Genomic DNA, 68,279 nt, shown 5'->3' with positions numbered 1-68,279 from the left:
CGAGGGAAATTTCAGCAATGCGTTAAATCGTCGCCCGAAGCCGCACGTCACCGTTGAACCACGGTCATCATCATTTGTTTTAGCTCCTGCCCACATGCTGAGTGCACGAGGACACACCTTCTAGCAGGGAAAAGGCGAAAAAAAAATCCCAAAAATGTAAACTCTCCCTCCTATCACGCCGTGGTCTGGGCTGACATTTCAACGCCACCACTTACACCGGCCAAAGTGCAGCGAAATTCGCAAGAAAGTGACTTTCCTCCAGTGGGCAAGCCACGGTGCGCCCAGCAAATGCTTGATTTATGAGCCCCGGGGTCAGGGCTGTTTAATTTGCGGCCCGCGAAACACCGGACCCACTACTGGGACGACAATTTCCATCCCGTTTCCGTCTCAGACCAGCATAATGTCGAACGTCGACGAGCCGTTTTGGGCTTCTCTCTCTCTCTCTCTCCAATGGGCAGCCGAAAAAAAGGGCAACAAATCGGCCCTGTCGCAGGGTTTTCCCCCGAGACCCCAGCGAAATGGACACCGGGGGCTCCGAAATTGCTCCGGTCGGTCGTTGAAATAATTTCGCGTACCATTCCATTCCGCGATGGCCGGTAATTTCACGGTAAAGTACCGCCCTGGCAGCATAAATCACTCACCCGCGGTGCGCTGCTGCCGCCGGATGGGAGCCCTTTCGCCCTGGCGGACAGGAAGCGGACCCGCGCGTGAAGGAGCACACTCGAAACTCGAAGCGGAGAGAAGACTGAGAGAGAGAAAAAAATGAAAGTGATGAAAACATTAATTTTATCGAACGCCAGACCGACCTTCTCCGGTTGCATATGGTCCCGGAGCATGAACGGAAGGATGATGACGACGACGACGACGGTGATGGTGACTTGGACAAAAGGGCCAACCTCCGGCGAGGGTGGTCGTCCGAATGGTTTAGCTAATGATGCAACAATCGCCGTCGATTTCCGCGACGAACCACAGTTTGGCCGCCCACGAAGCTGGACACGATGCGCCCACCGGCTCAGTAGAGAAGGGCGGCTCCCGGAAAAAAAGGCTTGGAATGGCGGACTGGGACGGAATTCGGTTGCAGCGATGGCCACTTTGCGGATCGCTTCCAGCTTCCCGGAGGGCTTAAGGTTAAGCTGCTGGGGCCAGGTTCGCATCCCAGATCCGTAATGAGATGTGCATTTTGCACGCGGAGTACATCGACGCTCGTGATCTAAGCTTGATCTCAGTCGAACGGCCCGCCCGGAATCATTAATCAAGGCTGTGGCCGATATTTCCGAGCTCATTACCGGTCCTTGGGCGGGGAGAGAGCCGATTTTAATCTGCCCCCAATGGGTACGATATCGGAATGGAACTGGTGCTGGTGGAAGGAAAACGACACGTTTCGTGGGAAAAGATGCCATCGAAAAGGGAAGAATTATGTGCAATATTACAAGGATCACATTCATCATTTGGATTGTGATTTTTTAATCATTCTTTCGATCGAGTTGATTCCACGAGCTTTATTCAAACACTTGAAAGGATACTTTCAATTTTTCAGCTGATCTATTTGCGAAGTAAAACCTTCGTATGGCGATTTTTTTTAATTTGCACACAACCAAGAGTGCCTCTTGGTGGATTCATCATTCTAGCGCTATCGCGCACCCATCGGCGAGAGCTCGCAGGTACGAAATAATGATCTTATCGCTACGATTTCGCGATCGCTTCTCCGCCAAGCCAAGGCACGCGCGCGTCGATGCACTAAAACCAAACTCCTGCGCTTGGACTGAAAGAAAAACTGTGCCACCACACATAAATCACGATCCCGCGCGAGGCCCTGCCGTGGGCCAAAATGATAATTCGATGCAAAACAAGTAGCAAACGCGCACTCCGGCGATGGCGGCGCATCGGAGAAAGATCACCCCCTTCCATGGGGGGGGGGGGTTGCATGTCGCATTAAACGCTGTCCCTTCGCTCCTGAGCCTCGTGGAAAACGTATCGAAAGCAGGCTGCCCCACGGTGGCATGTGCGCGGTGGCGATACGATTGAAATTAGCATAAATTATTCCATGCACCACCGAAATTGCAACCCCCCGGTGGGTGAAGCGGCGCAACCCAAATCCGTACCACGATCCACCACGAACGGGCGACGAAAGCGTCCAATACACGATGCTTTCGATGCTCGAAAGCGCCCCGTCTGGACTCGTTTGTCGTTACCGATTTTTATTGGACCGCTGCGGTGTTTGATGGAACACGACACATCATCACTCCATCGTGAGATGGAGCCTGCTGTTTGGTTGCTGCTCTAGATTTGGCGCGATCGTGCAGCTGCCAAACAACAGAACACAACACAGCCCGCGCCAAGAACAATGGCGTGTGTTGTGGTTTCACTCACGGTGTGCCGGGCGTTCTGCTCGTCTATAAACAAAACGGTACACGACACCGAGCAAGGAGTGCAATCGCGCGCAAAAAAAAAACGGGAACAAAAAAACACATCCCACGCGGTTGGGTAATATTGTTTTAAGCTTGTGGTATGGCTTTTGCCAGTTTTCATTACCACCCGGGCTCGAACCCGGCTACTGACTGGGTGACTTGGGCCAATCGGGCACGAAATCGGGCGCCTGCTTTAAAACCACGGCTTTACGCGAGCAGAGCAAACGCGGTTTGAAACCACGAGAAGTGCAGGTTTTAGAGGCAAAAAAACCGTCCTTTTTTTTTGCATTACATTACTCACTCCCCGGTAGGGCATGATCGATAGATAAATCAAGGCGCATAAACGGTCCAAGAGTAATTTTTTTGCACCTGTAACATTTTGCGCGACAGAAGGGTGACGGTTTGTGAGGAAAATAGGTAAAAAAAAGGGCAACACTTCGAAGCCAGAGCGAAACGAACCTCGGATTGGAGTAGAAACCTAAACCAAACCAAAGCCCTATAGCGTACCATCGGCAAGAAAGGACAGCATTGGCAAAGCTTTCGGAAAATGTTAAAATTATAATATAATGCCCGGTCGGCCCATCGACGGGGGCGCATACATTAGGCAGCCAGACCCGCCAGGAGACTGCGCTTAGTCATAGGCCGGATTGGGTCGATGAATTATTTAGTGGAGAGCAGTTTATGAGCCCGCACGGTGCGCCGAGTCGCGTACCGAAAACTCTTGGCTTGAACTTCCACTACTCGGATAAGTGTTGACCTGCCGTAAGTGGGGGCGGGACGGTGTACTGGCGAAGGGTGAAGAGCGAAAGCTCGGATGGGGCGAGAGCTTAAACGAGACAAGTCAATCATACGTACGACACGTATGAGTAAGTGTTAGCATATTTGTTTATTATTAGCGGTAAATTATCATGTTCACGGGGAGTGGGATTAGCCGAGTCGTGGAACGCGAATTGCCACAAAAAAAAGGGCGGCCCTTCGAGGCAACCCCAGGCCAGCCAGGGGTGGTGACTTATGGGGCCTGACGAGCATCAGCGTGCATCAAAGGGTGGAGCTGGTCGGGACCAATGTCGACGGTCGCAATTCAGTGCAATTGATTTCTGTCAGGTGATGTGATTCATCCGGCGTCGCGGTTTTTTTTCCGACGCAAACACCACGCCGAAGGGCCGACTGGGCTGGTAGGGACCGGAGAATAGTCAATTGAATAGTGCGCGATTAATCAACGCCGCGAATGGAGGTGTTGAACTGTCGTGCAAAATTCAGCTGGTAGAGGGAAGAAAACCCGAGACCGGTGAGCCCTCTAGCGCGGGAATAAAATATGCTTATTGTGGGTAAAGAGAAAACATGAGAAATATGGAATGGTTTTGTGATATTTGAGGCGGGCAATATGAATGTAATTGGTTGGCGGCGCTGAGCATGATTGGGTGTTGTAACTTGATGTCTTGCGCCGGTTACGATCAAAGCTGGATAAATCAGCACGCGCAGTTATCGCGTGTGCGAGTATTGTAAACATTCAAAGGATATAAAGCTACATGAAAAATCTTTGATATGGTTTAGGAGAAGACTGACTTCAACTACACGTATTTGGGAAAAATATATCCGAAAAAGCAAAATTCTTTATAATAACTAGTATTTCACAGTAATAGATGCTAAAGAATCACATCATTTTTAGGGTCGGTATAGAAATTTCTGATCTAACATATTTTTGGGTTAGTTCTTAAGACATATTTATAACAAATTAAGCTTCATTGCTAGACCAGCACTTTTGTGTCCTTTTCTTTTTCGAACGTACAGCGAAATTTGACAATCAGACGTCTATTCTTAGATTGTATCATTGTATTGAATGATTGTCTAATTACGCAAACCAGTTACATTGCCTACAATTGATGTAAATAAACGGAAACATCTACTCTTAACCTATCTTGTGTCAGATTTCCTTCCTTCGTTCCACTACAAAGGCGTCATGTTTCATGTAATTATCTTCGTCGTTTAACATCACACATTCGATCACGTTCATTACCGGGTCGAGCACGCTGCTTAATCATTTCACACACCAACTGCTCGTTCAACTCAATCCAGAAGTGTTTTCGAGCGATTACTCACATTTAGATAAATCATCACCTCCAAACGAGCCGCACCGAATTCACCGACAGCAAAACTGGCCGGCCTTACGATCGCTCGGAATGTGCACGATCTTTCTTCGCCCGTGGTTGATCGAAGCCGCAGAGCCGTCAAGGTGCACCGGCCCGCTAGCAGGACAAGTGCAATCCATCAAGTGCAACACCGATAGCGCGCCTCGAGCGACGAGAAACTGGTCCGTTAAAAACAAGAGCACCCATAAAGACGGATTTGCCCGATAGACGGAGCCCATAAATCGGTCGGATTGGCGCTTGGTCGGAGCATAAAAAAGGCTGGGTTGTCTATTAAGATCTGTATCACCCGATCAAACCCGCGACGCAAATCGCATGGGGAATAATTAATAACTTCAAATGAAAATAAAACCAATAATAGCTACCAACAGGCAGCACCGTGTCTCCGGATCGTGGCTTAAATGCACTCCGAAATGGTGCTCTATGGAATTACGAGCCATATCTCGTCGACTTCCTTCTCGAAGCTCGTTGTATCGCTGGTGACAGATCCACCTCGCGATACCTTGCCCGAGGGCACCGTGTCAGGTTGGCTAAGCGTCGAAAGAAAGCCCACCAACTTCTCCCATGCCGAGGGTTTCCACTAACCACTTGTAATTAATCAAATGTGGTGCACGATTTCGACCGCCAGCTCGTTCCATTGCCAGTGCTACGAACGATCGATCGCGATCGCAAACAAGATCCGCGAGCCAGCTCGCATTGCACCGCGTGGCTAAATTAATGGCCGCCCGATCGGTTTGCGGGCGTGAGTTTTATTTTTCGTTTCATTACTTTGTGGTAGGGTTTCTTTTTTATCTCCACACCGTCAACACCGAATGGGTGTGGCCAGCGGCGAACGACAAACGACGGCAGGTGTCGCGATCAACACACGGCGACAAAACGCGCCACGGCCATGGCCAAAGGGCGTCGGCCATACGTTAAGGACCGGCTAGCCCTCTCGATGGCGATCGGTTTACTACGGACCTTCACGAAAGCTCTATATCCCTTCCGGGGCGCACCCAATAAGGAGTGCACGCGCGTAAAACTACGCACACGAGAGCACACGCGATTTATGAGCCGGCTCAAGCGCCATGCTTTTCATTAGCGCTTTCACGCGCCCGCTGGCCATGGGAACGAAGGGATTTGCTCTCAACGTGCTCCATTATGTTTAATGGGGCTGTTCCTTTTTTGTTTTTGCTGCTCGAAATTTGAATCTCAATGCGCCAGTGGATCACCCACGACGATCGATCGGTGGCCGGGTTCGTCGCTTGAGCTCACGGAAAGAGGAAAATCAATTAGAATATCAATCGATTTCGGTCGCAATTTCCATCCCAATGCAATCGCTGGCTGCCACGAACGTGGATCGACCATGGATGGTGCTCGTAATTATTGGTCGTTGGAGGAGACCACGTGGGAGGCCACGAACAGATGGGAGCGATTCATAAATACAGGGTTTCACACACCTTCTTACGGGAGGGCTCGTACCCGTTTCGAAGGACGTCAAACAAAAGGAAGATGCTTTTCTAAGGAAGGTTTTTGTCTTTGACGAGCAGCTTAAATTAAGTAAGTTGTTCAATTGCACCAAAAATATTTAAAAACGAGCTCGCGATCGATCAGAGAACCCTTTCTCGATGCCTTCATGCCTTGCATCCCATTGCATCATGGCGAAGTGCATCGATTCTGCATGATGCAAGCTCTTCTCACACAAACTCAAGACTCATTTTCATTAGCCAAGTTGTCAAGCGGCCAAGCGGGACAAACCACAGACCAAGAGGTCCCAACCAACCAAGTGCGCCTCCATCAATTACACATGGCTTCCAAGATTTCGATCTGCACGACTTCTGCCGCCCCTGATGGAAGCCGCGGTGGCTCGCGCGCGCTAATGACGGGCACGATTCCAAGATGCGCGAGATGTGACACATTTCCGGCTGGTGAATCTTCTGCCCATCCGACTACTGCGTGGCAAATCGTGCCGCCAATAAATACCGCTAAACCATCGCCATCTTTCACGCCTAATACGAGCCCGCCCGAGAACCGGAGCCTGTCACGAGATCGATATCGACGAACGACGATCGACGTAAAGTGAGCCCGGTTTGTCCAGGATGGTCACTGGCCGGGGTCAGAGCCTCGCACTTGGGTTAATGTGCGCACGAAGCCGCTCACGAGCGGAGGTGATAAATAGTGCCCTGCTGGTGTCCCGGCCGGCTCGTGAGGTCTCACCGGGCACCGGGAACGCTAAGGTCGGTCTCCTGGAATGGAGACCACGCGCGATCATGTTCGCTGTACGCGAGGACGCACGCGTCATCCCGCGGTCCAGGTGGAGTAACCAAACGTTGCCGCGATATCACGGCGAAAAGGTCAGGTTCCTTCGGGCGGACTCGCAAAACCGATCCGGTTCATTCCGTGTTTTTTTTTTTGCTTTGTACACTCGATTGGTTCGTCCGGTGCAGGCGCCCGTTGGGAGTAATTTAAATTGGCATAGCGTGAAATATCGCACTGTGCTTCTAGTTAACCTGCGACCCCGGCTGCAACCTGGCACGGCCGTGTGCTTGGGGGTGCTTGTTAGACATAGCTCACGATGGGGTCACCGGATGAGAACGTGCTCCACGGGATTTGTTTGTTTACCTGTCCGCGTGGCACCGCATGATTCCCTGGGCCCCTTTGGGTGCGAATCCCTTCGTGGTTGGGTGCTCGGCAAGTTTGACCATGAATCGGAAAAGTGCCTCATTATAGCGTAATTGGAGGGTTTTGGAGGCTCAGTTTTATGCAAACTATGATTTTTAATGAGTTTTTGGGCCTTACTGTTTCTTTCTTAGTAGCACTTGGAATGAATGTATTGCTTTTTCATCGTGAATAATTTCGATGCATTCGTTCATTAGGCGTTTGTTGAATAAATTTATCATTATTCATGTGATAGCTCATCGCTTCTTGGTTTTAAAAAACGCAAAATGAAGGCGTTAAATAGCAGTATTAATGCAAAAATGTGTTATTTGCAGACAAATCATTCGACACACTAGCCCTAAGCTCGGCTGTATTTAGGACATCTCTGTCGGGGTCCGTTCGCCCACCCAGTCACGGCCTATCATCGTGACCTCCAAGCGGCGGTGGATTGATTTCATGGAAAATGAAAGTGAACATTTCCAGCGTTCAATCATTTTGCTCCTGCTCCTGGCAAACGACGTGGGTGATGTAATGATGGGGCCCAACACCACCAAAACTGCCGCGGTGGGCCTCTCTACGGATAAAAAAAAATCTCGAAACTACAACAAAATTAGACACCATAGCGCACAGCCGGGTGTTTCGGTCGCCGTTTCGAAAGCCCCCACCGGACTCAGAAGTCAGCGCAAAAGGTATCAGTTATGACATCGCCCGTCAAATGTTTCCCCCCGAAAAGAACAACCGGCGTGGATCGAGCCCTGCACGAGGGCAAATTATGTACGCATGCTTTTTTCGGGTCGATTCGATCGTACTCGATCGGTGTCTCGCCCCGTACCCGACATAATTACAACCCCAAACAATCAATTCGATTCAATTAACCTGACACGCGATCACGCGGCTATCCCCCCCCCCCGCCAGACACACACACACACACACACACAGACCTGGGACCCGATCGATGGCCGCTAGCCCATCCCAATGCCTGTCGAAGGTGGCCCTTCGCGAGGTCCGTAATTATTGCATCCCGAGCAGTCAAACATCGGTGTCCTGGCCGCTGGCGCCGTCTGCCATGTCTGCGCTGAAGAAAAGGTTATTTTGACGAATTCATTCAATATGGGCGTCCAATGGTAGAAGGCTTAACGCCGATGAGATGGATGACGAAACCACGTCCGGTGTTTGATGCGATCGACCCGTTCCGAGCCGGCACTGCGTGGGAATTACAAAGAAGGCATCGCTGGCCGATCGGGTGGTGGGTATTGTTTTGGCGAGGTGGTTAGGCATTGTTTGGGACGATGGCAACCTTGCGAAAATTATGTTTAAAAACGTGTGTATGCTTTCGTTTTTTTTTTGCTAAACACGCGAACAGGTTCCAGACAATCCTGTGATCGGTACGTACGTGGGAAGATCGCAATCGGTGTTTGATTATAGGTTGATATTTAGGAGCTAAATTGTAGTTCCACCAATTCTTATGAGTAATAAGTACAACTCCTTTCTATTGAAAGGGTGTGTAAAAGGTTATGATGGCAGCAGGTAAGTTAGTCATTAGATCTAATAAATATTTGAATGTGTTGCTCTACTCCTATTTTTTTAAACAAATCAGCTTAGTGAAGCATAATTTAGTAATTATCAAAGTTATCAAAAATGCTTTGAGAATCTTTGAATGAAGCCGTGTTATGTTCTGGCGAAAATAAATCAAAATTCATATGATCATTGCAACAAACATGGCGACTTGTTCGCTTGAGTGTTATCGAATAACAACCAATTGCAAACTTATGCGATGCAGTTGAAAATCAACCCTTATACAACTCGAGCCCGCAAGCTGATTATCTTCAACACTCGTTGAGATTTACTCAAAACGTTAGTCTCCCGGCTCGCTGATGAGCGTTTTCGTCGTAAATCTAAACAAAGCCACTGCTCTGCTAGTTCCATCGTCGTTTCAACCATACACACCCGACCACAGTAAAATGGCCTCCCTTTGAGCCCCTCAGGATGGGAACCGAAACCGAAAGTACGCAATGATGGCGCTCCCGGGTGCCCGAGGTGTGCAATTACCTAATGCGCCCGTCGATTTTGGTTAGCCGGGCTCAGGCTCACTTAGCTCCTCTCACTACGGCGTTTGGTCCCGCACAACGATACCCAGAAAGCGCGCAAATGTGGCTGCATTATGCGCCTGTGTGCGGTCATCTGGCGCCATCGAAACCCGGCATGATCACGCCCGGGAAAACCACGCAAAAGGTGGCGCGTGTTCGAAAGAGTGCCCTCACTGGAAGGGATTGCTGCCAGAAAAGCGCATAATCACAAAGCTCGACCTGTAATGGTATGTACAATAATAATGGTAATTATAATTGCACTTTTAACAATTTATTTAAACTTGTCTTTTGACCCTTTGCTTCCTGTTCACTCTCCCACTCGCTTGCGCCAGTCATTGGTGTGTTTTGTGAGCCAAATAACAAATCAGAGCACAGTCTGGTCGCAGAATTGCGCCCCATCGAGAGGCGTGAGTTGGCTCGGTTTCTGGGGCTGGCCAGTGGGGTTGTTTTTTTAATTAATACATAAATGATTTCGCTGACACCGCCCGCAAAAGGGCTCCATAGTCCCCACGGCAAGCTGTCCGAGCAGGAAGCATAAGGTGCAGCTGGAACAGCTACGGACTTCGGTAACGCCCCACATGGACAAGTGCGCGTTCAGCTCAGCTCTCGGATCCGTGTGTTATTCGAGCTAATAGAAAACACACCTCGCGCACCAGCCCGCTAGATGTCGTGCACATTTCGAGTGCATAAACGAAGCAAGCAAAGCCACTACGCCTGCACGGAGCTGCTTCAGGTGGATTTTATGGGCGTATGCAGCCTCGAGCATCGCGAAGCATGCTGCCCAGATGCGGTTCGCTGCAACCCAAGCAGTCAGGTGGAATCGAGCGCCCTTCCCTTTCGCTAATGATGCCTAATGTTGCGCTCATTTAATATGGCGTTTGATTGGTGCCAAACGCGCCGTTCCACGGGCCCTCGAGGCCTCGAAGGGCTGCCGATCCCGGACCGGGCCAAGGGGTTGATTATTGTTATTATTTTTATTAGCTTTGCACCTCCACCACCACCAAAGGACTCCCCGCGAGCAAAAACTGACACCAACTGGTTGGCCTTTCCAAAAGGGAGCGCATTGAGAAATGGTCCGTTGATTAGTCGCGACCGGGACCGCGAACTTCAACCGCGTGTGCGCGAGGTGATGAAACGTTACCGAAACCCGGGATAAAAGCTTGGCTGGCTTGGGTGGTGGGCGGGGGCGGGTTTTATGAGCGCGTTGTTACGGGTGCCCTTCGTGGCCCTTCCGCGCTGTATTTGAATAAAAAGTGGATTGTTTCGCGTTGTCATTCGGTGGCACGACGGCACGAAACACCCCGGCGAATCGAATCGATTCCACGGAGGCCTCCCTTCCATTGCCGTTATTTGGGTTTATTATTTTGATTGAAGTTTGTTAGGCTAACTTGTTTATGGCACCCGCGGCAAAGGGCTTTATTGTGGCGCGGGGTGGACCACGCAAAGCGCGCAAAATAAACCTCCCTTGTTCGCGTGGCGCAAACGCCGAGTGCAAATGCAAATGAGGCTGCAAGCGGCGTCCTTTATGCTTTTGTTTCACGGTGTAGGAATTGTTTTTCTTTTTACATTCGTCCACTACCTCACTGTACTAGAACAAACGTCTGACATCGTGGCCACCTGAAATGGTAGTCCCTTCCGAAGAGAGAGAGAGAGAGAGAGAGAGAAAAAAAAACCTCACAGTCACAAAAGCGCACCTACGCGAACCCTTCAATTTTTGGTGGTATATTATTTCGGTGCCCAATTACGCCGCACATGCAGGCGGGCGAGGATTTGAGGCCACCAGGACCAAAAGTCAAGATCACTCGCCACCGAGTGCTGCATCTAACGCCAACAGGGAGGTTTATTCCACTGCCTGCGTCGTTGTTATTGCAGCAATTGAAACCCATCGTGCAGGTTCGTCGATCGAACACGGCAGCAGAGAATCAGCAGCAAGCCAATCGACAGCCACTAACGCAGCAGCAGCAGCAGCAACGCCACTCGATAAAGTGCAATGAAGTCGTAAATAGTAATGCCTTTTTCACGCTTCGTTTTCCCCTATTTCCCGGCACGATTCATGCGAGCGGGTGCAACCAACGAGCAACAGGTGATTTTCATGTATTATTTTAATGGTTGTAATGAGATAAGAATGCGCTAAATTGCGCTCCATAGGACCCCTTATGGATCGGGAGCCCGTGCATGGAATCTCGGTACTTTTATGGCCACCGGAGATCGTCGGATCGACTTTGGGCTCCCCTTTTTGCACGGTTCCAGTGAGACCAACGTAATTGTGGGTTTTGCACCGACGATGGCAAGCTGACTGACTGACTGACTGACCAACCACACCATCGGATCGTTGTGTGGAACCAACCGGGCCGAAGTGACCCCACGAGCTGACCCCGACCAGTGGTCCTGACCAATTGATATTCCCCCAAGCGATCCATCCGACGTTGGGTGGGTGCCCTTTGTGATTGCCGAGTAGCGCATTACAATGTTGCTTCCGCCCCAGTATGGTCTCTCAGGAGGTCACTTTGGGCGCTTCGATAACACCATCCGACCACCTAACCTAACGCAAGGAAGCGTGGATCTGTGGATTAGGGCAATGAAAATGCAACCAGCTTGAGGTGCAACGACAACGGACCCAAACACACACACACACACGCATGTTGGCTGCTGAGCTCGGCTGCTCGAGAGCCAATTTCGCATTGTATAAATTCACCTCATAACTCATTGCACAACGTTCCGGCGTGCGGCGCAACCGGGTCGGGCTCATAAATCATCTAAATCAAGGGCCGCGCGAATGCAGCGAGTGCAGGCGCGTAGTGGCTACGACGAATCAAAGTCCAACTGCTGCACGCAGCGACTCTGGCTCTCCAAATTGCGCCCGCCGGTGTAGAGTAATTGGCAGAGAACGCCATCGCTGACTCACCAGGCAGCAGAACAGCCTCTGGGAGTCGTCCGAGTGCAAGTGTTCGCAAACAGGCGCCTACTGCGAGTCTGGAGGTGTTGCTAGGCAACCGGTGCAGCGTATATGAGTACGCGTGCAGTACTCCAAAAATTTTGTAATTACAATTTGTTTCCCATTTGATTAATCGCACGCTTTTCCATTGCCCCGGGGCTCTTACGCAAGCGTGTACAAGTGCTCCAGACACACCTCCGATCGCACCACTGACCATTTGATCGATTGTGTTCATGTGTGCGTGTGTGTTTGTGTGTGTGTGTGTGGTGCGTTACATCCCCGGGCAATTCCCCGCTATCTTCAAGATCAACAAACGTCTGCGGTTTTCGCGCCTCGGTCGCTTTCCAGCGAGACTTTTCGTGTTTTCTTCGCCACACTTTTTGTTATCTTCAACCCCGGGCGGCTTGTCTCAATTACTCCCAAGTCGCTGGAGGCTCGAGCACAAACACCTCCAGACAGCTCGAGGCGTTCCTACGCGCTTCGGAACACCTGAGGCTCGGGAATGGTAATAATTGACCACGCAATCCGACCCCGAGTCACCCTCAGTGCGCCCGCTCCAGTTGACAGTTGTTGTACAAATTCCCAGACAAAATGTTTGCCCTGGCCGCGAAAGTAACCCTACTCGGATCTACGGAGTCCAGCTCGCAGGGACCACAAAAAGGAATCCCAGCCGTACGGCCGACGCACCTTTCACTGCGGGGCGGTCACCATTCCGGGGGCTTTTGTTTCAATATTTTATGTTATCATTAGATACCGGCCACACGGTCTGGCACTCGCGTCCCTGCAAGGGACACGTATCACCTTCTTCCATGTACGGCGCGTGCCGTTCGGTCGGCTCGTGATCGTACACGGTGGGTCAGGTTTGTCGGTCCAGCTTTAGGTCCGGGTGTAATTAAGAAACGGTTACATATCCCTCCCCAGCGAGAATGAAGTGATAAATTTTCTTGCGAAAGAGCGCGCAACATGTGTACGCGCGGGGTCGCGTACAAAACGGTTGCTCCAGGGCTGTGAGTTTGCCGATGTCAACGCGGATCGAAATTTTGCCCGCAGGAAATCGGGCTCGGGAAATCGTGCCCTAGTTAACCTTTCCCCGGGTAGTCCATTCAATTGCGCTCGTGGTGGCTAATTTATGTCCTTTTGGTGACCGCCGTGCGCGATGTCGACTCATCGATAATTGGATGGTGGTTTGGGTGGCTTTTGCGATGAATAAAAGTGAACTTTTTACATCAAACACTCGCACAAAAAGGTGCTGAAAATAATGTTGCTTAATTACATTGTAATAAGCACCAGGTGAGTCTAGTTTCCGAATCGAACGCGTTCGTTAAAACCCGATCATTCTCAACAATTGTGCGGTTTATTCGTTCAATTCACGCACCGTAAACGAACTGATACGAAATTATTATAAATTTGCTCCCTTCGAAAATGATGCCGTAAATATGCCCACCCCATTGCAATGGCTTCGTGTCCTGATCGTGCTCGATCCTGCGATGCGGCAATCAGCACCGATCCGATCATCGAACCCATCGCTCGCGGCCACGATATGAGCCGATCGCATAAATAGTTGTAATGACACGCTCATAATTATTCCCCCAGCTGATGGCCGCTCAATAGCCAATTTATCATCGGGATCCTCTATTTACGAGCATGGGAGCTTATTTCCGGAGACACCCTGCCGAGTGCGGGCGAGTCCCGCGAAAGGGTCGCGCGCGAACTACCGGATTATAATTCACGCACCGTACCGGTTGGCCTTCTTCATGTGCCTTCATTTGCCATTTGCCACGCGGACGCACATCGCCTGGATACGGGCTTGCAGAGACGTCCCACCGGAAAGTGGATCAAATAGCCGCACCGCACGCGACACTCTCGTGCCCATCGCCGACACCCAGGGTTCGTTTTAGAGCGCTAGAAAAGGCCAACGGGTCCATTTTCACTGGCCAGCAAACAAGGTGTAAATTAATCGCACCTCGCCTCCGTCGGATGGAAACTCCGTGCGGCAACGTGAGACGCCCTTCGTAACGCCAGCATGCGGATCGCTGGCCAGTGCGCTAGTGTGGTTATTAATGGTAGTTTATGGTTCGCATGTTTTGCCCATTTATCACCTGTCTCGGCGCTTGCAGGGGCACTGGCACTTCCGTGGCCGCGTAATGCCCGGGAAAATCGGCAGCGCTCCTTTTCGGGCGCGACAATCGCCCTAACCGTGGTGAATGGCTTCTGGCCGCAAGAGGCACATCAAGTGCGCAACTGTTTCAGGCTAGTTCGCGCGATATCGCACCATTCGCGTGAAGGTGCGCTGGAGAAAATCAGCCCACCGGCTGGAAAGGCGAGTCTGCGTGAAACACAAACCAAGGTGGCTTTCTTTTGCGCCGACCCGAGATTGGTAATTTCGTGCTTCATGATTAATTGACCGCTCGCTAAACCGCTCACATTAATGTCAATCGAAGCATCACGAGTTGCGGGCCTCGCGAGTACACGCCCTGGTGCAATTTACCGTGCACCAGGCACACCGGAGTCGATTAGGGATTGAACCGCGGGACCGCTATCACCGACCACCATCATGGCCACTTCATCCTAGCTCTCATGGGAACGTCCGTCGTTCGCCACCCTTAATCCAATGACCTAACTATTCTACCCTACACTGGTGGTGGTCGAACGACGCACATAAAAAGCGCACCCTTGCCAGCTTCCCTACGCGTGGTTCCGGTTTCGGCACAACTCTCTCACGGTTCCGGCTTCCGGAAGAGGGCTTCCAAAAAAAAAAACACGCCACCCGCTTCGGGAAAGATGATCCGCGCGCGACAATAGCGCCACGGGGTCGCATTTGGTTGCGTGAAAAATTATCAATCACCCATCGCAGGGAGAGAAAATCTATCCGCAACGTCCAATCGCCAAAGCGTCCCCTTTTGCTCGAGCGCGTGAGCGAACGGAAAAAAGTTATAAATCAATCGAGTCGCGTGGGTTTAAATTATGTCCAAACACAGCACACACAGGGGCTTGGTCGAGCGGTGCTGGTTCGTTCTCAGGCGCGCATCCTTCGGAAAAACCCCTACGGCCAGTGCATCCATGCAGGCGGTCACGCGCACCCCGTTTTTGGACGCACAAGTGGCATCCGGGCTGGCGCATGGCGATCCTGTTCGAATGCTGTTTCGCTTCGCTTTTACGATGGCACTTTGTTTTGAGTGACACGCAATGCACGTGCCGGTGACGGTGGCTATGGTGGTTCTTCCCGCGGCACCGGCACGCACCGGAGTGGCCACTAATCAAGCCAAAGGACTTGCCCTTCTGAGTTCGGGTTTCGACGACGACGCCGGCGATGGATTAATGGTGTTTATTTTGTGAGCAGGCCCCCGATGGGAGTGTTCTTCACTGCACAATACGGTTCCTGTTGCGATAATAAAGGGATCGCTCGCAAATTGGCAATATAAAGCATATGTCTGGCTGGGGTTGTTGCTGGAAGGATTCCACACTCGCGAATGCGAAAGGCGATCGGGGATGTTTTATTACTTTTGCGTCGTTCAAATACACTTGCTTTGGAAGTATTACTCTGCTAAAATTAGAGGTTTTATTTGACGTTTTATTCACTATTCAGGCTTTTGTTATTAAAATTAAAATCATGTCTCTTTGGAAAAAAGATCATGTGCACATGATATCCCAGTAAGATATGGGAATATATGATAAATAGAATAGGTTTTTACGTAGCGTCGACGTAAAAAAATCATGTACACAGTCTGCAAATAAACAAAAATTAAATAAACATAAATTATGTTATTTAAATCAGCCTGCTATTCACCTCCGGATTGACACATAACAATGTGCAAATGTTGCTCTAAATGGTGCACTTTTGCCCTGTTGCTTTCGCTCCATGCACCCTCCAATTGGTGACAATTAATCTAGCCCATAATTTTCATCCCGCAAGATACATCGTAATGCACTCTAAGCACTCCGTTCCGAGCTAATTTCTACCCTTTGAATTAAGCCGTCCAAACGGCAAACGGAACTCATTTGCATTCAATTGCATTCCACCGTTTATCGGCAAATGTGCTTTCTTTCACACCGCCAGCTCGTTTGCGGTTATCAACCTTAGTCACCTTTGCTGTCCCGCCGACGGACGCATTTTTGCCTATCTAACCGCCTGTCCTCAGGTGTCTATCACATCCCCGCGTTCCCGGAAGTAAGCTAGGATTCCTTTCTCCCGTTAGTATTCACTGGCACCAGCGAAGGATCGCTCAGAACGCGCTCTACCGCGCCCTACGAAGGGAAGTTTGTTTTACGTTTTTCATCCATCCCATTTCCTAGTGGCCCTGCACGCAGTGGAGTAGACCCCGCGGGGCGCACTAATGTGAACAGAAGTACTTTAAGCACGTAACAAATGTACCGGTGTTGGGATTTTGTGTAGGTGTCGCAGCGACCACCGGAGGGCAAAGTCGGCGCTCGAAAGCCCAGCACACCGGGTCACCCTGCGACATAGATCGATCTCTGATATTGATCCGATCAGTGTCTGCCAGATTTTCGACTCGCCACTACCGCCAGGGCTTGGGCTGGCTGGCAGGGTCTAACGTCAGTTTCACCGTCAGCACCGGACCTACCAACGAGACCCACCAGAGCCTGCTTGGTTCAACTTCATTAGGCAGCTGGGTTGGCTGGTTTCGCTGGCTAGTTGTCGGTTGGTCGGCTGTTGAGGGAATAATTAAAACACTAGGCTGGTGCGCACCAACCGCTGGAAGTCCTTCGGTGTCGCTCCATCCATCTTTCATGGGGTCCGGAACACACACGCGCCTGAATTCAATTGAAATTAGTCATCGCAAAGCGGGCGCCCCCGGTTGGAGTTGCTCCAACGGTTGGCACCGTCTGGGGGTTGATGGAACGGTTTTTGCGTCAACTTTAATAGTTCGCTGACTTCGGTGAGGCCAGCGAGGGCCACGTGACGTGCGTCGTCGTGGGCGGAGGTTGACTGGTGTGAGGTGGACGGGAGGGGAGAATTATGAAATTATGAATATGGGCTTATGTGCGCCACATACGGGACCAGGCAGGTCAGGTTTTATTTTTGGCGCCAAAACATTACGAGTCTTTTATGAAGAAAAATTGTTAAGAAACGAAACAAAATATTGTTAGTAATAATTTCCACGGTCTCATTACGCCATCTATTTGTGAGCCTATGAACTATTTTCGCTATTCGCTTATATTTCAGTGATCGACGAATGATCGATGATCAGTCATTTAATACACAATGTTTAATCATTTGAGACACATTTTATTTAACGTCTTTGTTTGTTCCAGCTTATCCACTGTTGATTGTAATGCATGTGTGATGTTGTATGACAAAAAATAAGACAAAATAGATTCGAAATTTCTTGCAAACCTCCTGGACTCGCAAACGGCCCAAAACGATTGCTCAAACAAAACACTTTACCATCGTGCCGGGCGGGAAAAAAAATAATAAAACAACACCAACCCGGCAAACTCGCGTCGCGGGTTGACGATTTTATTTTGTATGCATTTTGTCCCAGACAGTTGGCGTGGGTTTATTTATATCTAATAGCTATAATTTCTCGCTTCCCTCCCTGTGTGTCGCCACCACCCGGCAACCACTTCACCACCGAAGTCGGAACAGCTCGGCCGCTCCCGGGGCGGAGGAAATAGAGATACAATTGAATAAAAATGGCCCCCACCGTACAACGTGCCGAGACGCTGGCGACGATGACGCCGTGACCCGCAGAGCACTCGAGATAGCCAACAAAAGGGAACCGAAGGAAACGAAAGAATAATAAATGCACGGGCGAGCTTGCCGGTGGGCGCTGGCACTGCGTTGTTCCAGGCAGAAGGGCTTGAAGCTCCGTGTTGCGCGTGTTCGTTGAGGTCCAATGTTGCCACCTGAAGGGAGAATCAACCCCAGACGGTAGTCCCCCGAAGCCATCCGCCTTTACGACGAGTCCCTCGCGAGCAGCAACCCCAGCTTGACCGTGTCTGCGTTGGCTTCCGTTGACGGCTGGCCTCCGGGAGGATATGAGTTGTTTACATATGGCGCCCAACAGTGGGACGATGCACGCCTGGTTGATCTGCACCAGACGCAAGAGTCTCGTACTGTGGATGAGTTTCGAGCTTCGGTTCAGAGAAACCTCCATAAATTTCCCTATCGCCAGCGGGTACCCGAGCGTGCCCATCGATCGGTAAATCAATACGCCCGAAATCATTGTTTGCAATTATCGCGTGTCCAGCCGAGCCGTGTGTCTAACGACGTGGCCGAGTGGTCGATGGATTGGCGTCGGTTGAACGTTTGAAACACCCCCGGAGTTTCGTTTCGCTCCATTTCATTTCACCAGCACCGGTGGTTTGTTTGAGCGGGACACACGTGAGTTATGGCTCCTTTCAGGACGCGATCGGTGGAGGCTCACTCGAGAGGGAGTCCTTCGGTGGGAGGTTTGAATGGAGAAATTAAAACTAATGATACGGCGCGTACGTGAAAACGGCACACGCCTGTCACGCTCACTGGCTAGTGTGGTTTGCTGTTGAGCATAGCTCTATCGGTCAGCGTATTATTCTTAAGGGCCACAGCTTTGACGATCACTAAACTCGATGCGTTTCTTGGACAATTCCGTACTTCCTACAAAGCTCTAGCCAGTTTGCTTTTTCTCTCTCCCTTTTTGGAACCTCTCTAAGACACTTGCAATTGACATTTCGCGTGTGCCAAAGCATGTTAAGGGCGAATGTGAACCCGATCAGCCGTATTGCATCAATGCAGAGAGCGCTGATGATGATGATGAAATAAATTACGAAACCCGATCGGCACCCTTTGGTAGCGATTTCCGAATTCCAAGCGGGCCCTAGCGCTACATACTATGAAACGGAAGGGCAAAAGCCCTCGTGAAAGAGTTGCACTACTTATTTTTTGTTGCTTCTGTATAACGCACGGCCTTTAGCTAGGTTGCTGAAATTAAGTTGTTCAACCCCAACCGAGCTACCTCGATTGGGTTGATGTTGGGCACACGTCGCGCTTGTTGGCGATGTTCTAATGCCGAGCTCGAATGTTTTACACAACCCCAATGTCGTTTGCCGCGTCGTTTCAAAGGGGAGTGTATCCATTACCCGTTGGCGTTGTGATGCCGGGCATCATCTAATTAAGTGGCGAGATTCAATTTGGAGCCGCAAACGGCAAAGCGCCAGCGTTTATGGTGCCACTAAGAGCACGCCCGGTGCATGCCGCCGCAGATCGTTGATGTATTTTAATTAATAATGCGATCGTTACACATTTTTTTATTAGCTTTCATACCTAGCTTGTGGTGCTCGAAGAGAAGAGAAGGCAAAAGCAAAACACAACCCCGAGTTGTCATTTGCACGGCCCGCCTCGGAAGCGGCTCCAAACTCCGCAAACTCCGGCGTGATCGCGAAAGTGGTGCAGAATCGTCGAAAAGTCAAGTGGAACAACGAAACAGATGTTCGGTGTTGCTAAATTGTTGCGGTCTCAGGCAGTAAACGGGAGGGACTTGAAAAAATCGGGCCACAACATGGTTCGATGATCGATCGATCGAATTACCGCACCTTGAGCCAACCTGTCGACAAAAATCGAGTGACATCAACGGGAGCTCGAGAAACACCAAGCGACGAACCTACGCCCGGTTGCGGGTGCTTTCCTTCAGCGCCGTTCGGGGTGGAAGAAAACAAGCGAAAAAAGGGCGGAAAACCTCTTTGCCAACATAAGCACGGAGCGCACGCGGATGAATCGTGATCCAAGCCACCTTGTTTAATGTTGCATCCAGCAGCGGTACTTGCACGAAGCTGTGGCCTTAAGCAACATGCGACGTTTTTTGAAGAAATGCAGTCCTCCCTTCACGAGGGCTCGTCTGTTGCGAGCAGTTTTAGTGCCATCAATTAAAGCGCGTGATTAATGAGTTCCGGCATCTTGCAGGAGGTCTCGTAATCGTTCCCCGAGCTGACCTCTTCATTTATCAGACCGAAGCAAACGGTTCTCCCATCCAGTTCGGTTGCTCTGATGGATGAAAATCGTGCACCCGATCCGTGCGCTGCTCTCGAACCCTCTTCGTTGTGGTTTTCAAATCTCAACCCCACATCTTGCACATCAGCGGGTTGCTTTCGGGGATCGATCAAAAGCACGCGCACACGTGCCCAAAATCAAAGGCGCCTAATCTGAATCAACAGCACATTACGCCGGCTCGATTGCTTATCGCGTGGCGTACCGTTTGGTCGTCCGTGGAATAAAACTGACGCTTGATTTGTGAGGAGAAAAACTCAGTGCCCAAAACCGGAACTCACCGCCTTGGTATGAAAGGAATTATGTAAATGGTAATGCTTCAATTGGCCACAACCAAACGGCGGAGACGACCGATGCAAGCAGGGTAGCGGCCGATCATTTATCAAACGGACAGATCGCGGCCGTACGGCGGCCAAACGCAACCGGTTGTTTACCATCTTAAATGTTACACATATTATTCGGTTGTCAGCTCGCCACAAACAACCCCATCAGCCGCGCGCAGTCAGCGCGGTAATTATTGGCTCGGTCAAGCTCGATGGCAGTGCAAAAGGGCGCCCCGAGTGGAGGTTAAAGGCCCAAACCTATACCAAAAAGCCTCGACCGAGCGCATTCCGTTGCTGTTGCCAGTGCAGCAAGTGATATTGTGGGGAAAGTGCAACCACCGTGGAATCGCACGCTTCGATCGATCGAGCCTAGATGGATGATGTTGACTTTTGGGGCCCTTGTGCGGTTGCTCATCCCCACTCGAGGAGACCGCTACATATCAATTCGCGAAGGACGCAACCTCGATCGTGCGATCGCGCATGCGTGAGTAATGTGTCAAAGTCGATGAGAGTGAAATTGCTGGTTCGGTCGCGGATCGGCCTCGGGAACGTTTTACTTTACGCTGCGTGGCTTTACGGTGCGGTTCCGGGCGGATGATAAATGGGCTCCGGAGAGATACGTCCAAATATTTGCGCATTTTTTGTTTTGTACTCACCCGATTTTCGTGTCGTGGTGTTACTCGCTGGTGCGGCTGGAACGCCCTTTTGTCTTTTGGCCAAGGTGCGCCCCCGTGAACTAGATCGCGAGATCCGGATTTCTCGCAAAATATTTCGGTATAATAAAACCCGATGGGGAGAAATTCCTGCGGCTCAGAACACGTACGCAAAGCGGGCCCGCTATCGAGAGAAGGGACATTATCAGAACCGCATAATGGTCGCAATTTTCACCGCATAAAATCGGAAATTTAACGGGTCAAGCGTTTATCGCGTCCCACCAGGCCCCCACGAACACAATCGCGGGTGCTTTATCTTGTGCCAATCGCAGATAGCGCTCGTCGAAATTACCATAAAAAGGATCCCTCGAGCTCCCGCCATCACGCATTGTTGGCATTTTGTCCTTATTGCGCCGTTCCACCCACCACGGTGTGGATTTGGCCGGGATGAAGAAAGCGAAGCTTTATCGCGTCCGGAATGTAATCTGTGCCATTTTTTCTTTTTACTCTCCTTTCTTCCAAACCCATGGTTTGTTCCCCTTTGATCCTGCCATCCCGCTTGCTTTCGTCGGTCAAATGTAACCCTTACTTGGCGCGCTGAAAATCTCAATCACATTTGTGTCTCTGTCCCGTTGAAGCGAGGAGCAACCAATTCTGGCCATGTGAGAGAAAAGAGCGCAAAAAATCCCCAAAAAAAACCCCCCGTTCCCGAAGGACACCGGTGCAAGGAAAGCGGAGCAACGCAAAATCAACCCGCACCATCGGCGTACTATCGATCGCGATCGACAACATATTGATTACAGGTTACAGGTGATTATTCAATAACTGATTTATACCGCCAGATAAAGGACTCGTTCGACCTCTCGCGCTACGCGGACGCACCTCGTGCGCGCGCGCGGCCACAACGCGAAGATGATAAATGTTTCGCGAGTGAAAATGTGTGTGGAATTAAGGGCGAAGCGAAACGGACGGCCGAAAAAAGGAGACTCCCAAGGATCGGCGATATCCGCCACGGGAGAGAATGAGAAGCAAAAGAGTCACATATCCTCGATCTGGTTCCTGCCGCTTTCAGGGTTGTTGGTCGGGTGTCGGGTTGGTTTTTCTTCTTTTTCGGGACCCCGGTACTTGACCGTTACATGCGCAAATTTATTATGTTTACGCTTATACGCGCGTAACCGCTTATTCGGGGCTCCGAGTGCCGAGAGTGATCGAGAGGTGCAATTTTTCTTTCCGAACCTACTTAGGCCAGCCGATCGATGCAACGCGCGAGGTGCATCTTACGCTGGTGCATGTACGCACGCAGATCGAGGGAAAGAGAGAGCAAAAGACCAAAACGCACAAAACCGGGCACTGTCTCTCATCCGCAATCGTTTACGCCATCGGGGCGCTTTCCCAACCGACGAGCGGATGTCCCCACCGAGGCAACCGTATCATTTAGCGGCCGTTTCGATGCAATTGCAATTTATTAATATTTAAAACCGATTTATCATTGCAGAAATTTCTTAATTTTTATCTTGATGTCATAATTAATGTATCGTTTCGGATAATAAAATATTTGCGCTCGATCGGCAATCGGCACTTGGATCGGCACTCCGACGGAAGGACGACTCGCCGATCCGGCCTGGTGGGATACGATCAGGCCCGACGGCGGGCGATTTATCCTCGCCGGCTCGATCCCGTTTATGGGGCTGATCCCTGCTTTTGGTCGAGCGGAAAACCAGCCCCGCCACGTTTCGACTGCCCTGCACCGGATGCTGACATTTTGGAACTGATTTAATTAAAAATGAATTTCGCACAGGCACAGGTAACGCCGTGCGGATGCAGCGGATGCGGACCCTCCGGCGAAGGATCGCTCGGTTGTGGCCCTTTCCGTTCGTCGAATGGGGATCTGGTGAAATTTGCTCCACCCCTCGGTGAAGGGAGCCAGCGTGCGTGACTTTCTTTCAGGTCTCGGTTCACTTGCGACTCGACCGCGGACAAGCGGGTCATAAATTTGTGATCCGTAACGCATGAATTTTTGGGTCATCAGGCTCGGCGGCCGGGACCTTCGATAATAACTACATTGTCGTTGATGCGATGGTGGTCAGAGGTGGATTTTTTTTATCACCGAACGATCACGCAAGACGTGAAAACCCATGGGCAAAGAGATACAGGTTCGTTTGTCCATTTCTGCTTTACTTTTCGTTCCATCTCCATGCGGTAAGTGCTCAACGCTTGGCTATAACCAGAGCGTATGAGTCATCAGCCTGCTTCGATCCGCCCGTTGGTTGGTTAGTTTTTCAGCAAGCTTTCCTCGGGAACCAGCTCGAAGAAGAAAAACGCCACTCGAATGCAAACAAACCGTCAGCTGGCACCGGTGATTCGACTATTCGCGCATTTCGAGCCAACTCTCGCAGGTTCGCTCGCGGGTTCGCGTTTACAAATCGATTTTCCACCCAGTTAGGAGCCACCGGCGCCCAGGCATCATGTCGGACGTAAACAGCGATATTACCTAATTACAAACCCACCCAACCAGGTCACCCGTAGGGCGGCTTCGGACAGAAACGGAAACCCTGGACAGGTCCACCCAGCGTGAGTGTGCCTAAAGCCTTATCGCGCACGAATCGTTCTAGTCGCTGTTTGTCTTTTTCCATCTTCTGCAGCGGACCCATTTTCTCCGCGGCCAAAAGCCGCCACGACAACGTTCGGTTTATTGTTGTTTAATAACGTTTCCCTCGTGCTTCCCCGGTGCAGCTTGCTGCAGGGAGACCTTTCGCGAGTCAAAACAACTCCAAGTTCGTACCGCTGCTTTTCATGGGCGGTTTTCCTCGCGATCGCCCGACAAGCGGACAGCATGATCGACAGTCGCGAGGGGTGAGAGAGAGAGAGAGAGAAAGAGCACGCGGACGGGTGGGCCTGTGTGGAAAGGTTTATGATTATTGCTCCAGTTCGCTGATGTTGGCTAATATTTTCCGCTCCAGCTCCCACTCGGCTGGTTGCTTCCGAAAATGTCCACGCTATGCTCGCGGGTGGAGAAAAAGAACCTCCCAACTGGGCGATTGTCACATTAACATCTACATCCAGCATACTTGCATTTGCCCTGTCTCATGTCTGGTTCGAAGACTTGAGGCGCCCAAGACTCGATAAGACTCGTACCATAAGACCACAAACATCAATGTCCGGCTCGCTGGCATGCAAAGGCACCGACGATGTCAAATCTCCCATGGCTTGGCTGCTCACATGTGTGTGTCTGTCTCGTTTGGCCGGGAACCTGTCGAATCCGGGGCCTAACTGATCGCCGAAATCCAAACCGAAAAGCTCCTTACCGCCAGATGGCGCTGTCGAGGCGCCTAAACGCCAGCACAAGCATGCGCCCAACCATTGCGGTTGAGTTTATTTATTTTTATCTTCGAAATCAAATTAAGATAAAATTAACCATAAAGTACCGGACCGGCCAGACTGCAGCTGAACCTCCTCGATGGTCGGGCCCTGGCCCTTGCGGTTATGCTCTCGTTTTCGCTTCCCGACCGATAGTCCTGTTCCTGCGAAAAGGTTAGCCGGCGATTAGCATACGGCGGTGCATACGGGCGTTGGAGTGGGAACAAATTTCCCATGTAAAAATCTCAACACGACACACTTTACGAGCCCGATCGCCTGAACCGAAACAGGTTGGGGGCGAATATCGAGGCCAGCTCATGTGGGGCTTTTATCGGCGCACGAATCACATCTATCTGCGGGTTGGGCGGCCGTAATTTGCTGTCGATATCGAGCTGGTACCTGTTCTCGTGCGCGTCGTGGTTCGGCCGGGCGCTTTGGTCGCCCTCTAAAACCGACTCATTTAACCTCGGGCTCCAGCTGGGGTTGGACGATTTATTTGAATACTGTCGGCTAAGTGAGACGAATGCGCCGATCGGTTGGTTGGTTGGAAAGAATCAACCCATCCAGGATAGAGCTGATCGGCAATTAGACGACCAGCGCGGTGTAATAAATCGCAATCGCGTACTCGATTGCGCAATCGCTCGGCCCAACATAAAACAAAGCGCACTGGGCAGCGCCAGAAATTAATCGACAATAGATTCTAATTGTGCGCATGTACCGCGATAGAGCCGCAAAAGCCACGGCCCCGCGTATCTCTGGATCGATTTGTTTCCGCGATCCGGCACCCGGATGGTTGGTGGTTTTCACGGCATGGTCAAGAGGTCGCCCTTTGGTCGCTTTTCGATCGACGGTCTTTGGTTCTGGGGTGGGTGGTAAAGCAACATAAAAACATCGAGTACACGGCACCGCTCGTCCGACTCTATTCCTTTCACCCTGCGCCACCGGACGAGCACAATCGAAATCGTAAAATCTATATTAGCGTTAATCGGTCAATAATGCCATGTTCCCGGGTTGTGTTTTCGTACCGGATTATGTGTGTTTCGCGGCCGAGCAGCTTCGCGTTTCCACCGGTTACGAAAGCCAACAGACTTTGTCCCGAGGTTCTGTTCCAGAGACCGCTGCACTCGTGAACCGATTACCTCGAAAGGGTGTGCTTATGGTGGCCGTGGAAAGAGCCACTGCAAGTCCTGTCTGTACTTGCACGTTTCCTGTGTGTCGAGGAGCTTTTTTTTGCCCGCTGTTTTAGCCCTCCATGTCGAGCCATTAGCGGCGGCTTGGACTCGCACTGGCACGGTTTCCCGGGCGGCGCTGAGAAATGGCCGGTAATTAAGCCATTTTGCAACGGCCAGACTCCACGAGACCGACGATTGGAGGGAAAAGTTCTCAGGACTCGTCGGCGATGGCTCTCGGTCGATGTTGGTGCGGATGATACAATTCCGCATGGCAACCCAGATCGTGACATCATAATATAGAGACATCAGCATCGATTATCGATCCGTCGGTTTGGCGAGAGGGACACCGAACGCGATCTGTTCTGCACTTTTACCAACGAAAGAGGGCTCGCGGTGATTAGTGGATGCAATCGGATGGTGGAAACGATGCAATGCAACCGCACGATGCTAAGCGCTAGATCATGCGGCCGCCGGCTTGATTAAGGATGTTCTTTCGGGAGGTACATTCGACTTCCCGGTTTCCCGGACGTTTTGGTCCCGATCGCGCGCACGAGCTGCGCGAGGCAGTTGTCTAATTTGTCACGCCAAAAGATTCACCAAACCCGGGCCTCGTCGTGGGATGATGCTCGCAACAGGTCTGGGAACGTGGTGAACCGGGAACAATACCGAGCACCGAGTGGCTTGCAATGGTTTCGGTTGGCGCCAAATAAATTGTACCAAAACATTAGCGGTAACACGGTAAACCACTTTCGGTAAGGCACGAAATCGTTGCTCTCGGTGCGCTAGTTGCGTTGCCTAACCGGGCTGGAAGGGGATGATTACGATTGGTTGTCTGAGAACCTGCTGCTGGATCTCTAGAGAAGCAACAAACGAAGCACATTCGAGAGATTTTAGCTACTTTTTACACGAGTTTTCTTTGTCCCCCTAAATCTAGTAGCCGTCTAAAAATCACACAAATTACAACGATCTAGCAAACGATTAAACAAATTGCTTCGAAATCACTTGTCAACAAGCTGAACGAGCCTTTAATTAATTTGCCAAAAACTGTCCCAAGAGCCATTCACCCACGAGGAGAATAAACAACCCCGAAATACCTCCTGATGGTAGCAAAAAAACAACATCTCATTCCTCGTCCTCGCGGCTGCGGCTTTTCGAGGCAAACCGTAAGCACAGCAAACAACCATTTAACGGCAGCATCGAACAGCAGCATAAGGTCCTTTGCACCCTTCCCGATGCGGCACACCGTAAAGTCCCGAATCGTCCCACCATCTCATCTCGATTCGCTTCCCACAATACGAGCACCACTTTGTTTTCACCCCCGGTCCGAGACGCGAAGCGAGTCCATTCAAATGCCACCCCTAGGATGCAGGACTCGCCCGCGGTTCACCGAGTCCTTTCGTCCGGCAGGACGGATTTGACTCAACAGCTTATAGCTCTATTTAGTAGGGGTGCCGACCGGCGTTTGCTTTTCCCATCCCACGGCACCGGCGCACCGGAAGCGTGGAAAGCTGCCGCCGGCGGATTCCTAACGGTTATTTCCCGGACACTCCCGTTCAGGGCGAGTCGACGCGCGACCGAGTGCCGTTTGCGAGTGTTTGCCGACGTGCGCACGCATCATGGCGTCGCTTTCCTTTTATTTTGGTCCCGGCACACCCCAGCGTCCTGGGGTTGGAGGCAGCATGAAAAAAAAAGGGATGATCGCCGGGTGCAGCCTGCCGAACGCAAGACCACCGGCTGGTTATGAATCATCTGGATAAGAGCACCGGCTTTGGTCGGTGTGCGACGTCGGTTGACTGGAGGTTAGGAAATACAATATGTTTCCCGATTGTGCGTCCTTTTTCGTCCTGCGAGACGCCGCTTACACACGTACGAACCATGCGCCTGACCGTTTGCCACCTTTCAGAAACAGTTTCCGTCTAATTTAGGGGTTGATTACCGGAACGATCCACCGGTCCCGGCGTGCCGGGTGCTTGCTGCGGGGTGAAATAAATGCCGCCGTTGGGCAGGATAATGGCGCATCACCACCCTCCTCGGGCGTTGGTGCGGCGCCTGTTGGCGAGCAATATTTAATTAGGCCCGGTGCCAAGTGGATGCGATGACGCTCGAACCTGTTTTTGGCAAGGTGGCCTCGGTGCCTTGGGAAAAGGATTTGGGCCGACCCATTCGAATGACGCACCCGGCGATTTGACGGGATTAGTTCCGATTTCCGTGTTTCCGCATTTGCCCTAGTGCCGTTCCGGTCGGGCGTCGTTGGTCGGAAGCAAGTGGCCGTTCGTAGTGGTGAGTGCAGTTTGAAGCAGTGCTTTTGCAACGATTTTTGCAATGCTAATTGTAACGGTCGCTTCGGCACGAGGCATCGGACGTTGTGGGATGGAAAACACATGGGCAAAAGCAACCCTTTTGCTTCTCGTTCTGCATTGGATGGATTAAGGAGACATTGAAAAGGCTCATGTTTTTGCTATTCGGGAAGTTATTATTCCCTCGGTTTCCCACAATGAAGCGGATGAGAAGTGTTGTTACTACAGAAGCTTCCGTTTCAAATAATGGTACGGTTTTTCGATGAATGATATAACATCATTTCTAATATATGTCACTTTGTCTGATTTTAATGGTATGGACGATGCTGCGAAGCATATATAAACAGGAAATCAACAGGGGTTATATAGAATAGATGTGATGTAATTTTTAATAATCATACTACATTCTCGGAAGGGCAAATGTGGGGCTTTTCAGGTGAAACCACACCTTGCATTACTTCATTCGAAGAATCTTCTCTCGTTCCTATACGGTGTGCAATCATGTTTATTGCTCCTCAATCATTTGATTAGTTGATGGGCGTGTAAACAAAACGATTGTTTTTCTTTTGTCTCAGGTGTGCAAATACAGTCAAGCTAAATAATGCAAGGAATAGAAGAACAGAAAGCATTTTATTCAACCTCATAACGTGGAAGTGTTCTCCTGCAGATTAAAAGATGATTCTGGTCGCAGTTATACTCGCATGTTTTGTTCAACTCGTAGTGAAAGTAATGTAAGAAGCAATCATTTCTGCATTTGCCTAAATAAACACTCTTTCAGGCGTCGCCATCTTGGACCGCTTTGGATCCCGAGAAAACACTTTATATCTTCAAGCGATGTCATGAAGATCATCTGCCTACCGATCAGACCAGAAGTGCATACTTTGCTAGTTGGAGAAATTGGAAGCTAGAACCGAATAATTCCATCACCCATTGCTATGTTTCGTGTGTTCTTAAGATGCTAGGGCTGTATGACGAGAAACAACAAAGGTTCAAGGTAATTATCTAGATTCCGTGTTTTTATTACATGTTTTTATTCATTACATGTTATTCTAGTCCGATACGATTCCCGCGCAATATGACGCTTTCAAACAGTTCACTAACGCCAAACTAGAAGAGGTTAACAAATTCAAACAAGCAGTTTCCAAACTAAACGGAGGCACTGGGACTTGTTTGGAGCTTTATAATGCCTACTTGCCGGTTCACAACGAGTTCGTTAATCTCATACGCCAGCTCTACCACGGGAGGGTGCCAAGTGTTGCAAAAATCTATGCCGCTATGCCGATCAAACAGATCAGCGAATCATACTTTCTGTACTGCTACAAGCAGGTATGGCAAGATGATGAGGAAGAAGAAATGCGGAAGGCTCGTGCATACGATCTATCTGGTAGTCTAAAACTGCGCAAAGCCATTGATTGCATATTCCGCGGACTGCGATACATGAGCGATGACGGTTTGAGTGTAAGATGTTAGCACCATCTTGTTTCCAGCGCTCCATTAAGCCGATGTTGTTTTATTATTTTTTTAGACTGACGAGGTCGTGCGTGATTTCAATCTGATTAACCGAGGTGATCTAGAGCAATCTGTTCGATCTGTTCTGAGTCAATGTCCTGGCAAAGAGTCATACGATTACTACGCTTGCCTTCTTAGCGACCGAACAGTTGGAGAAGACTTCAAGGAGGCGTTCGATTTCCATGAGCTGCGTTCCACCGACTACGGCTACTTGCTGATAGGAAAAACTTACGAAGGTCCTGAAAAGGTCAAAGAGGAGCTGAAGCAACTAAAAACCACCGTACGCGACTTTTAGTTGAAAATACCCTGTGCATATGAAAGTCAAAAACTAGAAGCAACAATAAAAAGTAGAAACAAGCTGCTTATTAAAATACCTCTAAACGAATTAATCAATAGTTGTTTTTAGCTTTGTTCTAGAAACAACTCTCTTTCGTAACCAAATTTCATTTATGAACAGAGAAACATATGTGAAAATAGTATCAATAAACATCAACCTTCTAAACGATTTTCAGGACTTGGTCTCGATTTTGAATGAGCTTAATCAATATGTGTTGAATAAATATAATATGATTTTCAATAAGCATGCTACAATCTCGAAAGAGAAAATCGACAGGCTTTCCTCAAAGTGTGTAGCATAAGGGGTAATAAGCACTTTGCATTACCTCATTCTGAGAATTTTCACTCGTGCCTAACGCAATTATTTGATTAGTTGATGGGCGTGTAAACAAAACGATTGTTTTTCTTTTGACTCAGTTGTTCAAATAGAGTCAAGTTAAATAATCCATAGAATATAAATACAACAACCATTTTGTACAAGCTCATAACGTGGAAGTATTCTCCTGAAGATCAAAAGATGATCCTGGTCGCAGTTATACTCGCATGCCTTCTTAATCTCGAAGTGAAAGTAATATAAGAAATGATTCTTTCTGCATTTGTCTAAATGAATACTCTTTCAGGCGTTGCCTTCTTGGACCGCTTTGGATCCTGAAAAAACTCTGTATACCTACAAACGATGTTATGAAGATCATCTACCTGTCGATCAGAGCAGAGTAGTGTACTTACGTAGCTGGAATAGCTGGAAATTAGAACCGAATGATGCAGTCACTCATTGCTATGCTTCGTGCGTGCTTAAAAGACTGGAGTTGTATGACGAGAAACAAAAAAAGTTCAAGGTGCTTATCAACATTTTTCACGAAATAGTTCAGATTAAATGATCTTTGAATTTCTAGTCCGGCAGAATTCTCACACAGTATGACGCTTTCAAACAGTACACTAACGCCAAACTAGAAGAGGTTAACAAATTCAAACAGGCAGTTTCCAAACTAAACGGAGGCACTGGGACTTGTTTGGAGCTTTATAATGCCTACTTGCCGGTTCACAACGAGTTTGTTAATCTCACTCGTCAGCTTTACCATGGAACGGTGCCAGGTGCCGCAAAAATCTATGCCGCTATGCCACAGCTCAAACAAAAAGGCGAATCATACTTCCTGTACTGCTACAAGCAGGTTTGGCGAGATACTCAAGAAGAAGAAATGCGAAAGGCTCGAGCATACGATCTATCCGGTAGTCTAAAACTGCGCAAAGCCATCGATTGCATATTCCGCGGACTGCGATACATGAGCGATGAAGGTTTGAATGTAAGTAATCATGCTAAATCGTTTCCAACGCTCCATTAAACCGAGGTAATTTTTGATGTTTCTGTTGTTTTAGGCTGATGAGGTCGTTCGTGATTTCAAGCTGATTAACCGAGGCGTTCTAGAGCAATCCGTTCGATCTGTCCTGAGGAAATGTCCTGGTAAAAACTCGTACGATTATTATGCTTGCTTAGTTAGTGACCGAAAAATTGGAGAAGACTTCAAAAAGGCGTTTGATTTCCATGAACTGCGTTCCGCCGACTACGCATTCCTGTTAAGAGGTAAATCCTACGAAGGTCCTGAAAAGGTCAAAGAGGAGCTGAAGCACCTAAATACCACCGTTTGCGATTCCTAGCTTAATATATCCTGAACGCATTAAATTGACAAGCAACAAAATAAAACCATTAACATATTAAAACACCTTTAAATGCATAAATCAATAATGACATTAACTTCGAACAAGAGTCAACTGTCTCTCGTTACCTAACATCGCTTACCAACTCAGACCTGGCGCTGCCAGGTCTCATTTAACGATTCCCGTTTGTCTGCAACTCATCGGCCATGAGTCAGCGGTTCAAAAACAAGCACACGCTCTCACCCCTAGCGTTGTGCCACGTGGCGCTTGTGGGGAACGAAATTTAAGTCGATTTAATTATCACCTTGACGCGTGCCGCGAACGAACTTGGGCCACACCCAACCGCGGTTCATCGTCAGAATGTGATAAGAAACGGTTGTCCATCCTCTGTGGCCACCGAAACACCACGATCAATCACATAGGTGTGGCCAGACCAGTTCTTAGAAGGCACCGAATTCGTGGTGGTCAACTAATCGAATGCCGATCACCGATCAACCCCACCAGGTCTGGGTCCATTTATCCGCGGGTCGAGTTTTTACGATATTTGCATACATTTATCTCCGCGTGTCCCGCGGGCCGATCAACGCACACGATCTAATTGCGTGCCTGGCCATGATAAATACACGAAGCATAAATTAGATATCCACTACTGCTGCCACTTTTTTTTCTCTCCCGCCCAGCGGCGCCCGATTGCGCCCCGATTTCAAATGTGTCAATTGATTAGGCATGATAGCATTCCGACTCGCCACCCGGTTTGGGCCCACTCCACGTCGCTAATCGGTGCGCTATCTACCCGCCTGTCGGTATGTACTCTTTGCCGCTAGCGGGCACGGGCTAGTAGGCTATTTAATTAGTAAACAAATATATGACTAACGTGAGTACACGCGACCGTCGTACCCGGGGGAGATTATGTCGCTGGCAAATTTGATTTATGATCGCATTCGCGGTCGCCACGCGCGCTGCGCCACGGGCCATTGCGGATCGTACCGTTGGTGGCGAATTGGTTTTTTTTTCTTTCCAGGAAGGACACCACCCAGTAAGTGCTGGCTTACAGTTTGATCATTATTTAAGCTCAAATATGGCGAAATCATGTTTGCCAAATTTCAGAGAGAAAAATACTTCTTGTGGGTAAACGCGTGTGCTAGAAAATCGCCTAAAATAATTCTCAAAAAAAGTTTGCTCGAAGCAGCTGTGTTTGAGGTCCGTGTTAGTCAACGGGAAACCACTTTCTGTCAATATTTTGATCCACTCCCTTTAAGCCAACAGCCACAGTTGTCTCACGCGATCGACTTTCGATGTATCACGCGTATCGGTTACCAAAGTGCTGCATGAAATAATCAAAAACAGGAACCAAATCGTCATCCCCCCCCAGAGCCAGATTACTACAGTTTAATCGCATAAATTTCCCACGAACACGCCGCATAGCACCGGCATCGATGACAATGCTTTCAACAACGTGAGGGCACGAACTGCCCCCAAAAACAAAACAAGAAAACCCCGGAATCGACCCACGGATCCGCGGATCGACACGTTTGACACTAATCTTCGGCAGCAGTGCATTTCGGGAGCAGTTGCTGCGATCCGAACCCTCACGCCCCATTACGTCCGTGATCCGCGGACCAAATACACCCCGTTCGATCGCTTTTTTTTTGCATAATTGATCATCATAATCGTCCCCTCGGAACACTTGAAAGTGGATCACCGCTTCACGCGTGCTGGGAATTCGGAGCACGCTGGCGAGACATTTTCAGCTCTGGATGCCCGGCTAGACGTAATCGAAACGCGCCTTTCAACCTACCGGGAGGTCGCGTGTGGATGATTTTGTTGCTTTCTCTCTCTCTCTCTCTCTCTCTCTCTCACTGCCAATGATCTCTCTATCCGGTTCATGGTTGGAGCGTGGTTCACACCAAGATTAATCGATGCGCAAGATCGGCCACGATCGCCCAAAGCTGGCGCGCATGGCATCCTGGGAAAGTTTACGAGTAGAGCGCGTTGCAATGCTTTTCGATGCTTTCGTGATCGAAATATTTCGGTCTCCATGGGGACTATACGGGGACCTCATGCTCGTGGTTTGTGGGATGCCGTAGCGAGTCCACATGGAATGTGATTGGAATATTCCTCGCCCGATGACAGGTCACGATCTTAATTATACCAATTCGGATCCTTCAGCGAACGATCGACCGCAGGCGACATCCCAAATGGTGCGATCACGGGCATCTGGTGCAATCGAAAAACAATCGAACGATCATTAGAAACACCCAACACCGGTATTAGAGCGATGGAATTCACGAACAGATCACCTGTCCGTGCAAAGGGGCAGGTTTCTTGTAATTGAGAACCAGCTGAACCAAGCGAATGGAAAGTAAAGGATGAGGTGGGCTTTCTAAGCGCCTCTAAATTGGATTAGCAAAGTGAAGCAAAATACGTGTGCAAATTTCACACACACTTCGTACGACTGTCCCGGGAAACGTTTTTGCAAATCCGCTTCGTTCCGGGGACTCTCTTAAACTAGCTTCGGTGCCAATTCTGTTCCAAAGCCCTGTGGGAGCTCGCGCGCCTCCAAACACAAGGAAAACCGTTTTTGGAGGACAGTAAGCCAGCCAACCGAACAAGTGGAATGTCTCGTCGGGGATCAATGTCAACGATCGATCGACGACGGGATCAATGTCCCACAGTTTCGGGAGTCGTGCCGATTTGTCGGTGGGAACTTGCAAGACGACTCGTTCGCGTCTAATTGATCAATTAGCCGTGAGAAAGAGCCCCATCTAGGTCCACTTACAGCCCAGCCGCATCAAGAACACCGTTCCACTTGACAGCACGCCGGATGGCACTTTTGTGAGCCCAACCGCCGATCTATCCATCACCTTCCAATACGCCCTCGAGGCCACTTATCGAGAGTGGCTCCCGTCGCGGATCTATTCCTGTGCCAGAGCTCCAGAAACCCTCCGGAACCGGTTTCCGATAAGCGTACGATCGATGCATGCGCCCAGCTCACCAAGAAGGTCTCCCAAAGCGGACATCGCGCTCTAGCGCTATCAGCGCGCCACCGTCGCGGTTCATTTGGTGAGCCAGCAGGCATTGGGCAGGCAGGCGTGATAAATGGATTACGCGACCGCGCCTTCTGGACACTTCTGGTGTGGCCCCAGCCGGTGTGGCTACCAGCGAATAACCCATAAGGCCACAGCGCAGTTGTGGATCCAGTTTCGCAGCACCCTGCGGGAGTACGTCCTGGTTCCGCAGGCCACCACCAGAGGGCATGCGCAGACATGCGCAGGACCGAATGCCGCTCGCTACCCTAAACGCTAATTAATTAAAAGCATTTTGATGTCAAGTGATCTCGCGCTGCGCTTTTAGGGCGATCATATTGCATCAAGCGGGGACACAATCGGGCCCACACCGGGCTGCTCCGACCTGTCTGGCGACACCTCGCGACATCGCGGAACCGGTGACCACGTTAGTGAACCACGCCAGGGATTCTCAATTACACTCTTTGCGCTCTTGTTTATCACGCCCTTTCTGCCTCTTTTCTGCGCTTGCACAGCCAAACCCAGCACGGTCTCTGTCACCATCAACGCCAGCTTCTTCCAAGCCGGTAAAGGGCATTAAATAACGACCATCCCCGGCCCCCGGTGGTCAGTGTGAATCCGCGGATGTATGCGGAAAATGTGTAAACAAAATTATCAAAACTGAACTGATTAATGGAGTGGACGGCGTGGCAAACGCACCGCGCGCGAACCGGACCAGGCGTGCACCAGTTCTCGGCCACTGAACCAGATCCCGCGAAAGCTGACCCCTTGCCGGGAAGGTACGGTTTCAATTTATTAGCTTACTTACCGTGGTACACGTTCCGGCGAATCAGGCGACTTGGCGACTTCAGGCGCGTTTGGGTGCATCCATGAGCAGATCGCGTTCGAGAGGACACGGAGATGCGGGATACGGATTTGGATCACGAAAGAGATTATAAATTCACCCGGGACCAAACGGTAATCAGCTGAGCAAGTGCACTCCGGAAGGGCACCCTTTGTCGCTCCAAAGAGCCTCCAGCCTCTGGGTCACCTGTTCAGGAAGAAGTCAAGCTGTAGCTTGGCAGTGGTGAGTCGCATAACGCCGGGAGTGTTTTAATTATGATTTAAAATGCCATCTCCCGGGCAGGCGAACATGATGCAGCAGTGAACATCACACTAGCGCGCTGTGGTTGTCATCATCTGCATACGGATGTGTTCTTGATTTTTGTAAATTTATTATTCAAAGTGGAACATTGAGGACAAAACGATACGGAAAACTGATATCATAATGCAAGGTAATCTCATCACCATCAACAAGCATTCTGAATAGTTTAAATTGGTTATGTTCATTGGAAATAAGCCTTAAAACTAGCTAATTAACTTTCCAATTCAAATTAATGAGCATTTAAAAAAATCTACATTTTGAAAGGATGCTACGTTCAACAACATTCAATGTAATACTTTGAAAATCAAAATTGAATAATATCCCGCAAAAATGACAGAAACTTTATTAAAATTCTAAGTACATTCTTGTTTGCTGACAAGAAGCCATAAAACGATATCTGCATTTAATCATTGCCGAATGCAGACGCTTCACCTCGATCAGAATGCATCCGAAACTGTGCAAACTTTTTGGTCATCAAACCCTTTTTTTCGATCGCCATACCCGAATGTGATATGGTTCGCAGACACAATGCTGTCTAGCCGGAAACGAGCCCTTTGCTTTGCTTTTAGTTGTTTTTTTTTTTGTACGTAAACACACCCTTATCAGCGCGGGGTTCTTGAACGCTCTGCCAATTCTGATATCTAGCCTCTGACAAACGAGCGACAAAATACGTAAAAATAGCCCCACCGTTTACATCGTGAGAAACCGGGACAAAGGACTTTGAACTGCTCGTGTATTGTGCATTATGATGATTGATTTGTCTCGTTGGCGAAAGTAAATTTGATTGATCGAGTCGGTTGGCTTTAATGGTATTCATCTCACGAGATCTGGTTAGCTTAAGTTCGGACATTAGGCTTCTACTGGAGTTAGACGATCGGATGAATGATTTCGGAATGAACAATCTTCCCACCGGTACGTTACGCAATCGCCAAGACGACAAATTCTCCATTTTTCCATGCACCTTCTTCAAATAACCTTTCCTAAACTGCGCTGTGCTCGATTTATTTTTCTCACCCCCCGGGTGTCCAGGGTGTGCCCCATTGCGGTGGTGCATAAGGACCGATTGGCAAACATGGCAAATCCTGTTTCGTCGGCCATGTAGTGCACATATTCTGCCAACCTTTGCCATCATATTTACCCGTCCAACCCAAGCGAGGAGATTTAAAGAGATCCACGGCTCTCTCCCTCCCATGGATAGCTGCCCGGTTTTTTTTTTTATTTGACGTGCCGCCTCACCAGACACCCGGGAGGTCAACCAGGTTGCGGTTCGCGATGCATTTACATGCGCTGCGCTTCGTTTGTGTAGCTATTTCATATCGCTTTGCGCTTAGTGTGCGCATGTTCTTTTTTGTCACATTTTTTCCCATTCCAATCAGCAGTGGTTTTATTTAATTTTACACCCTTCAGCCGCCATCCGCGCGTTCGTGGAATCATGTCATTTCTCTTTTTCAAAACGTATTTTGCATTTATTTTTTTGTACTAGTCAACCGCAAACAGCACAAACGCATCGGGCTCTTTTGGTGTATGCAATGAATGGTCCCGGTTGTGTCGGTCGCACCCGGCCAGGACGGTCCAGGAGCTTAGATAAAACTGATCAACAAACGCGTCGCGCCGTCTCGGGGTGCAACCGTGTTACGAAATCGAAACCAACCGGCCAAAGCCCCCATGCTGGCTGACCAATCCGTCTCCACGCCATAGCTTGACTTGGCCACCACGACACGCATGTACCATCAGCACGTGGCCCAATAATTGACAAGCCGAGCCCTCATGCAAGATCGCTTCCACACATCAACCACCGTGTGCATCTCCGAGCCAGCTGCGATGATTGTTTGTGCAGGCTGAGTTGCATCGGGAAACGGAGGCCAAAGCATCGTCCTGTGCGCTGGACACAAAGCACAACCCCGCATTAGGGGTGATGATGCCTGGGAAAATACACATGATCTCGGTCCCTGTGTAACGCCGGCACTTGCGAGGCCGCAGGAAGCATATTGCCCGGCCGTATTGTTTAGCGTTTGATTTTTATATCTATTTAATTTCCCACCGGTCGATTGAACGGCGTCCTGGGAGGAATGGGAAGATAATATTCACACCACTTCATCGCTCGATCTGGGGTGCGTTTGTACCCGCTAGCTCGTTCTCGTTTTCGTAGGGGTTTGCGAAGAATGGCATGGGTGTTCTGTTGCACCCTCATGCGCGAGGGCAGATTTCCCCGAGAACAGCTTGTTAAATGAGTTGATGAACGATTGTTGGGAAAACGCTGCATGGCACTTTATTTATAGTCGCACTGAAATTTGGCACCAATTGTGTTGCCATCAAGAATGATTTACTTTCAAAACAAATGCGCTAAAGAGTAAATTACTTCATTGGCAAACCTCTCTTCCATTTGAATGGTTATATAACAGTCTTAATGATGTTGTCTCGATTCAACGGATGTCTCGCGTTTTTTGTGTATGCAAAGCAAAAAGAGAAATTTGTTTGCGTCAGATACAAGGCAGCAATATTTAATTAAGACATTGCTTGTAAGGGCCGCAGAATTTAGTGAAATATGCCCTCTAGCATCAGCTGAACGTTGTGATGATTCAATTTACCAAAATCAAACCCATTTCACTGAGGGCTGATCCCGTTAGCCTATCATAAACACACAACAGAAGACAGAAGATGCCATCCCGTCAATCAGTCACGGTTTGGAAGAAAACATGCTCCCAACCATTACTTTCAACACCAGGCACCAGGAAAAAGGTGTCCAAACAAACCTCTTTCGATTTCGAGAAAGGTAGATGTAAAAAATTGCACTAAAAAATTAAACACATCACCCAGGATCGAGCGCCCCACTAATCGGTCCAGCACGAACCATCCGGTCAGCTTTCTTTCCGATCAAACCCCAATCCCAAGCGGTCCTCTCCGAACCGTTCGCGGACTGGAGGCGTTGTTTTTTTAATTATCATCACACCGACTTGCTCGGTCGTGCCCGCGATCGCAGCAGAAGTTGTTTTCGGGCGCCGATTTTCCCACGGGTATCACGTGGTAAGGATCGCGAGACTCAAGAGGTTCGATCCTTTCCGGTGCGGTTGGCTGCGGACTTCGATGCAGAAGCTGACCCGCACCTCAACAGTGGACGATTTTTCTCGCCGATCGAAAACCACAAGCTGGAAAGTGGCGTCTGAGCAGCATTTTGCCTACGAACGTCGAAGACAGTGGGTCCACATCGTGAGGGTTCTCTCGTGGGGATATCTTCGCGCGTGACTTGAACCGAGAATGGGGCGTCACAGTCGCACGCGCTGCGGCAAAATCTAACACGAAGGAATGATTGAATTAAATTTTCACACTACACTACATTAGCCGCTATCGGGCGGTAAAGTGATAGAAGGAAAGTGCCGTAAAACAATTAATCACATCTCAAAATGCACTTGAATGCTCGAAAACAATCAAAAACCAGTTTTGAAAAGCTCTTCTTTTGCAACATAATCATTCGAAATAAATTAAAATAGCTTTAATGCATCGAAAAAACCGTCATCAAAACAGCTAAGCTATTATTATCGCAACTACATAGCAGCAAAACGAAGAAAGCATGTCATTGTAACGCATTAAAAACGCCAACTTCTCGGTCAGCTGCTCGCAGTATCCGATCTCGTGCTAAACGGTGCAGTGTAGCGATGCAGTTCGTCGTAAATCCAGTGCATCTGGTTCGGAGCTTGGCTCTGCTGCTCATTCCTCTGTTGATAAGACCGTCCGAGGCGGGTTGTAACCACAATTCTGCCGAAGCTGATGACGATTGCACGACATTATCACCGGATGACACGCTGTTTGCTCACTTGCGGTGCTTCGAACTGTACGCCAGCAGCCAACCGATGGATCGAATGCATGATGCTTCCGCCTGGATGGGCTGTGATGAGACCTATCTTAAACAATCGGAAAGGGCTCCTGAGTTTGTGCGATGTGTTTTGGGCTGGCTACGATTATTTGATTCCAAAACGAGCCAGTTTGATGTAAGCCTGGATAAGAAAATGTCCTGTGCGCTGTGTTTCATACAGTCGTAATTTCGTGTTTTTCCAGGCAAACATCATTCGCAGTCAGTTTAACGTGTTTGAACGATGGTTGTCGATCGACGAAGAGTCTGTTGAAAGGTTCATAAATGATACGAACGCCATCGGTCTGCTGAATAGTACGCATGACGCGTATGTCTATGACGCATTCGAGTCTCTGTTCCGTATCCATTCCAAAACATATTTTGAACTTTTTCTCCGTGATTCACAAGTGTTGCAGAAAATGTACAACCAAGAGGTATGGTCGTTGACAGTGTTTTTTTTTTGTAATACTTAGCAAACCAAATAAAACTGCCATAAAATGTTTCCCCAGGTGGTGCCAGTTCGAAAACCCAACCAAACGGTGACGCAATTCTGTGAGCTTCATATGAGTCCCGAGCTCTGGACCGACATCTGTCTCATACGAGCGTACGAGATTAGCAACCACACCAAAGCTATGGAGGATCACATCACGTGCATTTTTCGAGGATTTCATTACCTAACCGAGCAGAGCTCTATTAACGTAAGACGCTTCGCCATCTCTAAGGAATGTTCGCATAGGTTGAACTGAGCATACGACTTATTTCAGGTGCATGAGATAGCACGAGATTTCAACCTGACGGGATCTTTAAACGATTCTGCCAGCGAACACATCCACCAGTGTGCCGGCAAAGCTTCTCGGGAGCCAATCATCCCCAAACGATGCCTTGCCATGTACAGCTGCCTGCTAGAAGGGGAATCCAGCCGATCGTTCAAAGACGCTTTCGATTTTCGTGAAGTGCGCTCCGGCAACTTAAGCTTCACGCTGCAGAATCTCGCCTACGATCGCGATCAGGTGAAGCTGCAGATTCTAGCGTTAGATAGGGAGCGGTGTGACGATCAACACCTACCAGCCAGCAGGTTGCCGCAGGATTAATGCTCTCTTATGGATGTTTAATTCCACCTGCACGATGGCTGTCCGAATGGCTCGATCAGGCCGTAAGACGAGCAATAAAACATTTTATTATTTATTTATTTATTTTCTTTCGCTTCAACTTACTGGCGTATTTAGCACTGATTGGAGTGCAAGGGGTGGCGGTTGTAAAAAAAAAAGCTTCCAGCTTTTCCCACCAACCCAGCCAGTCCTGCCGGTGACCTTGAACGTTGACAGTTTGGTTCCGCGATTGGCGTTTTCATTGCTTTGCTCGCGCACGAAAGTGGGCGGACAGTTGCAGCATTTAACGCGTACCATCGTAAAACGGGCGTCCCGGATGCTTTCGCGTCGCAGGTTGGAATTTTATTATCTCGCCACCCTCTTGCCTGACTGGAGGGCGTCCTTCGTGCGGTTCAGCTCAAAGTCGCAAAACGCGCCAGCCGGTAAATGTACGCGGTGTTTCTCGAGGGCTCAAATAAACCATAAAACTCAATTTTCAATTAAAAAATAAATAGACAGAGTCTGGCCACCCCGTCCTCGATCCGGATTACACGAGCCAACCAGAACGGGTGCACGAGCAGCTTTCGTAATTAAGTGCGAAGAATTGATTTTTATGGCAAGAAAGAGACGGTCACTCTATTCCTGCAAGCACCAGAACGCAACCGGCTTCGAAACAATGCACTCGATCCTGCGGTCGGTGTCTGGCGTGAGTGCACCTGAGCGGGAGCCTTGCAGCCCTGCGGATTGAGATAGTGCCGGGCGGGTCATTTATTTTCATGAAATTTAAATTGGCGCCTCCTTCGACGGCCCGCTGGAGGGAGCCGCACGATAAAAGCTGAAACGGTCCGTCCACTCGCACCAGTATCTTGCCATCCGAACGGTGAACAGTTTTTCAATTAAAATAAAGAAAAGCTCCAACACTTCCCGCTGCGTGGGTTTGCGGGCCCGCTGAGATCGCGGTCGCATCAACGCACTGAGCAAGCGCACTGGCAACACCTACGAAAATAGATTATTTATATATTTATTTGCGGCTCGCCAGTGCACTGACTGCCAGGAGCCTGAAGGCAGGGGATTAATGCCAGCTCACTCGAGCGCATGATAGGGCACGCGATCGGTCGTCGCTCGTTTGGGTTTGGCTTTTTTTCTGCAATACACCGCCCTTAGCTGCTGAGTGTGGATGAGAAGGTTTTAAGCAACCTGAACCATTTACGAAGGGTGGTGGATATTGCGCCTCTCGAAGTGACATTAAATTGAGGCTATAAAATTGCAAATTGCGTGTCTCCAAGCGAAACGCGACGATCGACAGGCGGTGGTACGATCATTAAGTCCGTAAGATGACACCTGCTATGACTTGTATCGTCTCTGGAAATGAATGCTCATCTTTGGAAACAGATCAAAAAATGTGTACGTTCTAGGGTTTAATAAGCGGAATTTCTAAAAAGCGATTTCGAAGTAAAGCATCACATGATCTCTTTATTTACACTGCAATTTGCTGTTCATTTCTCTCATCTTCTGCTGGACTTTGGCCCGATCGAACAGCTCACTTTGAGCCCACTCGGATGCAGTTTTCAGTTCTTGCAGCTCGAGCGCGTCCTGGAAGTTTTGTGCCGATTCTGTCTGAAGCATGCAGAAGTAGAAAGCGCCTGGTCGTTCCGCTCCGGGAAGCTTTCTCGATCTAGAGAGACAAACATCCACACTGTCGGTGTACACACCGTCATGGGTCTCAACAGCGTCCAAAGCCACCAGGACAACGTTTCTCTGTGGATTTTAAAACGGCGCTATAACTCAAGCAAAACCATGACCACACATAGATTCAAACCTGAACGGATCCAGCCTCGTCGACAAATCCGAGAGCAGTTAGGGCACACTTTACGTAGCGATCCGATTCAGGTGTCCTTACTGCGCGGTACTGCCGGACATCGCACACTATATTTCTAGCCGATTCTGGAGTACTGCGTACACAATCAGACACTATTTGAGCTTTGCAGTTTCCGGTAGATGCTCCAAGCAGAAGCACCACAACGATGATGAAGCTGATGTCGACCATGTTTGACGCTGGAGTTCGTCCACCTTCGGTGAGCTATGAATTCCTACTGAGATGAATTTAGTGATCGCGTTATGAGAACAAAGGAAGGCTCCATAATAACCTCTGCGGGCTGATCTGCAAATAAATGAAGCTGATAACAAGGCAGATGCGCGATCAGATGCATAAGCAAAGATCAGATCATGTTGACTTGCAGCTAACATTTCCTTTTGTTCCAACAGCAACGATAAGTCCAAGTCGACGTTAAAAGAAAATAAAGTCATTTTCATTTCACGTTTCATCTTCCTACATTATTTCCTAAATAGCTCAACAACCGTAAACGGTCAAATCCTGTCCTGTTAAGGCTTTATGTGACTTGAAAATTGTATACGCTAACACTTTGACCATCGAACCCTTCATGTCTATTAATCAGTTATTTCCCAAATTACAACGACTCATTTTATTTCATAATACGGTTTTATTGTTTCGCTAAATCTTTTGGGATAATTTATTTTTACTGGAATTTTTTTAGGATTTGCAAACTTTTCTATCCATCTCTTGATCGAACACCTTCTTGAATGTTTGACCTGAGTTCGAATCCATCAAACACTTGGCGAATTGAACCGCTCGATCGTTGGCAGGCTTTCGAACCGTCTTGCCTATGCAAACTTCTAGATTGTAATCGTGCTTCCGATCCCGCTCAACGGCATTCATTGGATTGTAGAGTGCGTGGTACTATAATGACAGATATGAAGAAGTACTATCAGAGAGGCCAACGCAATGGTTCAAATTAACCATCGAGTCACTTACATCTCCACGGCCGTTAGCGTAAGCAAATCCAACGGCTCTCATCAGACAGTCAAGGTGCATTTGCATACCAGTGTCATCGAACATTTGAGATTGATGATCGCACAGCCTACTCTTTAATGATGATGGCATTTGCTGTACACATTCCTGTGCTGTTTTCACTTTCTGCCAAGAAAATAGTTGGAAATTACTTAGTTTGACGAAAAATAATACAATCTTCTTTGCATTACCTGTGCAACAGACAAGCTACAACCAACCAGTACAAGCGCAACAATCGTTTCTTTGAACATGGTTTGTATTTACTGGGTGAATTAAAATAATAAACCGATTACATGAACTTGGTGTTTATATATTGCTTTATGAAACTATTGAATAAGGTTTTGCTGATAAATTGAAACAATATTTACATACGATCGATAAAATATTTGCAGAAGATGGTCTTCCACACGCTTTACTTAATACGTATCATTTTGCAACGTCAAGTGTGCAATCAGATGCTACTCAGATCTCAGATCTCAGATGCTCATATGTTGCTACAGTTTTATTTGTAGTTCATTTGTTTTATTTTTTCAATAGATGTATCCTATAATGGTGCTTCTTTATTGGCTGAAAATCGTCATCTTTATTTGCGAGATCTCACTAGCAATCATCATGAACTTTCGCCCGTCGATAATTTTTTTGCAGATTTTTGGAAATACATGCGATTTATGGGATCATTAAGTGATTCCTTCAATTTGATTGAATTAAAATTATGGGAGAAACCATGTTCTTTCGATAGAAATAATCATATTGTTATGCTCAGCTATGCATTCAAAATAACTAAATGTGTGTTTAAACAAGTTAGTCAAAAATGACTAATCAGTTGTCAGCCAACGTGCTTTATTGACGTAAACGAAAACAAAATCAATCTAAAATCAAGCACAATATTTGAAGTCAGCTAAAAGATATTTAGCTACCTTTTCCATTTCTATGAGCATGGGAATCATTCTCATTGAAATCCCTCATCCATTCTTTGATAACGTTTCTAGAATCCCGGGAATATTTTGGTAATATGTGATATGTTTTTCTTTCCTATGGATATTGCATTTATTAGCAAGGGATAATATCTTTTCATAATTTTCTTCGAATTTCATCATGCATCATATGATTTGGAGAAGTCTTACCAGAAGCTCTTACGTTACTATCCCATTCTCAATCTCTCCCTACGCTTGTTTATGAATGTTACAAACTTTTGCTGCTTAAAAGATTTTTTTAAACAGGATACATTTGGTTACATTTGTTTGAATCAAACTGTTGCAAGATAGTTGCGGGAAAAAGTTTGTGCTTGCCTTAGTGTTTAGTTTATTTCATTCTGATTTCAATCATTCTCAAAACATATTTAGCACAAGCCATCATCAATCTCTTTGATCAATGCCGACACCTGGTTAGCGTCGAACGGAGCATTCTGCTTCAGCTTTCCTGCTCGTAGCAATTCGACATAATCCACTGCGTTCTTGAATGCCGATTCGGAGCTCGTTCCCAAAAAGCATGTGTAGAAGGTGTTAGCCATTTTAGAACCGCTAAACTTCGAAGATTCAGCAGCGCATTTCTCCACATTAGAGACATGATCATGGCTGGAATCAACCACCTTAAGCATTTCTAGTAGCTTTTCACTCTATTCATGGGACGTATAAAACACGATGTATTTGAAGTTTTTTATAACAAAACCGTTGTACTTACCGCAACATCGCCACTGTCCTTTACGAATCCAACTACTTCTAGAACGCAATGCATGTGCCTGTCCATATCCTCCGAGTCGACCGTTTCATACTGACGCAACTGGCATAGCCGTGGCTTCAGCGAATCGGAGAGATTTTGTTCACATTCTTCCACCGTTGATTCTTTCCTAGCCTAAGACAGTAAAATATTCAAAACTACTCTTTAAGTGACATGTAATTTAAACGCTATTTTTACCTGGGCCAAGGCAAGTAAACACCACACCAATCCAACGATCGGCAACATTTTTACCAGCATGATTCTGTCTTAGATCAAGTGTAAAATCCAACTGGAAACAACTGAACAGGAATCTTTTTATATGTGGTGATCGATTAGACTTGCTGCAGATGAAACCAGCTGAATGCTGTGTAAGCAAGAGTATTTGCCATCTTGTAATGTTTATCAAAGCATTCGTTCAAATTGCATAAATGGTTGGTATGTAAATATGACTTCCCCATATTTATAGCCATCAATAGCCAAAGATATTATGTTATCAAAACAATACCATAAACAACAATAATTTCAACATAGAGGCTCGATAGCCGAAACAGAATCTGACCGATAACAGTTGTTGCGCCACTATAAAATATATTATAATGTCGTGCATATGTCTAAATCAACCCCAATGAAAGCGAGTAACTTAACTGGTATGTAACGAAGAAAGATCACGATTACTAAATTTTTTTCCATTGAGTTGTCGTTATCGAGTCTTCGGTTGCATTAGTAAAATCGTTAGTATTGGATTTTTTCTCCATTGTCTAGTTACATAATATGACCATTGGTTTATCAGACTCACCATCCATTAAAAATTTTTGAACATGAAGAGGAAGTTTTACGGTCGATCGGCTTATCAGTGCATGGGTGGAAATGATCTGATCGATGAGCGAGCGAGATCAGCAACCCCATCTCCTCTGAGATCGATTGCGTGTAGCCTCGTTGAAGCATGGTCTTATATTACTATCGTAGACAAAATCCAGCATAATCACGCCATTTTAGGGATCTTTTTCGAATATTTGAGGAATATTAAAGCTCACGGTGACTGCCTGCGACAATGGCACATTTGACACTGGCTTTAAAATGTGTTTGGATTACGATTAAAACTGATAAGAGATCGAACGATAAAACAAGAACGAAAGAAATGAGCTTTAAGAAATGACTGATAACGCAAAACGCAGGTAGAAATTAAACATGGCATATGCGTGAAAGCGAGAAGAAATAATCGAACCTCATTCGAAATATCTATTGAGTGCAAACGAAATCACTTGCGATCGGCTACCAGCTAGAACAGGCTCCTTGAGTCATTAGTACTACTTTTATTACTACTACTATTTGCGTTAACTATTTGCGTTTTTGGTAACAAAATTCGGCGTTGAAAAGCTTCCGCTTACCAGCAGCGTCACGGGCTCATTATGTTCTTGTGAAGGTAAAAACGTGTTTTCATGAGTCAGTTGATAAAAGTAACGATGGTTTAGTTTATTTCATTCTGATTTCAATCATTCTCAAAACATATTTAGCACAAGCCATCATCAATCTCTTTGATCAATGCCGACACCTGATTGGCGTTGAACGGAGCATTCTGCTTCAGCTTTCCTGCTCGTAGCAATTCGACATAATCTACTGCGTTCTTGAAAGCCGGTTCCGAGCTCGTTCTCAAAAAGCATGTGTAGAAGGTGTTAGCCTTTTTCGAACCGCTAAACTTCGAAGATTCAGCGTCGCATTTCTTCATGTTAGAGACGTGATCGAGACCAGAATCAACAACCTTAAGCACTCCAAGTAGCTCTTGAAACTATTTATGTGACGTATAAAACACGAGGTAATAAGATTTTGGGTCAGTCATATCAAAATCATTGTACTTACTTCGAGATCCCCATTGTCATCCACGAATCCAACTACTTCTAGAACGCAATGCATGTGCTTGTCCATATCCTCCGAGTCGACCGTTTCATACTGGCGCAACTGGCATAGCCGTGGCTTCAGCGAATCGGAAAGATTTTGCTCGCACTCTTCCACCGTTGATTCTTTCCTAGCCTACGACAACAACACATTTGAAATTTCTGTTTAAGTGACATATATTTTACATGATATTCTTACCTGTCCCAAGGCAACCAAACACCATACCAATCCGACGATCGATAACATTTTCATCACCATAATTCTGTCTTAGATCAAGTGTAAAATCCAACTGGAAACAATCGAACTGAAGGCGTTTTATATGAGGTGATCGATCAAACTAGCTAAGAATCAAACCACCTGTGTGACGTGTAAACAATAGTTATTGAATTGCTTGATATTGTTTTATTTGTTTAAACATTTGTTCAGAATCAATAGATGGTTGACAGGTAAGCACGATCTTATAGTATAATTTACAATTGAACATGATTTTATAATATGAAGTTTACTTACTTTTATTACCATTCCTATGTATATTCTAAATTAAACTCAGCATTTTATTGGAAAGAATGAATTACGAACTCTTGTATCAATTACTTCTCCATGTGGAATTTGTTGCTTATGGTGCATAATATGATCTACTAATATAACAGAATGAGACATTACAACTTTAGAAGAATAAAGAAATAAATTAATAAAAAAATAAATTATTTAAGCCAATGTAAAGTATTTGTTTTCTACTTTATTCTTTTCTATCCGATCGATTCACTAATTTCATTCCAAGTCATTTTAATTTTTTAATATATTCCTATACTATGCAATACAATTGTCATCATATAGAATTGAATCTGTTATCAATATCAAAGATATCATCGCTGAAAATCATAAATGATTATTCTGCTTATCGGTTGAAACCACATCGTGAATCGTGTTTCTAAATTATAAGCGTGAGGTAAAGAGGAATTAAGTACGAACATGCGTTTAAAAAACATTCTGTTTTTGAAGATAATTAAGTTGATTCCATGAACCAGACAAACCATCCATTAGCTAAGTTTGTTCAAAATCTGTCCGATGGATTCTAGGAGATGCATCTTTACACAAATTTAAGCAAACAGGTTAACAAACAATAATTTATGTGTATATGAACGCAAGTAGAGACTTTATTTGCACCGATTCTTATTCAATCTTTTAGCCATTTTAGCAACCCTTGGACCATATTGGGTTCCTGCGCTCAGTTTGCCTGCGTTGATCAGCTCTGTCAAGTCGAACACTTTCTTGAACGTGTCGGAAGAAGTGGAATCCAACATACACCTGTAGAAGGCATGTGCTCGCTCCATGAAAGGTTTTCGTTGCGTTTTGCCCATGCATGTTTCGAGGTTAAAATCATGCTTCCGATCCCTCTCGATTGCATTCATCGGCTTAATGAGGTTGTGGTACTGGAATAAGACAAAATTCTTATGTTATATAAGAAATCAGAAAAATATCCAACACTACTGACGAATCCTTGACCCTCCGCATTCACGAAACCGATCGACTTCAACACGCAGTCCATATGCTTATCCATTTCCGGTCCATCGACGTTCTTAAACTGACGCATTTCACACAACTTGCTCCTCAGTGACAATGGCATCTCCTTTTCACACTCCTTTATCGTTTTCGTCTGCAAATTGCGAATATGCAGAATGAGTCCGATTTGATGATGTTTATTTAATGGTTTAAACAATTAGGCAATACCTGAACGAGAACGATAAAGCCATAGAATAAAAGAAACGCAAAGGAAACAGCTTTTGGCATGTTGAAACGATTTGATTCTGCTCGCAACAAATGCAGGTGTTTAAGTCACTTTTCTGCAGAAAAGCTCGTTTTATATAGGGACCTGTAGGCACGTTTCCAACCGATCGATTGATGTTTGCATCCAGTCGATGTTGGCTGTTTGTTCAGCTTGAAGAAGCCCCCGTTACTGCAGTTCTCTATAAACATCAGGTGGTTGTCAACATTCTTCAAGAGTGCACACGTATGAAGGAACCAGTGAGACACTACAAACAGGCGCTAAATCGGATCGATTCAAAACCATCCAAAGGATTATCTGCTCCGTAAGATCGAAATTCGATCCCACCCAACCAGCAAGCAGGCCCATTAGCAGGCGAGAGTGACGATGAGCTGCAAATGACGACCGGGACACATTTAGGCCGCCCCACCCGGCGGCATATCTCGCGGACACGCCATAAAACCCCACCGAACGAGCCCAAAGCCTCCAAACCCAAGGTCCTCCGTGGGAGCCCCCTGAAGGCACACCATAAAACCTGGCCCGAGAAGCGACCAGATTGTGTTACATTCCTACGTCCGACGTGCCGTTTTTGAGTTCGAAATGCCAACGTGCCACGACCGGAGAGAAAACAGGACCAACAGCCCCAGGCTGTAGGGGGAAAATCTTCGACAGGTGAAGAAAATAATGATTGAAAAATAGAAACACTCCACCCCTCGGCAGGGGGTGTAATCGTAGGGAAAACAACCTGCCCACGAGTTAGAAATGGGTAACCGAATCAACCACGTGAAGCCGAACGAAAGTGATTCACCTTCTGCCGTGGAGCCGCCTAACGAATGGAATGATCTCGGCGCTTGTACGAGCTTCGGTACAAGCAATTTATGTCATCCCGTGAGCCCTCCCGAACAGTGCCGTAAATTTGTTTATAGTATCAATTAAAGTGAAATAAAATATTATTTAATTTCAGCCTCTCGCTCATTACCGATTCGGGGTCGATAAATTAGCGCTTTTTATGTCCCGCTCGGATCGCTCGGACTGGCGTGGATTAGGAGAACGCTTTCGGGGTCCGAATTAGGCTCCATTTTCGCTCCGAGCGCGTCAGGGTCCATTGTTTTACTGGACGCCAAGAAAGCCAGAACGCACTCTTCGATCGATTCAAACGACCAAACGAACGGCGAACGGCAAAGGCTCGCAGATCGCACCCACGCGATCCCACCCCAGTGAGAACACCGAACTGGTTATTGATGGGATCCTGGGCCGCGAGGAATGTGCGCCTTTCGCTGCCCGAATTCACGTCCGTCCTCCGGACGCGTGCAGGTGGGAATATGCAAATGATGGCCAACCTCCACAGGACCTGACACTTGTCACCCGAGCAAGTCACTCGCACCGTGACGCGCGCGATCTCTTCGCCAAACCGGCTCGCCTGGGCCGTCCAAAAACGGACACGCATCCCCGGACGGATGCCGTTTGGGAGCGATGTTGGCAAGATTTATCACGACATCTGTTTGCCTAAATAACCTTTTGGCATTGTTGCGGTGCATACTAATCGGTGCCGATCGGGACCTGGAACCACGGGCAGACGACCGGTCGACACCTTCACCGGCTTCGGTTTACCGGGGCCCCAAAAATGCCGTCGCTTATTTATGTCATCATTAAGCGCGACCGATTTGGTAGTGCGCTTGAGGGATCGTTTTCCCATTTTTACATATTTCTTAACACATCGCGGCGAGCTTCTTCGCTTCGTTGCGCCGTTCGTTTGGTCTTTTTTTTTTCGCTCTTTCTTTCGCTTTTTTGCAACCAGCGGGCGGAGAAATCGCCTTAAGACACTTGCTCCAACACCCCGCATGGGGGAAACGCTCGTAATAAATGGGTTTATTAAGAATGTGTGCATACGGACTCAAGCGCGGCAGAAAAACACGTGTTTTTATGCTTTTGCCGCGCTGGGGTCGCGCGAAAGAAATGTCAAAGATCGATGGTCTAAATTGGTGGTAAAGCATTCAAGGAAATTAATAAACGCAGCAACGGCGCAAGCCGACCGCTCCCATGGGGGCCGAATGAAAGATGACACCAATCAGCATACTCCAGCCACGGGCCACGGGGTTTCGAACGCGAGAAAGGCAGTTGAGAGCGCTGTGAACGCCTCCAAGGATCGGGGTGTGATTGTCCAACGAAAAAACACACATAAACCCTGTTGTAGAGCTGTTGTTTCGAGCACAAAAAGTGGCTTCCGTTCGATTCGGCAAACAATGCCACACCGGTGTTTGGTCGAAGAGAACAACTTCATCCCACCGGGATGAGCGCAATTGCATATGGAATGCGATCCACAATCGATCGAGCACGATCCTCCCATTGATCTTCAGCATTTGGTTGCGCCACATAACAGTACTCGAACCGGACACTGCAAGAGCTCAAGAGTCAGCCCACTTCACGCACCACACGATGCATCCTACGCGGTGTTCGATGCCGTCATTATGCTACCGTGATTTGCACTCGAGCTCGCATTCGGCACCACCAAAATGGACACGCCACTTCAGCTTTAATGGGAAAAGAAGCAGCATTCAGAGGGCGTCAAAGATGCGGGCTCGACCTTCGGCCCCGGAGGTGTGCCACCACGCGCATAGGCTCACGGATCACCGATCATAACGCTAATAGCCACACGAAATATAACAACTCGTAAAACCGAAACAAATGGTTCGCCAAACGGCCAGATGGCTGCAAGTGGGACCACCGCCCCAGGACCACCGGCGTCGTTTCGCGAGCTTCCAAAGCCGGGTGTTGCTTCTTTTCACCCAAAAAGTGGCCACCACCCAATCGCCTCCCATTCGAGCCACGATGATAAAGCGGCGCAACAACAGCAAAAAAAAAAACCCTCCCCAGAGAGCGAGAAGGACCCAACCGGCCGGCCATTTAATGCGCCGGTGAAGCGATCTTTTACGATGCGATCATTTAGTTTGTTCAGTCAGCGTTTTTAGAGGTTGTAAAGTTGTTCGCGCACCACATTCGGTCGGGCGCGTGGTGAAGGTCCAGCCACGGTTGGCATTCAGCGTCCTCGATATATCCTCGGTGAGCAAGGTGGATCGCCAGAATCGTGCGGGTGTGAGCGAGAACTACAGCGAAACGCATGTCGCGCGATAAGGGCGCCATCGGATTTTATTGCCATCGGTGCATGGCGACATGGGCGCATCTAATAAAGATTACGGGTGGGATATTCGTTGCGTCATTTCCTGAGTGAGCGTGCGATTGGGGCTGGGTACTTGTAGCTGGTGTGCCATTTTGGAGGCGTCGAGCAGCAAGGAGGACATCGCGAATATTATATAAACCACCTGGTGGCTTTCGCTTCGTGCACGAATGGTGAAGGTGTACTTTTTCCAAGCGTACGTTTCGGTATGCCTGAGATCCAGTAACGATCGCGCAAAGGGAATATTCCATTCGTTCGTGGGAATTTTTGCCCGTGTTGGAGTGGATAATCTGTACCTTAATCATTCAAAATTGGATCAATTTATCTAAATAGGATTAAGCTCCTTTCGGGCCCATTCCATTTGGTGCACTTGATCGTTTGCAGATTTAATACGATTAAACGAAAAGTGCTCGATGATCTTAACGACAATTTGCACTGATGGTGCATTAGAGCCCCTTTGCACCTTCATTGATGCGTAATGCGTTGATGCTTAATCAAAGCCCCACTTTACCCTGGGCATCCGTTTGATGGCCAGCGTATGCCAAGGTCCCTCGGATAGTACACCGGAAACAGCAACCGGTACCGTTCATGGTAATTTGCACCACACCTCACCAGCAGCGCCATTACGCATGCCATTTCGTCATCTCACCGTGGCCTTATTTGGGATTCTAATATCTGCGCCGGGGTGGATCGCACTCGATCGCAACCCGGGAAAAAGGTCGATCGTACGAACGATCATCAAGCACGGACCATTTCGGCCACACTTACGCCCCGCTGCCTAGAAACGTCACTAAAATCGCCAACAAGGTGTAGAGGGACAAAAAAAAACGTGACACAAACTTCCGTCCCGATCACGAGATCGACTGACAGGGCGCCAGCTGGGCTGCAGAGCGACAGCAAAAAAAAAAGACAAACCACGTACGAATGTATTAAATGCAGCTACACCTCCGCGTGGCCTCGTGGTGTGGCAAGCCGATCACAAAAGCTCGCCTGACCGTGGCAAGTGGCGCCAAATGCGGTCCCGTCCGGCAGACAAAAAAAAATCCCCAACAGGTTGCTGACAGATCCCGTCGGTGACGTTGGCCACCGAGCCGTTTAGCGCCTCGTTCCATTGTCCCGTTCCAGCGCAGGTGGGGGCGCTTTTTCTCCCTTTTAATTTTGCCACTCGCCTCCGAATCGCCGCCTAAATTATTATAATGGTCCTATTGAGCATTAACGAGGCCCCAGCGGGTGCGTCGCCTGTCCGGCGGGATGCGCCTGACCGGCCCGGGGGGACACGTTCCGTTCCGTGTCCGATCGTTTGTCCATATTTCATGCGCTTAACCTAAAGCACGCGCACGCGCGCACACACACGCCAGTATGGCAGGATGGCGTGAAAATCTCACCCCCTACAACCTCACTAATGGGCCGTGCCGTTTAGGGGTTGAATGGAGGCGCAGGAGGACCTGGCAGGAGGGTGCGGTGGTGTCTCGTCAATTTGGCGACGGGACAGATTTTCATAAATCTGATTTGCGCCCATTTGTTCGAGCGTTTTGTTTGTTTGGATACGGTCCCGGCATTGGGTGGACCATTCGATGGATGAAAAAAAAAATCATCAGCCATCGCGGGGACCTGGAATTAAATGCAAAATCATTAACAACCCGCTACAGGCACGCGGGTGAGGGTTCCACCCCGTAAAGCCCCGATTTATTATGACTAATAATCGAGGGGGCCATTATTTTCATTATGTTAATTGATGTCCGATCCGAAGCGCGTACGATCACTGCTACGAGCTAAACGGCACCCGCCGAAATCAGAGGGTGCGCGTCCAAATGAGCCCCGTTTTGCATATCATTCGACTTTTCGGAGCCGGCGATGTCATTCGGTGAGTTTCTCCGAGCCTCCGAGGTGGTTGCATAAAATATGGATTATGAAAACTTTTCCCCCAACAAACCGTCAAAACATGCTCACTCTCATGCGCTTATTTACGAACGAAACGCTAACGGGTCGTTGCGCGATCGAAGGGTTTTGTTTTGCGAGCATAATCGGATATCGGCTGCCGGAGGATTTGAAAAGCCTACCCTCGGTTGATTGTTGTAAATTTCGGCTTTAGTGGCAAGTTAAATTTTTGTCAGCAACACTATTTTCCGGTCGGTTGGTTAGAAATGCTGCTCTCGATTGATCAGAAACCACTAATTAGCGCCAAATATCTAACGCCTCGAGTTCGCACATCTCAAAGCTTGAAGTGCCTTCACCACCGTTGAATGATCTCAAAAAGCTGCAACCGAAAACAAACACGAGCAGGACCACCGGCACCGCTGCAAGGCCCCTTTTAAGGAGCCATTCGGTGGGAGGGAAAACAGAACAAAAATCGAAAGCGACCGCGCGGGTGTAGGAGTCGAAAATGGAGCGCAAAACCCCGCGCGGGAGGGTGGCCGATGCAGGTTCTTGTTTTCGATTCAAAATTAAAACTACGGCCCTCACGGAACCATGCCTTCTTCCAAACCGGCGCGCAATAGATCACCGACACAGGCTTGGATCATGCTGGGCGTCGCAACAGCCATCAACCGATGCAACTGACGTTGGGTCGCCACCCGACTAGCGCTCGAATTAATGATGCGTACGCGGTTTTAATTAGAACATAAATCAAACGGCACAACCCAGGCGTTCAGGACATCGGAACGGATCGCCAAACGCCAAAAAAAAACGCCCCAGAACAGCTCCAAGGCCCCAGTCCGCACGATGACTCACAAGAAGCACCGACATGAGACCGCAACCGATCAGTCGAGCGATCGCCGTGATCGAAACGACAATTATTTTTCAATTATGGTAAATTTGAATAATTGCCGACGAAACCGGGAGGGGTTTTGCCGTTGCCGTTGCGGTTTCGCTGACATTGACGTCTTCGGGAGTTTGAAATAGGAACGGACACGCAGATCGATCGAAAGCTGCATTAGGGCTGTCCTGGAGCCTTGTGGTGTTGAGTCACGTGTCTCGTGGCACACATTGTGCCACATTTTAGCCTAACAGTCGACCAGGGCATGCGGGATGTATTCTGTTGCATAGCATTACAGCTGAGAGATCGGATCGCTACTCTTCAGCATCCCCATAAAGCTGTTGCCGAGCCGTTGACGATCGCATACAACCGCGGACACTCCGTCGCAACTCTCGACGGTGGTTACGTTTATTAATTTTTTGCCTTCCCAACTCTGACCCGGACCATAGGGCGATTAAATATTCCTCCCGACAAAAGGCGCACGATTACCACGAGCCGTGGTGTCGAAAGGATGGCAAACGGCTCGGAGCAAAAACAGGTGACGATCAATGGAAGATCGATTGGTTCGCGATCGGTTTGAAGGTGCGGCGGCGCCTGTAGTACAACGGCAGACTAAAACCCTACGCCGTCTTGACAGATGGACCATTGTTTAGGTTGGTTGGGTTGTTATTTTACCCCTTCATGGTATTTACCCAGGCGCGGTGCTCTCAGCTGCTGGCTGATCCTTTTTTTAATATATAAATTCACAATAAACCGCCCAAGCTGAGCCCCTGCGGAGTGGGTTCCCGGGCTCGTACCGGGAGGAGAGAAAAGGGATCGATCAAACGATCGTTCGGTAATAAAACGGCTCCGATCGAATCCCAGCCAACCTACGCACCAGCCTCGAGTGCCGGCCTAATAGCGCCAGTGACTAAACACCAAACGACACGGCGAGGTTAGCGAGCGTACATTAATTTGCAAACCGCTCGAGAGTAAGATCGCTCGGATCATAATCCACCTGGCCTGGCCGGGTTGGGCGGTTGGGTTGGAAGTCAGCAAATTGTTAGCCTTCACCGCGGTGACTTGCCGTGTGATAATGAAATTCAAAACTCACCCTCTTACCGAGGTGAGGGCGCGAAATGGTGGAATTAATGCAATCCGACATTTTGCCATCGATTGTCCCGGCTCGGTAATGGCGGCAATAGCGGCCTCCGAAGCGGTCCTCAAACACTTTGTATGAGTCTTCTGAGCCGGTGATCGGTTGCGCATTTGCACCGGCTATTAGAGGCTCGCCAAAAGGGTCACGCTAACCAGAACGTGGATGCATCACCGATGCAAAGGCTAGGAAACCTTCCCCATCCAAAGCTACCTGCCAGGATGCTTTCGCAATCGAAATCCGAGCTATCGCTCTTTTCTGACTTACAACATGTTGATCGCGCGATCGGCCATTGCTGGCAACCTACGGCGGGCGAATGGTTTGTCAATGAAACGCGTACGACATTGGTTACACCTCACTATTTATGATCCCTGCGCCTCGGACTTCCCTCGACCATCCTGCGACACGAGAGCGGGATTTAAATTAGATGTATTCGAGTCACGTTTCGATCGTTGCCAGCTTCCAATGGGGCGGTTGATCGGCAAAAGGGTTTGTTGGTTCCTGCGCGCGGTACGGCGTCATATCCGGTGGCAGCATACGGGAATTGCCATCGCACCAAACGCACCATCCAATGACATGAAGCTGCTCACACACACACACACACGCCTTAAGCCACCCTTTAAAGTCGATTATCATACGGCTACTAAAATATGGATTTAACTTGCGGCGGCACTGCGCGCACCGAAACCACCTCAGTAGCGACAGCAAACCAATCAAGAACCCATCCAGAGCGATATTCAAGCAACCCCCTCCTAAGGGGAATGAGGGTGAACCCGCGCACCCCCACACCAAGGGTGCCGAGATGATGGGGAAAGGGGGGAGGGGGGGATTTCTTCATAAATAAATTAACAAATAAACAAGATCGTAACCGTAACAATAACACGGTGCAATAGTAATAGACCCTGGGTTGTAGAGCGTCTTGTCCGTAGGTTGAACCTCGCCAGAAGGGCATGTGTCCCATGTCCTATCGACGTATCCCGTGTTGGTTCGGGCAAACGGACCAAGCTTCATTTCATTGTTGTCTGGCCCGAGGTCCTGGCCCCGCGATCTCTCTCTCGATCTCGTCCGCTGATGTGTAACACCAGCGTACCTCCAACTGGTACACAACGTTCGTGCTGGAACCGATGATTCAATTTCATATTCCCGGTAGACTTTCACGCCCGGGAACTAACCGGCTTGGGTGCACCTCGTCCGGCCTATTTTTGCTCGCATATTTATGAGAGAAATGTTACGGCACGAAGGGGTGAGTAGGGTGACTGTAACGCGTCGTCAGTGGTCAGCATACACAGACACACGAACATGTCACGGACGTCCAGACGGCGGGTGCGTGGGTGCGATCGGTTAAACTGGCGCTCCAGATGGATGCCCTTCAAATCCCGCACGCCCCAAGGGCTCCAAGTGCCATATGAACAGCGAGCTGTCACCCATAGTTTAATGCACCCGTTGTGCAAAAATGTGCGAAGATATCAACCCGACCACGTGATGGAGCCGCAACAGTCGGTCGAATTGAGGTGTTATTCGCGTAAAATTTTGATAGCCCCGTAGATGGAGATATTCACAGCCGGAACAAACCAATCCTCGTCCTCTCGTCGTGCCCGGTCCGGCGGGTAATAAAGTTGTCTGCGCTTGTTCTCGATCTCGGGGCTCGAGAAGGTGTTCTATCGCGACCAAACCATTCCGACGCAACGTGAAGCTGACCGGGTTGTACGGATTGCAAAAATCCCATCTGCGAGACGGACGTCACCACGCAAACACCCGGACGACCGGCACGAGCCAGACACGCGGACCCGGGAACCCCCATTCGTAATCTGATTGCCATAAAATTTGCAAATGACTGCACAAAGGACATAATCCCCTGCAGCGAGCGAAACATTATCGTGCGCTTGTGCGCCACCATAAACTAGTCCATTTATTTCAGCCAATAAACCGACGGCACGCCAGGAACCGGCCCAGGACCGCCGTGAATGAGCTGACCTCGCGCGCACCGCACGCCAACCGCACGCGGGGCTCTATCAATCATAGACTAATAATTCACCGGATAACCCCGGCCACGGTGGAGCCAGTTCGAGCCTGCTAGGTCTCCCGGGAATGTCCCGGGTGGAATGCACCTTGCCGTGTGATATTGCAATAAAAAAAAACGCGTACAAATCAAACTCCCGGATCGCCGGTCGACAGAGATTGATTCGTTACACGCAACAAACTTGCCCACGATGGCTCATTAGCACCGCACGCGGTTGGAGTGGCCTGTACGTCTCATGTGGGGGCTCATAATTAAACCACAAAACGGCTCATAATTAGTTTCAGCCTCGAAGGATGGCTTTCACACGATCCCGCCCGTTTTAGAGACGGCTGCTCAGAGTTTTCCCTGCTCAGGACTCTCTGCAGCATCGGTCGGTGTTCGGTTCGATTGAGTGCCGAAGTACAAATGGATTCTCCGCCAATGGCCATCCGTCAGACGTTGTAATGAGCGCGGTTTCGATGGATCCGGTGCAGTAGCATGGACACAGACTCTTCCGTGGCCGAACTGGCCAACGATTAGGAAGCTGCTGCTGCACCGGGACGGCCCCAGCACGATGCATAAATCACGGCACTAACTGGAAAACGATTAATAAAAATTAATTACCCTGGTGCGATAATTCACGCCATTCTTCCCCGTCCGGCGTGCACTCACGCGTCGTGCTGCCAGCGCGAACCGAAGTGCGGAAACGTGTCTGGGCGTCGATTGCGCGCACGAACGCGGCTTCTTCGCGATCGTTAAGTGGCCCCAAAACGAGACCCACGCCGGCTGAGGACGTGCTGGTGAATTATGGAAAAAGTGCCTCCGCTGGTTTTGGTCGGGAAAATGCGCGCGCAGCGAAGGGAAAACCTCATCGTCACACATCCACCAGCTGCGCCAGGCGGCGCGTGAGCCTTCAACACCTTCGCGCGAGCGCAAAGACGGTCGCGTGATTTATAGGGTTGCGGAAGGGTGACCGAATGGGCACGAAATCGGCTGGATAATTCGTCACTACATCATTTCGGTGAACCAAGCGGACGGGGCACACACGTGACGCGGCACTGCATTAACAACGGATAAAGAATAATGGAACCGGCCCAATGGGTACTATGTTTAGAATTTGACACTTTATCACGTCGTTTATCCAGTGCGAGGAAGCAGGCGCATACCTAACACTCCGGAACAACTCGACGCTGGTGGGTCGAGAAAGGGGGAAAGTGTGCCTTACGTTTGCCTCGAGCAGGAAGAGCGACGATCATTGTCGCAAAAGGCATGTTTAGTTCCTGTTTTTATGCATTGCAATTAGGATTTTTCGGAAGTGTTCGTTTTCAGGTTCAGGCTACTTATTAAGAAATGGGATCAAAGAAACCATGCAAAGGAAAGCAACAACAACGGAGATAAATTAATTTAATTGAATTTGATTTATTAAGTTTCCTCTAAGTACAATCCTTAATTGTTTGCGAATAAACCATACGAAACAATGCGCTATTGCTCTCGGCCCTCGAACGCCTAGTTCTAATTATAGTCCCAAAATGTAACGTAATGTGTAGTCTAAAAATTGCTCCTATTTGCCCGCATTTTATTATCACGCAAAGAATTTTGTATGGGGTTCTCGTTCGTTCGTATGTTCTTCTCGTGCTACTCTAATGAGTGCAAAGTGGATTATTCTTCGACCGCTCGGCTGGACCGTGTTTTATGTTTGCCTCGATGGCCAGAGTTCCCTCACTCGAACTGAGGGTGCAGCCCCGTTATGCTCTATAGTATCCGATTTTGAATTGTATAATGTACCTACTTATGATCTATGCTACCCTAAGGAAAAAGGGAGAATAAATAGGAAAAAACACCTACGCTGGTAAAGTCTTCCATCTGGAGACGCAACGTAAGGTTAACATTACTGGTGCACTTTGGCTCGAATCAATAATCGCCAGTGCATCGCATCGCAGCGGAGGTTCGTTTTAATCTTCCAAAGCCTTAATTATCTTTTTGGTTTTGTTCCACACCTCGGTTCACGTTTACGCTACCTCTACGGTTCGTTAATCTATGAGCGAAAACGAATTAATTGTAAAATTTGCGACCTAACATTACGCATTTTGTTGTGTTTCGGTTTGCTTGTTGTTGCTTGTTTTTAGTTTAATGTCCGTTTTATCTCTTAAGGCATTATGTACTTACACAATAACTTCAATACTTGACCTGGGAGTATTCCAAGCGATCACCCGTCATGTCAACAAAGGTGTGACTTTCGATGCGATTATTGCCTAACTTATAATGCTAGAAACTAAACTGCATAGTGCGTATCGTGAGTGGAGCAAATCAATAGTAGAAATGTATGGTGCTGATCAGATCGAAAAATAATACAACATTTTTTACGATATTCTGCCTCGTGTAACTAGCTGTTCGATCGAAATCGCCAATCCAAATTAACGAAATTGCTCCTAAGGAACTTCGAAATGCCTTGCAACGAAATATCCTCAATCTAAGGTACATAGGGGATGCTAAACTGCAGCGTTAATAAACAGAATCCTTTCCGAGTAATATCATTGCGGAGAAGCAAAAGCTTATGTCTCCACGAGCACGTGCGTGAACAGGTTATGCAGCTTAAAGCCAACCTGCTTGTAGACAAGCGAATTCAGGCCATCGGTGTGGTAGCGTAGCTTGCCGTTTTTCAGGAACGCTTTTCGGTCCTTGTTCGGCTTTTCCTTCCGGTGCTTCAACATCGAGTACTGGCTATAGGACGGGCTGAAGCGGCATATTTCGATCTGCTTGTTCTGGAGCCGCTCGTACATGTCATCATCTTCGCCACCCCAACCGCTAAACAGGTTCGACATTCCGTTGATGTTAAGGAACACGCTGGACTCGATGGCCACAGCACCACCGAAAAGTCCGCGATATGGCAAGTTGTACCGGAACACGTCCAGGCTCGAGCACATGTGGCGCGGTTTACGCGAACAGGCGTACAGATTGCCCAGATTCATCGGCATCAGATCGACGTCGTGAAGCACGAGACACGGATAGTCCAGTCCCATTGCAATTAACGCTCCAATATTGAACAGCTTCGCACGATTAAACGGCTTGGGGTCGTACTGCTCGATGATGAAAATGCGGTAGTGAATTCGCTGCCGGCGTAGAAAGTTGTGCATGTAGATGAGAAACTGATTCAGCTGGTGTTCACGCTGCCGGTACGGCACGATGATGGCCGTGCTAAAGCTCGGCAAACAATCCTCCGGGTAGTACTCGCCGCCCAGTCGCACGTTGTTGTTGATGATGTCCTCCGTAAAGGGCGGTCGGTACAAGGATAGGTTTTCTTCGATTACCTCACTGTAATCGCACCGCAAGCCGTTGCGCATTAGCGAGATGTTTTTGGTCGTCTTCCGTATCAGCTGATCATAGATATTTTCGCCTTCGATGTAATCGTAAATACTGGCGAACCGTCCAGGCCACAAGAAAAACACCATCAGCACCAGGTACGCCGTGTACGCGTACACATTGTTCGACAGGCGGAAGGTAATCATGGTGCTGGATGTTGTTGCTACACTCCCGCTCTTGCACTTCCGGAAGGACGGTATCGAGTTTTAATTCCTGCTTTAAAAGGCCACTTACGACGCGTTGCACCACACCGCACACGCGCGCTTCTACAGGATTATTTTGGAAAGAATTTCGCAACAACGCAGCACAGCCTAAACAGTATTGGGAAGTAACACGTCGGCCAGCACAGAAACGGTGCAGCAAGAAAAACTACCGGCCTCAATCGAAGAAAGATGGAAAACCAACGTGGGAAGGAAATCGGAAAATGGGAAAGTGTATGTGTCGAAAAGCGTGTGATTGTTTGTGTGTACCGACGCTCGTTCGTTACCAGAAATAGGTCCTTATTTTCTACATTGGACAACGACCGGAGGGACGAGGAAACTGAATGCGTCGAACTGGATTGCACCGGATTGACACGCGAACACGAGTGCAGGTGCACTTTGGCATGTTCGAGCGTGACAAAAAGGAAGCGACAGCATGCGCTTCGTCCTGAAACCCCGAGTACGACGGTTATTGCGCTACCGCACTAAACGGCACACGGTGCGGTCGTCCTGCTCGTTCCGTCACGAATGGTGCTCCAACCGCCGACTGAGGCTGGGTACCGGACAGACGATTGGATCGAAAAAAAAACTCCACTGTCGCACTACGACCACTAGATTCGGTCGCGAGGATGGTGTTTTGCTTGCTATGCGCTTTCGTCTTGTTTTTCCGTCCTTTTCGAGTGTCCTGACAGCTCGCGACGAGCGATAGCTGCAGTTTTTTGTTGTTGTTTGTAACATTCTTCCCTAATCCATTTCAAAACAACCATACTGTACGTATCCACTGACGTTTCGTGTTTAGTACTGCGTGTTCGAAGTTCAAACATACAACGCAGATCCTCGAACGCGCACATACGTTGAAAAACATAAAATATTACTTTATTCTCGAATTACTTATGTAGTTTAATAAACATCTGACAATGCCGCCGGTAAACGTGATCGTGCAAAATACAGCGATCTTATTACTGTAAACAACGTAACTATTTGCGTTCCCTCGCAACATATACAGTATGAAGACACTGGCTCTTAGCCTAGTAGCTTTCCCTGTGTCGGTAGAACACTTTCAGCATCAAACACATGTTACTCATCCAGCCCTGCAAAGAAGTCCCGGGCATTGGTGCGCTGGGACGACGGCAGATTGTGCTGCAACGTTCGCTTATCCGGTTTACTGTTATACTTGATTCCATCGAAATTTTCGAAATATTTGATATTCCAAAAGCGCACATCATTGTCGTGGGAACTGGTGGCGATCAGCTCACCATTACCGCTAATGTCCAGAGTATCGACAGCCATCGAATGCTGACCAACGATACCAAGCACCCGGCCAGGCACAAGGTGCATCGCACGAATGATTCCGTCTTCGCCCGCTAGCACGCCAATTTGCTCCGTGATCGGTACCATGCGGTTCGCGCTTGCCGGAGGTCCAGTGAAAGCATCACAGTGGTAGGCAAACTGTCCCCAGTTGAAAGTGTAGTAATTGCCTTTGGAGGTACCAACTACCAGCTTGCTCTCGCGCTTGTACAATCCCATGCAGTTGAGCTCCTCCTCGTATGGTTCGGACTGTACGTACATTTTCCTAAAACGAAGCAAACAATCTTCTCAATCATTGTATTTGAGGCAGTTTTTATACTAATTTGTACATACCGTTGCGCAATGTTTATCGTCGTAAGGAGTCCATCTCCGCTAGTCATTAGCAGGTACTTTTGTTGGTGGTGGTTTGCAAGAATAGACGAAATAAAATCTTCCACCGGTCGCAGCGAAAACACCGCATCTCGCTGACGAACGTCCCACAGTTTCAGCGTTCCATCATCATCGCCAGTTGTGAACAAATGCTGTCCGACCACTGCCATTGAATACACCGGCTCGTCGTGCGCATTTTCCCAGAATCGCTTAAACTTGCCAGTCTCGACGTCCATAACAACGATGGATCGTTCTCGACCAGTCGAAATGAGCGATATACCATCCGGGGCGAATTCCACGCAACGCACTGATTTCGTATGTAGTTCTTGCGTGGCAGAGAGCACATTCGCCTCATTCGCATACTTGTACATAAGGACGTCTCCCACCGAGGTCCCGACAGCAAGAATATCTTCGGTCGGGTGAAACGACAGATCAATGATAAAATCCTCTGTTTGAATATTTGGTGGTTTGGAGCGTGGTTTCTTGATCTCTGTAATGATTGCCTTTATCACTTCATCTTCTTCCATCTCTTCATCGTAATCGTCGATGACACGACGAGGGGCAGCGTCTTCTGTTGTGCCCTCACTCTCCGTTGGATTTTCGGATTTTTCTCTTTTGCTCTGTGTGCCCTCTGCGGTTTCTTCCTCATTGTCAGATTCTAAAGAGCTATCGGAAAGTGTGCTATCATCCGCTCTGAACGACGAGTCGCTGTCGGAATCCCCGACGTCTTCCATTGCACCCGAAGCTACAGATTCTCCGTCTGACAAATACACAACCAAATCCTCTAATTCTTCAGGATTTCCACCTTCCAAGATATATGTCAATTGCACTGGTTCAATATCGATATCAATTTCTTCCTCACTGTCGCTGTTAGAAGCTCCAAAGTGTGGCGATTGAAAATTCTTCCTGCAAATAGAAGTATCGGCTCATATCAGGTATTTTAGGTTATGGCTTAGGTGTTCACATCAGAGCTCACAATACTTACATACTCCTGCTGGAGTTAATAACGGTTGGAACTATTCTGTCAATAGGGGCTATCAACCCTTGCAGATGTTTTGTTTCTAAACACGACTCATTAAATAATTGCAACGCATTTTCCGTATTTATAATATTTTTTCTTCATTACCAACGTGCGAGAGCAACGCCGACAGATCGAGGCGCTATTATTGTAAGCAAAAAAACTTTGTTATGACAATGCAGAATGATCTGTTCCGCGGAGTATTCGTTCCGTACCCAACCGCAATCAAACAAATAAATTGTTCTATATGAAAATAAGTAGTCGCGAATGATTATTTTTATTTGTGCACATATTTTATTTTCTCCTCCAATTTCTGCACTTCGTTAGCAATAATGCCAAGTAATTCTTTTTAAATAAATCAGAAAGCAGAGGTGTCCTTTCGAATGTAAAAATATCGGTTCCGGGCCCTACCCGTAGAGGCAGTGACAGTTTTGGCTGTCGATGTGTCAGACGTCAAAACGTCATGAAAATATTTACGTGAAATTACACAGGAATTGTTGCACACACAACAGTTGGTAAAAACGAATGATTCTCACGGAAATCTGATCATCATAATAGGGCTAATACAACAATTGAGTGTCGTGCTTTAAATCCTGTTACCACAGGTTGTTGTTACAACGGTAAAATGTCTAAATGATCAGGCTGCGAATGTGTGTCGAATCCAATTTGGTGATTGTGCATGATATCATAAAACTGTAGGTGCGTGAGTGTGCATTGCTGCGCGAGGTGATTCATTGATCTGTTTCGCATGCGATACAGTACGGTATCGTGTTTACTACTAGTGGCTAAAATATAGCACCGAAAAGCTACCCTAATATAGCTGCTGCCCGTGAGAAACGGCGGAAAATTCCGTGCGTCTAGCAGAGATTCATCACACTGCTAACGCAGTCTCTCGCTGCCCAACGCAAGCAATGACAATGGGAGATGATGCGCCCGTCGTAACATCCCTGGTGCTTCCGATTCTGATACGGCCAATATTGTCCCAGGTAATGTAGAGCAACAGGGCGAAATGGGAAAGGCGGCAGCTCGAAGCGTATCCGCGCCAATCTAACACCGCGTTCAGTTGAGCGGCCAGAAAAGGGGAAAACATGGCGCAGGGAAAGTCGTCTTTCTAGTTTTAGAGACAAATTCCCGCTTGCGCTGCTCGTCCACGACCGGGGGCGAAGCCAGTCGCATATATTGCACAGTTTGCATAAACCACTTTTTTACTTCCTGCATCACGCTTCCTCAACTGGAGGACGGGTTTCTATGGCTTCTCCCAGCTGCATCCATTACCAGGACGGTCCAGGATGGTCTATGGGGCCCCGTCTGGTTTAAGGCTTGTTTTTTGTATGTTAGTTTGTTTACTTGTTTACTTGCTTTTCACAACGCAAACTGCATACCAGTTGAACTTTGTCGCGGATTCGTGCAATCACGTCCTGAGTAAACGGCAGGACGAACCATGAAACTAATCGGATCCATTTGTCGTATCGATTTATGTGCTGTTAAATGGCCGGATGGGGAAAGAAGACGACGCAATCGGCGATTCATTCGGCCGTTCACTTGATCGTTGATTTGCTAAAAGCCATTTTGAAACGTTTCCATTGCTTGCGTAATGCATCAGTCCGATTTTTTGCTTTTCAGCTGGAACGGCGCGATGTAGTCGCATCGCAGGCGCTGCGTGCAGCATTGACAAAAGCCGAACAGAGCCACCCGGGATTGACGTACGATCTCGTGATGGGAATCATCAAAAAGGGTGATATCAACGTTAATATGAACGAGAGCATCCTCAGACTGCAGGGAGCGGCCACAGACACTGATCGTAAGTTGCATTTCTGTCGTGCTGGGCGTAAAATTCAACAGCTTTGTAGCTCATCTTTATGAATGATTTTTTTTACTTTATTCCCTTGTTAGTGATTGAGTATCGACTAAATCGAACGGAGGATGCCTTCCAGGAGTTGAACAAAAAATCGGCCGCACTTAAACGGATTTTAAGCCGAATTCCGGATGAGATAGCGGATCGGAAAACATTCCTGGAAACCATAAAGTAAGCTAAATGAATGATTAATGAACGATACCTTTCTGTAATATCTAAAACACCTAATTGTAATATATAAATCAATCGTAATTAGTCACTTTTATTTTCGTGTTACATTAATGAAAACTGGTTATAAACTCTTTTTTTAAATTAATTTTGTTTGAAATTGACCCTCAATTAATTACACGAAAATCAGTACTTATTGAAACGATGCACAATTTTTTTTTCTAATGCTTGGCGATATGTAAAATTTTGTTTTATGGATGATGGTTTGAGTTTTCGTAGAAAGCAAAGTAATAATAGCTCATTTCTAAAACCTTTTTCAGAGAAATAGCCAGTGCCATTAAAAAGCTGCTCGATGCAGTCAATGAAGTGGTTGGCTTTATACCCGGATCTTCCGGCAAGCAAGCGGTAGAGCAGCGGAAAAAAGAATTCGTAAAGTATTCCAAAAAGTTCAGCACCACTTTGAAGGAATATTTTAAGGAAGGAGAGTAAGTATCTTCAGCAAATCATGAAGAAAAACACGGTTATATTGTTTTTTTTAATTATATTTCTCTTGTTGTTTACAGAGCTAATGCCGTTTTTGTTAGTGCACTGTACCTGATACACCAAACGAACCAGATTATGATCACGGTGAAGAACAAATGCGAGTAACTAGCAGCAGGTTGAATCGCATCATTCGTGGATATCATTCGACTCCCATAGCTGCGGATGAGTGCGACCTCATGAGTATTTAATGATAGAAGTTTGTTATTTTGTTTTTTTTTCTTTCCATTCAATTGTTTCTCAACAACAAAGGTGTTTTTTTGTTCGATTCCATGTTCATTCCGTCGCATGTGGTACATTCTTCACGTGGACGAAAAGTTTTTGTTCAAATCGTTGCGCAGAGTACGTCGTTATTATTCAAGCACTACGATTGTGGCTTGTTTCCTAACTATCGCAGAAGTTATAAATTGATACGGATATTTACATTGCAATAGAACCCAAGGTATTGAAGATGCGATACGCAGGATAAAACAATTTATTATGAGACTTAAGGGAGAAAAGAAAAATAGGGTTAATATTATGATTATTTTTATTATGTTTACTATGACTTCTTCAGAGAGGTACAGCGCACTACTGGCAACGGTATAGAGAAATATAAAGGGAAGAGGAAATCCTGTATTAGAAAAGCTAGCCAAGTTCAACAGAAGTCGTCTATATATACACACACAAACACAATACATTAAATGTTGTCGTCTAATAGAGAAGGTCGCAATTGTAAAACTATGATAATGTTATTATTTCTTTTTACTGTAACAAGAGAAAAAATGAGACGTGAAAAAACTTAATAAAACCCCACTCTATAGTTTTATTTCAATGGCGTTAATATGTTAAGCATGAGGTCCGTGGATCTTTTTATTAAGCATCTGAAATTCATCCAGTTTATTGGATATAATGCATCCTCCCAAATGAATTTCACAATGCTGATATTTGTGATTATTAAAAATTTAGATGTTGCTTATATAATGAAGTTAATGCTTTGAAATCGTCTGCTCGCTCGCTTACATTCGTGTTTGTAGCGACACAAAGTAGAAGGCGTAAAATGTGAAACAGAGCTAGAAGGAAGTATAAAGCATCGACCATTAGCCAGCAAGTTTAATTTAATGTTCAACTCTCAAGACGCAGAAAACCAATTAGCGCCAATGCAATGACGTTGAGGAATGTTCTGGGGTAGAAAAGGGAATATTGGACCAAACTGGTCATTATTTTTTTCTTTCACTGATCCTTCGAACTCGTTTTATTTCTTTGGTCCGGGATGACACCACTGAAGGTTAGTAAGATAATGCTTGGTTTCCTGTGTACATTGACATAGACGAGAAGTAGGATGGTTTCAGCCGGCATGAACCGATATTTTGAGTATTGAACTGAGGTGCTGAAATGCATCTCGCGCATCTATCGATAATAATGACAAGTTTGCCAAGAATATATGGTATTTACGTGATTTCCCAAGGAAAGAAATCTTCGATAGACAATCGATATTCATGCTCATCTGCTATATTGATGTCTTCCTTTAAACGATGTTACAGTAGCTCTTTTCCGAGTATTCACGTTGCA

At 47.9% G+C, this 68,279-nt stretch overlaps 10 protein-coding genes across 10 annotated transcripts; 3 read left to right on the top strand and 7 right to left on the bottom strand.

The window, feature by feature from the left end:
- The first annotated feature begins 28,675 nt into the window (after positions 1-28,675).
- Positions 28,676-31,498, top strand: LOC128723980 (uncharacterized). The gene is made up of 8 exons (XM_053817744.1): positions 28,676-28,726; positions 28,779-28,994; positions 29,054-29,458; positions 29,526-29,789; positions 30,327-30,413; positions 30,466-30,681; positions 30,739-31,146; positions 31,220-31,498. The coding sequence occupies exons 1-8, from the start codon at positions 28,676-28,678 to the stop codon at positions 31,496-31,498; spliced, it is 1,926 nt and encodes a 641-aa protein (XP_053673719.1).
- A 7,823-nt stretch (positions 31,499-39,321) lies between these two features.
- On the top strand, positions 39,322-40,606 carry LOC128723979 (37 kDa salivary gland allergen Aed a 2-like). The gene is made up of 4 exons (XM_053817743.1): positions 39,322-39,654; positions 39,722-39,949; positions 40,025-40,213; positions 40,280-40,606. The coding sequence occupies exons 1-4, from the start codon at positions 39,322-39,324 to the stop codon at positions 40,604-40,606; spliced, it is 1,077 nt and encodes a 358-aa protein (XP_053673718.1).
- A 1,470-nt stretch (positions 40,607-42,076) lies between these two features.
- Positions 42,077-42,650, bottom strand: LOC128723977 (uncharacterized). The gene is made up of 2 exons (XM_053817742.1): positions 42,423-42,650; positions 42,077-42,361 (listed from the first exon to the last, which is right to left on the bottom strand). The coding sequence occupies exons 1-2, from the start codon at positions 42,648-42,650 to the stop codon at positions 42,077-42,079; spliced, it is 513 nt and encodes a 170-aa protein (XP_053673717.1).
- A 450-nt stretch (positions 42,651-43,100) lies between these two features.
- On the bottom strand, positions 43,101-43,723 carry LOC128723976 (uncharacterized). Its single transcript, XM_053817741.1, has 3 exons — positions 43,664-43,723; positions 43,437-43,598; positions 43,101-43,361 (listed from the first exon to the last, which is right to left on the bottom strand). Exons 1-3 carry the CDS (start codon positions 43,721-43,723, stop codon positions 43,155-43,157), a joined length of 429 nt encoding a protein of 142 aa, XP_053673716.1. The 3' UTR covers positions 43,101-43,154.
- Positions 43,724-44,742: 1,019 nt separating this feature from the next.
- Positions 44,743-45,466, bottom strand: LOC128723551 (37 kDa salivary gland allergen Aed a 2-like). Its single transcript, XM_053817304.1, has 3 exons — positions 45,387-45,466; positions 45,153-45,323; positions 44,743-45,087 (listed from the first exon to the last, which is right to left on the bottom strand). Exons 1-3 carry the CDS (start codon positions 45,444-45,446, stop codon positions 44,812-44,814), a joined length of 507 nt encoding a protein of 168 aa, XP_053673279.1. The 5' UTR covers positions 45,447-45,466; the 3' UTR covers positions 44,743-44,811.
- Positions 45,467-46,660: 1,194 nt separating this feature from the next.
- Positions 46,661-47,339, bottom strand: LOC128723309 (37 kDa salivary gland allergen Aed a 2-like). Its single transcript, XM_053817035.1, has 3 exons — positions 47,280-47,339; positions 47,046-47,216; positions 46,661-46,974 (listed from the first exon to the last, which is right to left on the bottom strand). Exons 1-3 carry the CDS (start codon positions 47,337-47,339, stop codon positions 46,699-46,701), a joined length of 507 nt encoding a protein of 168 aa, XP_053673010.1. The 3' UTR covers positions 46,661-46,698.
- Positions 47,340-48,218: 879 nt separating this feature from the next.
- LOC128723580 (37 kDa salivary gland allergen Aed a 2-like) lies at positions 48,219-48,888 on the bottom strand. The gene is made up of 3 exons (XM_053817336.1): positions 48,813-48,888; positions 48,577-48,738; positions 48,219-48,514 (listed from the first exon to the last, which is right to left on the bottom strand). The coding sequence occupies exons 1-3, from the start codon at positions 48,870-48,872 to the stop codon at positions 48,239-48,241; spliced, it is 498 nt and encodes a 165-aa protein (XP_053673311.1). The 5' UTR covers positions 48,873-48,888; the 3' UTR covers positions 48,219-48,238.
- An 11,574-nt stretch (positions 48,889-60,462) lies between these two features.
- LOC128726667 (beta-1,4-galactosyltransferase 2) lies at positions 60,463-61,416 on the bottom strand. Its single transcript, XM_053820487.1, has one exon. The coding sequence runs from the start codon at positions 61,414-61,416 to the stop codon at positions 60,463-60,465; it is 954 nt and encodes a 317-aa protein (XP_053676462.1).
- A 941-nt stretch (positions 61,417-62,357) lies between these two features.
- Positions 62,358-64,198, bottom strand: LOC128723699 (WD repeat-containing protein 55 homolog). Its single transcript, XM_053817463.1, has 3 exons — positions 64,133-64,198; positions 63,112-64,053; positions 62,358-63,043 (listed from the first exon to the last, which is right to left on the bottom strand). Coding segments are annotated over exons 1-3 (1,440 nt in total). The 5' UTR covers positions 64,135-64,198; the 3' UTR covers positions 62,358-62,547.
- A 733-nt stretch (positions 64,199-64,931) lies between these two features.
- On the top strand, positions 64,932-67,517 carry LOC128723427 (programmed cell death protein 10). The gene is made up of 5 exons (XM_053817167.1): positions 64,932-65,151; positions 65,789-65,966; positions 66,059-66,191; positions 66,509-66,673; positions 66,752-67,517. The coding sequence occupies exons 1-5, from the start codon at positions 65,077-65,079 to the stop codon at positions 66,834-66,836; spliced, it is 636 nt and encodes a 211-aa protein (XP_053673142.1). The 5' UTR covers positions 64,932-65,076; the 3' UTR covers positions 66,837-67,517.
- The last annotated feature ends 762 nt before the right edge of the window (positions 67,518-68,279 follow it).

The sequence above is a fragment of the Anopheles nili genome, chromosome 3 (genome assembly GCF_943737925.1).
Source record: "Anopheles nili chromosome 3, idAnoNiliSN_F5_01, whole genome shotgun sequence".
Classification (NCBI taxonomy): Eukaryota; Metazoa; Arthropoda; class Insecta; order Diptera; family Culicidae; genus Anopheles; species Anopheles nili.
Note: the sequence above shows the minus strand (reverse complement) of the source record. Positions and strands in the feature narration are given on the sequence as shown.

Excerpts from the sequence above, each read along its gene's own strand:
- LOC128723976 (XM_053817741.1), bottom strand. The coding sequence starts at position 43,723 with ATGTTCAAAGAAACGATTGTTGCGCTTGTACTGGTTGGTTGTAGCTTG. Across the intron at positions 43,599-43,663 it reads GTAGCTTGTCTGTTGCACAG|AAAGTGAAAACAGCACAGGA; the intron begins GTAATGCAAAGA and ends TTTTCTTGGCAG. Across the intron at positions 43,362-43,436 it reads ACGCTAACGGCCGTGGAGAT|TACCACGCACTCTACAATCC; the intron begins GTAAGTGACTCG and ends CTGTCATTATAG.
- LOC128723980 (XM_053817744.1), top strand. The coding sequence starts at position 28,676 with ATGATTCTGGTCGCAGTTATACTCGCATGTTTTGTTCAACTCGTAGTG. Across the intron at positions 29,459-29,525 it reads TGAGCGATGACGGTTTGAGT|ACTGACGAGGTCGTGCGTGA; the intron begins GTAAGATGTTAG and ends TTATTTTTTTAG. Across the intron at positions 29,790-30,326 it reads TGAAGCAACTAAAAACCACC|CTCATAACGTGGAAGTATTC; the intron begins GTACGCGACTTT and ends ATTTTGTACAAG.
- LOC128723309 (XM_053817035.1), bottom strand. The coding sequence starts at position 47,339 with ATGGTGATGAAAATGTTATCGATCGTCGGATTGGTATGGTGTTTGGTT. Across the intron at positions 47,217-47,279 it reads GTTTGGTTGCCTTGGGACAG|GCTAGGAAAGAATCAACGGT; the intron begins GTAAGAATATCA and ends TTGTTGTCGTAG. Across the intron at positions 46,975-47,045 it reads ATGACAATGGGGATCTCGAA|TTTCAAGAGCTACTTGGAGT; the intron begins GTAAGTACAATG and ends TCACATAAATAG.
- LOC128726667 (XM_053820487.1), bottom strand. The coding sequence starts at position 61,416 with ATGATTACCTTCCGCCTGTCGAACAATGTGTACGCGTACACGGCGTAC.
- LOC128723551 (XM_053817304.1), bottom strand. The coding sequence starts at position 45,446 with ATGCTGGTAAAAATGTTGCCGATCGTTGGATTGGTGTGGTGTTTACTT. Across the intron at positions 45,324-45,386 it reads GTTTACTTGCCTTGGCCCAG|GCTAGGAAAGAATCAACGGT; the intron begins GTAAAAATAGCG and ends TTACTGTCTTAG. Across the intron at positions 45,088-45,152 it reads AGGACAGTGGCGATGTTGCG|AGTGAAAAGCTACTAGAAAT; the intron begins GTAAGTACAACG and ends TCCCATGAATAG.
- LOC128723427 (XM_053817167.1), top strand. The coding sequence starts at position 65,077 with ATGACAATGGGAGATGATGCGCCCGTCGTAACATCCCTGGTGCTTCCG. Across the intron at positions 65,152-65,788 it reads TACGGCCAATATTGTCCCAG|CTGGAACGGCGCGATGTAGT; the intron begins GTAATGTAGAGC and ends TTTGCTTTTCAG. Across the intron at positions 66,674-66,751 it reads GAATATTTTAAGGAAGGAGA|AGCTAATGCCGTTTTTGTTA; the intron begins GTAAGTATCTTC and ends TGTTGTTTACAG.
- LOC128723979 (XM_053817743.1), top strand. The coding sequence starts at position 39,322 with ATGCAGTTCGTCGTAAATCCAGTGCATCTGGTTCGGAGCTTGGCTCTG. Across the intron at positions 39,950-40,024 it reads AGAAAATGTACAACCAAGAG|GTGGTGCCAGTTCGAAAACC; the intron begins GTATGGTCGTTG and ends ATGTTTCCCCAG. Across the intron at positions 40,214-40,279 it reads CCGAGCAGAGCTCTATTAAC|GTGCATGAGATAGCACGAGA; the intron begins GTAAGACGCTTC and ends GACTTATTTCAG.
- LOC128723977 (XM_053817742.1), bottom strand. The coding sequence starts at position 42,650 with ATGGTCGACATCAGCTTCATCATCGTTGTGGTGCTTCTGCTTGGAGCA. Across the intron at positions 42,362-42,422 it reads ACGAGGCTGGATCCGTTCAG|AGAAACGTTGTCCTGGTGGC; the intron begins GTTTGAATCTAT and ends TAAAATCCACAG.
- LOC128723699 (XM_053817463.1), bottom strand. Across the intron at positions 63,044-63,111 it reads ACGATAAACATTGCGCAACG|GAAAATGTACGTACAGTCCG; the intron begins GTATGTACAAAT and ends GCTTCGTTTTAG.
- LOC128723580 (XM_053817336.1), bottom strand. The coding sequence starts at position 48,872 with ATGCCAAAAGCTGTTTCCTTTGCGTTTCTTTTATTCTATGGCTTTATC. Across the intron at positions 48,739-48,812 it reads GCTTTATCGTTCTCGTTCAG|ACGAAAACGATAAAGGAGTG; the intron begins GTATTGCCTAAT and ends CGCAATTTGCAG. Across the intron at positions 48,515-48,576 it reads ATGCGGAGGGTCAAGGATTC|TACCACAACCTCATTAAGCC; the intron begins GTCAGTAGTGTT and ends GTCTTATTCCAG.